Source organism: Gekko japonicus, unplaced genomic scaffold, assembly GCF_001447785.1.
Source record: "Gekko japonicus isolate JY-2015 unplaced genomic scaffold, Gekko_japonicus_V1.1 scaffold2200, whole genome shotgun sequence".
Taxonomy (NCBI): Eukaryota; Metazoa; Chordata; class Lepidosauria; order Squamata; family Gekkonidae; genus Gekko; species Gekko japonicus.
In genome coordinates this window covers 100,494-152,627 of record NW_015170955.1, presented here as the reverse complement: position 1 = coordinate 152,627, position 52,134 = coordinate 100,494, and the positions used below count along the sequence as shown (strand labels likewise).

The 52,134-nt window shown below is 44.1% G+C and overlaps 2 protein-coding genes across 2 annotated transcripts; one reads left to right on the top strand and one right to left on the bottom strand.

Annotated features, from left to right (window-relative positions):
• The first annotated feature begins 9,714 nt into the window (after positions 1-9,714).
• APELA (apelin receptor early endogenous ligand) lies at positions 9,715-19,222 on the top strand. Its single transcript, XM_015418914.1, has 3 exons — positions 9,715-9,946; positions 12,285-12,374; positions 18,578-19,222. Exons 1-2 carry the CDS (start codon positions 9,871-9,873, stop codon positions 12,371-12,373), a joined length of 165 nt encoding a protein of 54 aa, XP_015274400.1. The 5' UTR covers positions 9,715-9,870; the 3' UTR covers position 12,374; positions 18,578-19,222.
• A 4,961-nt stretch (positions 19,223-24,183) lies between these two features.
• Positions 24,184-45,073, bottom strand: TMEM192 (transmembrane protein 192). The gene is made up of 6 exons (XM_015418912.1): positions 44,965-45,073; positions 42,987-43,130; positions 41,542-41,806; positions 38,359-38,493; positions 30,639-30,741; positions 24,184-25,994 (listed from the first exon to the last, which is right to left on the bottom strand). Exons 1-6 carry the CDS (start codon positions 45,019-45,021, stop codon positions 25,871-25,873), a joined length of 828 nt encoding a protein of 275 aa, XP_015274398.1. The 5' UTR covers positions 45,022-45,073; the 3' UTR covers positions 24,184-25,870.
• Positions 45,074-52,134: the final 7,061 nt, after the last annotated feature.

Genomic DNA, 52,134 nt, shown 5'->3' with positions numbered 1-52,134 from the left:
TGAAGCTCACTTTCCAAATTCACTCTAGGGAAGTCTGAGCATAAAAGAGAAAGCGCAGCAAAATTGCCAACTCAGGGACCAGCTAGGCATGATGGTTCTGCGCTGAATGCAGGGACACCACTGCCATTTTAGTGTCTAACAGAAAATATTTCTAAAAGCTGTGAGCGCCTGATTGAGCCTGCAGCATAGCGATGTCAGCCTCCAGGCGGGACCTGGTGATCCCCCAGAATTACACTACAGAGATCAGTTCCCCTGGAGAAAATGGATGCTTTGTATGGTAGACTTGGTGGCATTGTGCCCCACTGAGGTCCCTGTCCTCCCCAGGTTCCACCCCCAAATCTCCAGGAGTTTCCCAGCCTGGATCTAGCAACCCTATGCCCACCTTTCTCTACAGGGGGCCAGGGAGGACCTGGCAACCCTACCACAGTATGGTGGGACCAGGTAGTCTCCCCCCCCCCCCACACACACACCCCTTTTCAAGTGCTGAAACAGCCACCCCCATACAGCTGTTTTAGTACCTGAAAAGGTGGAGGTGGGTACAAGAATGCCTGGTTCTGCCGCATGACCCCTTCCAGCTCTAAAAAAAATCTCCTCTGTTAGGCACTAAAAAGCAGAGGTCATTTCCTGCGGGAGTGCACAGGAGCAGAGCTCCAGCAGTAAGGAGCCCAGCGGGCAGGCACATGCAACAATTCCCACCCCCTGCTCGTGAGGGCAGATCTGCGTGTCCCCCCCCCCAATAGCTAGCAATCCAAAACAGTCCAGTGGCACCTTTAAGACCAAGTTTTATTCAGGTACAAGCTCTCCCTCCTCTATGAGAGCAGATCTGCATGTTCCCTCCCCCCAATAGCTAGCAATCCAAAACAGTCCAGTGGCACCTTTAAGACCAAGTTTTATTCAGGTACAAGCTCTCCCTCCTCTATGAGAGCAGATCTGCATGTTCCCTCCCCCCAATAGCTAGCAATCCAAAACAGTCCAGTGGAGCCTGAGCAGTGGGTGTTGCCTTCTGACACACTTCTGGTGATTTCAGGGGGTGTGACATATCCAAATAAATTATGCTAATAAATTATGCTAATGAGCTCCTGCACCTCTTTTTCTATGAAATGACCCCTGCTAAAAAGGATGCCATCGTGTCTAGTTGTACTCTGATTAATCATCAAAAGCACTTTTAACGATAAGGTAAGGGGTTTTTAGGCATTGTATGGATTTGATGTATATTGGGATGAAGATATAAAACACTGGAGACTACCTGGGTTTTTTAAAGAGTTTAAGGATTGCCACAGCTTTGTGGACATATTGTGGAGTTCTAAGCCTTGCCAAGCCCATTTCGGCATTTAGTGGATGTTCCACAGCTTTTGAAAACATTGGTCCAGTTTAAGGTTTATATCTTTATTGATACCATTGTTTTAAAAGGACCCTTTTTTCACTTTGGTGACTTTGTAAATATACGCCCCAGTCTTGTTATTCATGAGCTTTCTATCTTGTGATTGGTTTATGCTACTGTATTTTTTCATTGTGTATGTATGAAACAATAGAAACTTGGATATTAGAATACTTATGAACATTTCATAATACCTGGAAAAAGTAATGGGGTGAATTTTCTCATCTGACTAATTGTGTCCCACCTTCAGAGGGGAGGCGGGTGGCGACCAGAGACAGAATTTTCTGTGCTGGCACCATGTCTTCGGAATAGCCTCCGCCAAGATTTACCTGGCCACCTACATTTGGCACCTGGCCAAAAAGGTTTTTTCCTTTCAATCCACTAGAAAAGACGATAATGCTGGGTGGAAGGTGATAGAAAAAAGGGAGACCCAATGTGAGATAAGTGAGATAAAGGAAGCCACAACCTGCAGTTTGCAAGACCTGAACAAAGTTGTTAATGACAGAATGGTTTGGGGGCCATTAAATCACAGGGTTGCCATTAGTCAGAAGCAACTGGATGGCACACAGCACTCAAACATCTGTCCAGCTGTTAAATGGTCTGCTTCTGACTTGAGGTTTGTTTTTTTAGATAGCTTTATCTTGTTTATGACCCTGGGCTTGTTTCAGTGGCTTGTTGTTTAAGTCATCTCAAGCAACACTCTGATGAGGCAGTACAGAAATCTCATAAATACATAAATGAACTCATTTCCCCTGCAGCTGTAGCTCAAAACAGTTCTTTACTTCCATTTGTATTCAACTGGGTTCCTTTCATTAGCTACTGGAATTCCCATCCAGATTTTATAGAAATTGGTAGACCAGTCTTTTTGATGTAAAGTGGAACCTTGGTATTTTAGTATAGCCACACTGTCTTAAGCCATATCTTGCCATCTACAATATGATGGTTCAGCCAGGTGTTGTAGTTAGAGTGTCAAACTGAAAAGTATGCAGACGGGAGTGATCTCAGCTCAACATACTTTACTTAGTTCAGAACAAGACAAAGAGCTGGCTCACAGGCTGGTGTATATAACCCAGGAAACAACCACACACCCCACACCCGTGATTGGCTATTTACGGTGTCCGAGAGATCCATAGGCTCTCAGTCAGGATCCGAGCCCTCCTATTGGTGCGAACTAGGATCTGCTTGACCCTTTGTTCTCATTCCCGAAGCTCTGCTACTCCACCAGACCGCGTGGCGACCAGGTCGCCTCCGCGGTCAGGGATGAATACATTACACAAATTAAGGTATGGGAGACCCAGGTTTGAGTTGCTACTCTGCCTTACTGAGGCCCTGGTCACACGGGAGGTTTTGCCCCGCAAGAGGGACGGATCATGGGCGCATCAAATGGGCACAATCACACCGCAACATCTGGGAAGCGGAGCACACCCGTCCCCAATCCGTCCTTTCCGGGCGAAACCGCGCATCAAAAAAAAAACCCTAGAAAGGAGTACTACCTACCTGAAACTCCACAGCAAGGGCGGCCATGGGATCGCCAGCGCGCCCATCTTCTGCAGCATCCAAGGCTTTCGGCAAAACTGCGCATGCACACACATGCACAGCCGGCTGCCTCACTCTCCGTTCCGTGGCTTCCTGCCCCCCCCAGCATCTGATCGTGCCGGGGAGCAACTGCTCGGGGGCTCGAGGGATCTGTCTGATCCCGCCGCCGTGCATCCATTTTGCTGTGGCTCAGAAAAGCCATGCTTTGGCCGTGCTTCCCCCCACCCCCCGTGTGACCAGGGCCATAGTATTCTTGGGCTGGTCACTCAAGCTCAGCCTCTGAAGATTGCTGTTGTGAGCAAGGAGAATCATGTTGTAAACCACTTTGGGTCCCACACTGGGGAGAAGAAAAAACATAAAATATATAAACAAACAAATGAGTTATTTATACTAACACCCCCCTTCAAAACTGCAGAACAAAAGACTGTCAGCTGCCTTTGTTTTTTTCACCTGTTGCAGAGGTCTTCAGAGGTCTGAATTACTCAAAGCAGATAAAGAAACAAATGAGGCAGAGAGACTCAGCAGCAGGTCTGAGAAGGCAGGAGCCGGAAATCTATTGGGATGGCTTTTCACCCTTCACAGAAGGCAAAGCTCAATAAAGGAAGCCACCAGAGCACTTTCAATAAAACCCAAAGAGAAGATTCATATGTACAATGAATTTGACCCCTTCAGGCTGGGTGGTAATTGTTCCTAGAATTTAGAGGGAAAGTTGATATTTAAAATCAAAAGGAGGAGGCCATGACTAGTGCAGATATTTTGACCTGGTAGTGATTGTGTCTAGCTAAACATGCAAACTTTTATTTGGGCGTGGTTGCTTTTTAATAATTTGCAGCAATATACAAACATTTCAGTGTAATTCGCAAGTCCTTTGTTTGTTTCCAACGTGTTTGTTCCCAACTCAGACAGCAACCAAACTGAAATTATCTTGGAAGTATCCTCTTTTGTTCAGTCAGTCATCTAGTTGTTTATCAGAGGATGTCCTATCTTTTTGTCATGAGAGGACAAAGCAAGGCAACATGCCCATCATATGAATCTATCTGTAAGTAAATGTCCTGGACCCGTACTCTACCAAACTTAACAGCCCACATTTTACAAGTCTACAGTTAGACTTTTTCCCCCCCTCTTGACCAGCTGTTAGAAGAAGAAGCTGTATAGCCAGTACGGGGGTGGGGTGGTAGGGGTACAGTGTGTCAATGTGCTCGTTTTATATGTACAAATGAACAACAACAAAAAAAAAAACAGGAGTTTCCTGTACTACACAAGTGACCTCTGTTGCCATATGGCAAAGAGGTGCAAGGCGGCTGGTGCCATTTTCACTCCTACCACCCCCATACGTAGGGTTGCCAGCTCCAGGTTGGGAAATTCATGGAGATTTTGTGGGTGAAGCCTGGGGAGGGTGGGATTTGGGGTGGGGACGAAACTCAACATGCCATAGAGTCCACCCTCCAAAGCAGCCATTTTCTCCGGGGGGGGGGCAGACCTCTGTCATCTGGAGATCAGTTGTAAGTCTAGGAGACCTCCCCATCTCACCTGGAGGTTGGCAACCGTACCCCCCATAATGCATGCATGTCCAGCTTTCTCCAAGTCACTGCACACATTAGAACAAAACCAGCTAGGCAGCTTGGGGGCCTGAGTTTCCAGCTTCTCCTTCTTTTTCAGGGGCTTGGGCTGCTTCTCAGCTGAATTAGTGCAATGGCTTTAGGATTGCCAGGAAGAAGAAGAAGAAGAAGAAGAAGAAGAGGAGGAGGAGGAGGAGGAGGAGGTGGAGGAGATTGGATTTATACCCCGCCCTTCACTTGGAGTCTCAGAGCGGTTTACAAACTCCTTTCCCTTCCCCTCCCCACAACAGACACCCTGTGAGGTGGGTGGGGCTGAGAGAACTCTGACACAAACTGCTCTTTTCCAAGGACAGCTGTGCCAGAGCTTGTGACTGACCCAAGGTCACATCAGCAGGTGCAAGTGGAGGAGTGGGGAATCAAACCCGGTTCTCCCAGATTAGAGTCCGCACACTTAACCACTACACCAAACTGAAGAAGGCCAGGTGCCCAGATTCCAGTCTCAAAGGTGTTTCAATGAAATAGTAAATATGTGCATAATCATTCCTCTGGCTTTTCCCCTTCATCTGCCTTTAACAACTGGCATGATATGAAGTTCGTTGCAGCTTTTCCCAGCCTGGCAACATGATGGGAGAGGACTGTTGCTCACGGCGTGATATGATTGCCACTTTCCGATGTCTAAAGTGATGCCATGCAGAGAATGGGGAGGATATCTTTTTAGTCAGGTTGGATGACTGGACTCGGACTAACGGATACAAACTGCAGACAAAGGAGGTCTGTGTTTGACACTGGAACAGTCTCCCTCATGAAGTGGTGGATTCTTCATCATTAGAGGTTTTTAAGTATTGGGGATACTACAGCAGTAGTTCCTGCATTAAGGAGCTGCGGTGGCTCAAGTGGTTAAGATGCTGAACTGCAGGCTGTGGAAGGTCAGTAGTTCAGCAGTTCGAGACCCGGGTGCCGCATGATGGAGTGAGCTCCCATCTCTAGTTCCAGCTCCTGCCAACCTAGCAGTTCGAAAGCAAGAAATTGCAAGTAGATAAATAGGTACCACTTTGGTGGGAAGGTAACAGCGTTCCGTGCGCCTTGGTGTTTAGTAATGCCGGCCACATGACCACGGAAACGTCTTTCGACAGCGCTGGCTCTTCGGCTTTGAAACGGAGATGAGCACCGCAACCCTAGAGTCAGATTCGACTGGCTTTCGAGCAAGGGAACCTTTACCTTTACCTAGTTCCTGCATTGGCAGGGTTGGACTAGATGCCCCTAGTGGTCCCTTCCAATTCTGAGATTAAATACAATAAATAAAACTGCATTTGTTGAACTTCTTCCTATTATAAAACTGTTAGAGACATAGTGCCTTTGTTAGTTTGGGGGAGGGATTAACTCTACATTTGCAGGCAATGTTAAACGTTGCCAAAAGACTTCTTGCTTCAGAAAAGCAACTCTAGATTACATCTCCAAAGAAAAACTCTCAGTCACTGGCCATTGTCTCTCCACTTGGTTTGGCTCATATTTTTAGCTTACAAACTTCTAGTAAACAGCTGGCCAAATTTATACAGCCCAGGAAATGATCGTGAGAATATATGCCTGGGTATTTTGCAGTAGAGAGGCTGGGATCTTCTTTAGATCATTATATCCTGAGGACTCAAAGAGGCTTCCAGCAGCATCACTCTCCCCTCTTCCATTTTTATCCTCCCAGAAATGACCTATCAGGTTGGTTAGGCTGAGAGAGAGAGTGACTGGCCTGAGGTCACCCAGCAATCTCCCATTGCAGAATGGGGGACTGAACCTGGATCTCTCAGATCCTGCTCCATCCTCTACACCATGGTGGTTCTCTTACCTTATCCTTGGCCTGAGCTATAGTCTTACAGAAAAGTTTAGTGCATGTTTAAAAAGAGTACAGTAGGCCTGAATTCTACAGAACTGGGATGTTCTACAGTCAGTGTCTCCAAGAGTATAGTTCTGCTGTATAGTTCTGTGAGCCTTCCCTTATCAAAATTCAGCCACTGAGGGTTACCAGTCAAGGAGAAGTAACTGAATCCTTCCAAAGCAAGTTTTCTCCAGGCCAGTTTGGCCAGGGATCCTGGAGGTTTTTTGTCACCTTCTGGGCGTGGAACAGCGGTCACTGCAGGTGTGGAGGGGGAGGTTTTTGTGAATTTACTGCATTGTGCAGGGGGTTGGACTAGATGACCTTGGAGGTCCCTTCCAACTCCATAATTCTATGGTTCTATGTTTTCCTACCTAACATCTCTATTGCCAAGCTGCTTTTATCCATTCTGGGGAAAACGTGTGTGTATGTAAGGTCATTTCCACACAGGTTATTCGGCCCAAGTTTGCTGCTGTTGGGAAGTAGGGTCTTTTTCCTGCTTCCTCACAGCATCTTGGTGCCTTTGTGTATGTCCTGGAGCTTCTATCCCCCCCCCCATCTTTCCCAAATCTGCTTTGCTGTGGAGTTTTGGAAATGATTGCCGCAAAGTCTGTATGGCTTCCACTTTTATACTGTAACCTCCCTATTTGCTTCTAAAACATTCAAGTTTGCTCAGGTTCACAGCTGCAGAATTAACTTTCAGAATTTTTCTGTTACATACTGTGGGGATGGCCACTAGGGTTGCCAGCTTCCAGGTGGGGCCTGGGGATCGCCCCTGGAGAAAATGGCTGCTTTGAAGGGTGGACTCTCTGGCATTGTCCCATGCTGAGGCCCCTACTCAAACTCCACCCTCTCCTGGATCCACCCCCAAAGTCTCCAAGTACTTTCCAGCCCAGACCTGGCAACCCTAATGGCCACTGGCTTCAATGTCTTTTTACACAACTTTATGGGGGCTAGACCTTACAGTAGCTATTAACCAAGTCAGCTAAACAGCACCTAGGGTTGCCAGGTCTCCCCTGGCCCCCCATGGGGGATGGGGGGGTAGGTTGCCAGATCTACTCTGGGAAACTCCTGGTGATTTGGGAATGGAGCCTGGAGAGGACAGGGACCTGTGGGGTACAATGCCACAGAATCCACTCTCCAAAGCATCCATTTTCTCCAGCTGAACTTATCCCCTGTAATTCCAGGGGATCCCCAGGCCTGACCTGGAAGCTGGCATCCCTACTAGCACCTCCATGTTCAGATGCAGAATACCTCTGACTACCTGGTACTGGAGACAAAAAAAACAAAGGAGGGTGCAGGGCAGTAGCTAACAATCTGGACTTATGATGTAGGACAATGTCCTTTGCTTTCTGCAGACATCCTACACAATGCTGTACTCATTTCAATTTGGCTAATTGCTCATATTTGTATTAGAGGAATTAATCTATTTTAGCTTGTGCGTTGTCAAGGACAATTACCCCCAAAAGCTTCCAGTATTGACTGCAATCAGGAGCAATATAGATGGAAGGTCTGGTCCAATGTGACCGTGAGAGTGGTACTTCATAGTTAACACATGAATATATGGTCAATAACTTAGCAAGGTTATGGGCTCAGAACCACTCTCAGAATACTAAAGGAGGCCTCTTTCTACTTCCTTCACTCCAGACACAAATATTGTAAGAGTTTTGGGTAAGTGAGGGAAAGAAGACAGCCCAGTCTACAAAGCATATCCAGAGGGAAAAAGTGAACACATTTGTTGAACTCCTAATTTTTTTAAAAAAGGGGATAAACTGCATGAGTTTTCCTTACAGTTGCTGGAAATTCTCTGTGTTACAAAAACATCCCATTCAGGGGCTTTATAGGAGCATATTATTTGCTTCGCTCATTATGTGGCCCCTATTCGTAGTTGAAATAAAGCCACCGGCCTTGAAATTATTGACACAGTTGGCAAATATTTGCAGCACAGGGGTCACTTGGGATTCTCTATCAAAGGGGAGGTAGAAAAGTTGTGAAAAGGGGGAAATGGGGTAAAAGGCTTTAAAAAAAATGTTACAGCCATCTTTTCAATGCACAAGGCTCAGTATTTTTAGATTTACCTATTATTTTCTAGAGGGGGGGGTTCTGCTGGGCACAGCATTGATTGCCCAGTAGCTTTGACATCACAACCCTACCTCCCTTCAGAGCAGTTTCAAACCTTCAAAAAGTAGTTTAATTTTTTGAAACAACATTGCTTTATGATCTTTTTGTCATGTCAATGCACAAGCAGCCTTTTAACATTTTTTTAAAGTTGGACAGGTGGCCAGCAGAATAGGTAAAGGTAAAGGTTCCCTTGCTCGAAAGCCAGTCGAGTCCAACTCTAGGGTTGCGGTGCTCATCTCCGTTTCAAAGTCGAAGAGCCAGCGCTGTCCGAAGACGTTTCTGTGGTCATGTGGCCGGCATGACTAAACACCAAGGCGCATGGAACGCTGTTACCTTCCCACCAAAGTGGTACCTATTTGTCTACTTGCAATTTCTTGCTTCCGAACTGCTAGGCTGGCAGGAGCTGGAACTAGAGACGGGAGCTCACTCCATCATGCGGCAACTCGGGTCTCGAACTGCTGAACTACTGACCTTCCACAGCCTGCAGTTCAGTGTCAAAACCAACATGAAGACTGTGTTTTTGAAGTGAAAGCAAACTGGAAGTGGCCTGAATGGCAGAGAAGCATTTATTCCATGAGCAAAAAACCCTGTACCTGTTAGCTATGTTGGTACACATCTTCTTGGTCTCCAGCAAAACCTGGGGTGGAGTTCCACTGGGGGGGGGGAATCAGCCCCATGGCCAATACCCATTTTATCAGTCTCAAAAAGTTATTTACAGAAATCAAGATGTTTTGGTGCCTTCCTTGAAGCTGGGAAAGATGCCCATTCAGTCGATGTTTTCACTTTGAATAGATGCCACTTTGCAGCTAGTTGATAAGGGACAAAGGTTTGTGGAGCAGCAGGGAAGAACCCACAATGCTCTAAAGCGGACCCTTTCAGAGCGGGACAAAGGGGAGACTTCCTGCCCCTTCTTCTTCCCTTACTCTTCGCATATGAGACCAATCCGGGCCGGCAAAAACGCAGCAAGGCATAAACAGTTGCAAATGGGAGGAGGAAGGCTCCGGCTCGCTTTGCATAGTAAGCCTTGCCTGGAATGAATCGAGAGGGAAGTTGGACTATTGTTCCTCCCGGCTCCTGGCTTCACAGACATTGACAGAAGCTGCTGTTTACACGGGCTCCCCCCCACCCCACCCCCGTTGTTTGCTTATGGAAAATAAGGGGGAGTGACGGGGAAGACGAGGGGAAAGAGAGGGAGGCACCGGCCGGCCGCAGCGCAGAGAGGCAGTAACCTTGCCTGATGCGATCATTAACCTTGCCGGGCGCGGGCAGCTCTTTCCTCCAGCGCGTCCGTAGAATGTGAGCAGAGCCCGGGAGAGAAACGGCAGCCGCCTCTTCGGGACACGGGGGTCTCCTTTGCCGCCAGGCTCGGCCAGAGCGGATCTCCCGGGCTGTCAGTCCGCGGCGGCCGCAACATGAGGCTCCAGCTGCTCCTTTTGACCTGCTTCTTGATCCTGACCGGGGTGCTCCTCGGCAACGGGCAGAGGCCAGGTAGGGACTGGGCTGGGAACAGGTCGCCGGTCTCTGCTTTCCCTTCCTCCTGCCGCCGGGGGGGGGGGGCAGAGGGAGGCGTGGGGATTGAGGTGGCACCAATGCTCCCCGTCTAAGCCGTGGAGTCTTGTGAGCACCTGTATTGCTGATTTGTTTTTTTAAGCTTCTGTGGCATTTTAAAGCCCGCCACGGAAAATCCAGTGCCAATAAGACATTTCTTTTCCTGCTCATAAGGAGCAAAGTAAGACTGAGTAGCCACATCGACTGCACCAGTCCTAGATTTGTGTGCCGGGTGGAATAAGCACCGCATTTGATTAGGATGGTCGTCACTGGGTTTTAGTGGCAAATAAAGTCCCAATTAAAGTAACACTGTAGATTTAGACCTAAGTGCTGTAGCCACACAAGTGAATGGGAATATCTAACGGGAACAAAGCTTGTGTATAAGGGGGTGGTGTGCATACAACTATTTTTATAAGCAACCCTTCTACACCTGTGTGATGCAATTATTTGTCTATTTTCCACTGGAAAGGACCTGTAACCTTTGTCTAATAACCACTTACACTGTTTTCTGTGATGGTTTTCAACATTTCTTTGATGAGACAAAAGATCTGGTACCTTCATGCTTCTTTTCCTCCTGCCCCTTCAGAAACAGACTCACCCAGATTTGCATAGCTTTAAGAAATTGTACTCAAGAGCTGAAAGGTGAAGCTAATTTTAATGCAATAATCTGGAAGAGTGAGATATTTGCTTCAGTTTCTCCCCCCCAACTTTTCAGTGACCCCCAAAACACTTATTCTGCAGAAATATCAGTAACTTCAGTGATACGACCCCCAACCAAATAGCTTGCAGCCTCATAGAGAGAGTTGCCCAAGCATCAGGTGCTGGCACTGGAGCTTTTTGTCCTCTTTGACTCAGTTAAAGCAATGAAGGAGGGGGGGGGATTATTCCCAAGAAAAGATCCCTTCTGCCATTTGCAAAGTGGTCTTAAGAGAACTGATTGGTAAAACTGGACCTCAGCTGTGTAAGGGGGAGAAAAGGACCTTCATCTAATGTTTTTCTAGGGTCTGTTCTCAAGTTCTGAGCATTACCAGGCTCATGATAAAATACAGATCAATCTTAGCTATGTTGTATACATAGCTAATAGTTCTATAAGACTCTAGAACAGCCATTCTGGATCAGACAAAGTGTTCATCTGCCTGACAGTGGATTCAGAGACTTTGGGAAGCTGAGAAGCTTGTTATAGTTATTTTACTATGGCATTTATATCCTGGCCTTCTTCTAGGAACACAAAGTAGCATGTTAGTTTCATGACTGCCTTGTGGGTTTGGTTAGACTGAGGGACAGAGGCTTACCAAGGCCTCCCACATCCAAACCCGTCACACTGGCTGGAGAACTACTCCCTGCTGCTCATCTTCCTGCCACTGAAGGGTCATAGCTGCATCAGTAATGCTTAGAACTTTTCCTTAAATGCTCAATCTGACAAGAACCCTAGAGCAACAGCAGAGTGATATTGGGACAAAGTAAAACATCATTTTGTGACTTGCTTGGTGCTTTGTGGTTTTTTAAAGTAGTTTCCTAATAAAAGGATTCACAATTTCACATTAATGTTGCTTTTTAATTTTTTTTTCCTGATGGATGTCCATGACTATCTGCATTCTTCACATTTTTAAACAACAATCCTGTATGGTTGGCCAGTATTAAATGGGGAGGGTTTTTTTGAGGCTGTTATCCTTTAACTCCATCCGATGATTCCATGATGAGGTTAGGATCAAGAGTGTCTAGTTAATCTCAAGAGCTAAACCACTATGCGACCAACACCTGTTCCTCAGGAGGAAGTGGGTTTTTTTAGTGGTTTAAGTTAAATATTGTATTACTTTTGCTCAACTGTGGTGGCAGATTGTGCTTTGGCAAGGTATGACAGTATTCTCTCTTGTTTTCAGGCACTGTTTGGACACATTCATATATTCTGTGTTTCAGCCACAGTTCCCTATGAAATCATTTAGGCAGTTTATGAATAGTCTAAGATGGAACTATTAGCAGACATCAAGCATTATGTTCCTGAAAAGGGGTTAGGAGCTCTTCTTACACTAAAAACCAAAAGGATGATTGATCCAGCCAATCATAAGCATTTTTAACTCCAGTTGGTTTTAAGAGTGCTTGCCTTTGCCTAGCCGAGGGACAGCTAAAGGTTCTGTTGTATGGGACAATTTATATAAAACAAAGACTGCTTTTGATGGAACCTGCTGCAACTGTATGGATTCGGGACTTCATAGGATGAAAACGAGATGTATCAGTGTTGGTGTGTTTCTTATTCCCTGTTTTCCCTCTTGCCTTCCAGCTAACCTGTCCTTGAGGCGAAAGCTCCACCGACAGCACTGTTCCCACAGGAGATGCATGCCCCTGCATTCCAGAGTGCCCTTTCCCTGAGGTATCTGAAATTCTATAGAGCGGGAGTTAGATCTAGGCAAGGGTCATTCATAAGTGTGGAGTAATAAAACCAGGCGCCAGAAGGATGCGATTGTAAGAGGCTGCCCCTCTGCGATCGCTTAGGAACAGTGTGTGGCTGATGGAGTCCATTCTCCAAAATAAACACAATCGCAAATTATACTTTCACTTCCAAACAAGCTTAGGGGGGGCATTTTACCAACCACAAGCCACATACAATTTTACTCTGGGTGCCTTTTCTTTGTGATTTTATTTGGTTTGGACATAGAGGGGAGGGGGAGGACCAGCAGTATGCGTGGGGGGTGAAGAGAAGTAAAGAGGGAGCAGCACAATAAAAGTAGTTGTTTTACGTGAACTCCAGGGCACTGTTCCAAATGAGAAAGTAGCGCTGGGCTTCTCTGTTGATTATTTCACAGTGAGTGGGAACGATTTGACACTCTGGCTAGTGAAATACAGTTGAGATGCAAAGGCTAAGTTTTCTCCTGCCTCATCCATGTTTAAAAAGTCTAGAATGCAGGTCTTTTGGGTAGACCCACCTCCATAGATCAAGATGGATAAAGATTATGATAAAGTGATTTAGACCACATGCTCACTTTTGCTTACGGTAGCTTTCTGCTGACATTACCTTTCACCCTTGAGAACTGGTCCCTCAGGCACCCCATGTTGTTTCCAATGGTCCAATGACCTCCATCCCAAGAGAAAGACTTTTTTTTGGGGGGGGGAGCATAGCAAGCTGCAATAGGCAGGTCCCCGATAACTATTCCTTTCCTAAAAATGCAGAGGTTCTTCCATTGCTATCCAGCAGCCTTCTATGCCACGCTAAAGCCAATTTTTTTTCACCCCATTCTCATGGCACCAACACTCAGAAAGGCCCAATGTTCATTTTGGACAGGGAAAATGGGGAGGAGAAGAGTAGGACTGCAAGCTCCAGATTGGGAATTTCTTGGGAGATTTGGGGATGGACCTTGGAAGGGTGGGGTTGGGAAGGGGTGGGATCTCAGCAGCGGTGTGATGCCATAGAGTCCACCCTCTAAAGCAGCCATTTTATCCAGGAGAACTGATCTCTGTAGCCTGGAGATCAGTTGTAATTCTCTGGGAGACCCCCCCCCAGGACCTACCTGGAGGTTGGCACCTGTACAGAGGAGCCATTTGCATATTACCATGCTACAAGAAGAGAAATGTGTGTTTCATGACACACTATGTAAGAGATGGATTGGAAAGAGGGGGCTATGTTATAAACCTCTACCAGGTCCAGGGAAATTGTGCTTGGGCTGTGATTGTGGAAGGCGGCCACTGCCTTTCGTTGGCCTGCTTCTGGATCTTTGGTCAGCAGTCAAGACAGAGAGACAAAGCGCAGGTAAAGCTTTTCCTGACACAGAAATAACACAAAGGGGAAAGTTTCCCCTGCTTTATGCAGGTGCTGCAGTCCCAGTCATAGAGGCAGGACCAATCATTCTTTGACAACCCTGCTTCAGTAAATGTATACCCTTTAAAGGTTTAATTCCACCACGAGCTCCCCAGCTACAACCAGTGGGGCCGCCTGCTCAGGATTTTAGATATTAAAAAAGAATAGCTCCATGTCTTACAAAAAAAGGTCTTATAATCTGATTTTTGCAATAGGTAAAAGAAATCAAACTTCCTTTTCTACAGCTTCCCACAGGTTGGACCCAGGAAGCTTTTTCACTCCATCTTGCAGAATTGTCCTTCTTACTGCAGCCTCGATCCCACTCAGCTTTCGTACAGGCAGGTCCCAACCCCAGCATGGCCTTTTTGTGGTGGCCAAAGAGTATCCCAAAATAAAACAGAAGTCCTGTGGCACATTTAAGACTAACATGTATTACTGGACTTTTATTTTGTTATGAAAGATTAACACACCCACCACCTTTGTAAAGAGGAACCCGCCTTCCTTGTTCATCAGCAGAAAAGATGGCAATGGCAGAAGTGATGGGGGGGGGGGGTGTGGCAGTCATATTTAGGGTTGCCAGGTGCCCCTTAGCCACTGGTAGAGGATAGGGGGGTAGGGTTGCCAAATCAAGGCTGGGAAACTCTAGAGATTTGGGGATGGAGCCTGGGGAGGTCAGGGACCTCAGTGGGGTACAGTGCCATAGAGTCTACCCTCCAAAGCACCTGTTTTCTCCAGAGGAACTGCTCTCTGTAGTCTGGAAATGAGCTCTAATTCAGGGGGATCCTCATGTCCCACCTAGAGGCTGGCATCCCTAGCCAACGTATATTGTGTTTCTGGTTCATTGTGGTTTGGGCTCAGGTGCCGACCTGTTCAAAACAGCCCCCAGCAGACTGCTGCAGTGTGAAAGTTGAACCTCTTTAACTTTGCATTGCATCCCACAGTCTCAGACAGAAATAATACTTTTAACCAAGCTAGGGGGTCCTGTGGCTTAATTCATAGGAGGTTCTGAAGTGCAAATAACTGTATGTATATGCAAATACTTCTCCACTCCAGAGGCATGCAGATAGAACATGTAAATATACTCAGAATCAAAAGGATGCCAAAACTCCCTTTCAGAGAAGCATGCCATTCTGCTGATGAATAAAACATGCCATTAATAGCTTTGCATCTCTGGACCTACATCAAGATAATGGCATACCCATAGGTAGTTCAGTATAATAGATTAAAAATGATAGAGGCTAGAATCCCAAATCATTATCTCAAAAGTAGCCTCTTATCAAACTGGTAAGGTTGATCAGGAGTGAAAACCTTTTAAGTGATAACAACGGTTCTTCAGGGAAAGCTTACTTTTTTCTCTCAGCACAAGAGTAAAATAAAAACACTGAGTGAAGGTGTAGAAACTGGAAGAAAATGGCATCTTGAACCAAGTATACTTTCTGCAGGCCTCTTTCAAATACTTTTGACACCAAGTACCAACTCATTCTTGCTGTCTTATAAAAATATAAGAGGGAAGTATAATATAGAACTTTTGGAGCTGAGTGCCGCAATTTAGAAGGGAGCAAATTAGGATACCAAGCTGTTTCTTAAAGTGGTTCAGATTGCAGGGGCATTCATTATGACCTGAAGTCATTCCAGAAAATACTTCAAATTTAAGGTATCTTTCATGTAACTTCAATCTTTGTTCATGCATTACATGCTAAGTGTGTTCCCCCCCCACACACAATTGTTAAAATTCCCAGCCAGTTATGGTGCCATTAGGTTTGTAAAGAAATGCATTAAACATCTTTTTAAGAGCTGATGATCAAATAAGTTCCTCATACCAATGCCCACACCTGTGTGTTGATTTCAACTGGTGGCAGATTTCAGGGACAGCTTGGTGGTAAAAGCGATCCCATCAGCTCACTTTGAATGTAGGAATTTGGGAGGAAGACCTGTTGAGCCTTTTGCTGCAAAAGGAATTCAGAAAGTGGATCCAGTCATCTCCCCTCCCCACCACCACCGCCACCGCCATTCCTGTTCCATGATTATGCAGCCGATCTATTTTGCTAATGTATCTTGAAATACAATGCGTTTAAGTTAATATTGCAGAGCCTGAGTGATAACTATGCACTTAAGGTGGGTTGTGTTTTCCACTTCCAGAATATCCATTTGCAAGACTAAAAGCTATTTTGTAGTTAGTGCCATTGGGGAAGTCTTTGTAACAAGATACCATAACAAAAAGTAAGTGAAAGGAAATATTTGCGCTCTTAACCATAACCCACCTTACAGATATTAGTTTGAGCATAGCTGGGGAGGGAGCCTTTTGCATGTCAAGCAACTGAAGAGATGAGGTCAAACTGCAGCCTTGTTTGTACATAATTTACTAAGAAACTGAGCCACAGGATTGTATACTGGCCCAATAAGGTACTGTTACTGTCCCCTAGATGCTGGCCCACTGGCTACTGCAATGCCTATTTTAGTCCATAGTTGCTGTTCCTGTGCCTTAGGATGATGTACAACTAATCCTACCAACAGAGCATCTCCTTTGTAGCTCTAAAAGAGGACTGTTGGGTTTGATCCAGCCAACTCTTTTGCTCAGTCTCAGCCAAGTCTCCTCCATATTACAGGTCATGTCTCAAAGTGGTTTCTGTCCATGCAAGTCTCATGATCCCCAGCATAGCTTTTTTGACTGTCAGAGGGGACTCCTTTCCCCCCAATGGAAAAGCTGGTTGGATCCAACCCGTTGTGTATTACTTTTTTTATTCCAGCAATACAGGAGCCATCATCATATGACCTTTTAGAAGACTTATGTGCAGTCCTAACAGAGTTATACTCTGCTAAGTACATTAGAAAATGGGCTTCAAAAGGTATAACTGTTCAGGACTGCAGTGTCATATTTTTGGCTAACTAGTTGGAAATAAAGATTATGTAAGCATTCACACAATTGCCAACTTTAAAAAGAGGGTATACAATTCATGCTTTATAGAAGTTCTGAATATTTTTTAAGCCATCATTATAAGGCTTGTGGACACTTTAATCAAAATGCAGACATCTACTTTGGAGCATAAATATTTAAGCTTTTAACAAAAAAAATCAGCTAAGCTCTCTAATGTATTCACTGCATTGGCCTAATTTTGAGATTAGTCTACAAAAAGAACAGATGCTTTCCCCCCTAGACTTTTTACTGCATCAGCAGATTTATGAAGTGTTTTGAATTGTACTCTTTGAGCACACGGACAAAGTTGCTTGCAGATAAGTTAAGACATATAAAAAGGGCATGGCCACGCTATGGCACTGATCTGCAAGGAGGCCCCACTGCCTCTAGCAGGGACCATTCTTATTCACATTGTTTGGTGAGGCAGGGACATTAGCAAAAAAAAAAGCCCATAGAACCATAAAACAACATTTTGCAAGCACTCTGGATCAAACTAGTATCTGATATATTGCGTAGGATCCACTCAGGTTTTCAACTCAATCTTACCCAATTTTCCTCCTTTCTGCAGTGCCCCCTCCTGGTGGCTTTTTTTTTACATGCCAGTCCCATGATTCCCAGCATAGCTGTTTTGGGTGGTCCTTCCTTTTTCACTAGCAGAAAAGCTGGCTGGATCCAATCCATTATGTGGTGATTTAACAAATAGGGAAATGGACACCCTAAGGGACAGGCTAAGGTACAGAAGCAATCCACATTCTTTATATCCTTTGTTGCAACACAGTTCTTAGTTACCTCTTGGATTTATTTGCCCCTTAACATAAGCTGTTATTCGTAATGCAGTATGCAGGTGATCGTTTAACTGCACATCATTCAAGGAAACAATATATACTTTGTAAAGTATTGACTTCTTAAGGATGCAATATTCTGTTTTTACAGATAGGAAATGGAGACACGGGTGGGTTGGGCAAAACATTAGGTTCCACAGAGATGACAGAGGACTTTAAATACATCTCAACCTTACACCCAGTGCAAGATCCCACCTGCCTACACAGTAAAAGATCTTAGACATCCAGCAGCCTGCATGTTTGCACAAGTATTAGCCTTCTTAAGGAGTCAGTTGAGCACAGACAGACTTAGAGACTCCACTAAGCACCTACAATCAGCAAAGTGCTATTTGAATAATGTACTTATTTAACAGATTCTAAACAAAGTGAGGGGTACTGGACTAATGTATCCTGTTTACCTTCTCCAAATCAATTGGAACAAGCAAGTCAGTCTAATACTTGTAAAACCTCTAGATTTCCTCAGCAAACAACCTGCTAGATGACTACTTAAGAATCATTTTCTGTAGTGAAATTTTGCTTTTCAGATTGGTACACACTGCATGACACAGTCCCGTTAGCAAAGAGAGAAGCCTATTTTCGTTGAGTAATGTATTTGCATTTTTTCACCTCACAATTTCTTATAATCACACAACAAACTCGAGAATCTTGAGGATAGCGGGGCAGTGGTTCAGTTTCAAAGCACACGCTTAACTTTCCAGGTCAAATTTCCTCCATGTTCAATTAAAGGGTCTTGAGTGGCAACTGTTAGAAAGGGTGTTTCTCTGAGAGCGACTGCCAGTCAAAATAGGCAACAATGAGATAGATGGACCAATGGTATGACAATATGGCAGCAGTTCCAGGACCAGTTGAACCAGTTGTGACACCCAAAGTCACCTGCAGGTAATTAAGAACTTACATGAATTTAAATTATTCCCCTATATCAGCACTTTTCTCCAACTCTATTAAAACAGAGTTGTGTATGCACACATAAAGAACGTTGACTATCTCATTGTAATAATTGGTTTCCTGTCCCCCCCCCAACACAGTTTGTGTCTACTGCCGGGAAGAGGAGCCATGTGGAGGAGGCCAAACGACAGCATTCGATAGCTTCGCAGTTGTAATCTATGCAGGTGTCCTAAAAACCATCATCAGGAAGCATTCAAAAAACCCTTATCAAGAAGGCTTTGGAACAGCTTCACAGGAGTTTTGGGTTTCTCGAAGCAGGGAGAAAACAATGAAGAACAAAGTGATCCTGTCTGGAAGCTCTGGAAAATCATCAGTGCAATATGATAGCCGGCATTCTTCTCTACACATCAGTACAGCACTCGGAGATGAAAAGCAAACTTTGAACAATTATGGGATCATTTAAAGAACTGTTGGTATATTAATAGTGTTATATTCATATCTTTCACTCAGTTAAGACTAACACCAAGTTCACAGTATAGCACAGTAAAATATGGAGCAATTGTTCCACACATAATGCAGATACTGCTTCATGTTTAGAATGCATATTGAATGTTGTAAGGCATCCATTAGTCAAACAACCTTGCCATTATCATAACACCAGAATGATATCTATTGGCTTGGCTAGGTAGCTACTTGTTTCCTAGCAGAAAATTCTTAAATACTGATTAACCTCCAATGTAATGTCTTAACGTTAGAACCTTACTTTGGAATTCCACTTAGGCCAATGGAAAGTAAAGCTATGCTGATAAGGCTTTTTGGAAAACATCCCAAGTAAAGCTATGCTGATAAGGCTTTTTGCTCTTATCAAAAAGTCCACTTTAGTCTTCAAAAGTATTCCCCTGGGTGCATTTGTGCTAATCTTAATATGTTTACAAGTGTATTCTGAGATTGTTATTTCTTTATAGCATGTTTGTAACTGTATATGATGTAAAAATTGTACTTCAAATAGCATTGGCATTTTAAATAATCTTTGTATTATTATTTTTAATTGTATTCTGTTCATGGATATGCACATCCAAAGACAAGTGAAGTATTTGCCTAATTTGTTTGTAAGGAATCTGTGTAAACTCTAACAATTTGTGGAGTTAAATAAAATACAATTTCAATCATACTTTCATTTTTTTAACAACTCAGTGAAGGCAAGACATAAACTGTTAAAGCTACTTCTGCTTCAAGGAAATGCAGATGTTAGATCAAAGAAATAATTCCACTGTAATTTTTTCTCTTCTTGGAAATACGGTACACCCTTGTCAACATTACATTGGCTTTAAAAATTAAACGGATTTTGCATGCCATCACACAATTTTCCATGCATATTATGGAATCCTCTTGCCCCGTAGATTCCATTCAGTTCTTTAAAAACCAAGGACTCAGTTATATTTTGGTGCTATATTTAATATCTTGGACACACTATTATTGTAAAATGGCATGTATTTGCAAGCAGCATGCAGAGGATTTCTTCTCTGCATGCTGTGCCAAGCAGATTGTGTGAGATTAACTTTAGAAAGGGGTTTCAAACGGGACAAAGGAGCTTGCTTTAAATAACAAATTGGCTCACATGACAGATACTCAGTTCACATGGAACTAGAAGAGAACCTGTAGAAGATAATTCAGTTCACAGTCTGTTAAATACATAGAAATGCCTAGATCACTAATCCCCAGTGAACTGCCTGTTCTGATTGACTTCTTGAATTTTGGGGTCAAAACCAGAAGGATGTTTTGGGTTGGATCCATGAGTGGCGGGGGAAAACACCAGCCAGTAGCATGGTTCATGAATATTTGCAAGGGTTCACCCAGAACTAAGGTTTGTGGCAGCTCTCATGCTTTTGGCTACACAAGAGAAACATTAACCTTTGGATTCAGGTTCACACTTCACACCTCGTTCTGTATTCAGGTCTCAGGATTTAAAAGTCAAGATGCTTCATGCAAAGGGTCAGTTTCTGCTGCTTTATATGCATCTCCTCCTGCACTACTCACTGTGTAATCTATAGGTATTTGAAGAACTGGGGTCAAAGGGACAATCTCCATCTAGATGCAGCCCAAACAAATATTAGGCTTAGGAAGGAAAACTTCAGTGTTCTGCCCAAGTAAGTTTTCCATTTGTATAGTGTGTTCCGCTCGCGTGGGGAACCCCCCCCCCCCCCCATTTGAACTGTGGCTCTGTGTATCGGTCCTGAGCAGATTGTATCTACACACACACACACACACATGGACTTAAAAGCAAGAACGATTTTTGCTAAATCAAACAATTTAATCGTATGAGCTCTTCCCCACTAACTTTTCTGTTAAACGCTTTATTTATACATAACGACACTTTAAGACACCAAAAAAACCCAGGAGTGATACATACAAGAGCTAGCTTGTACCTAATCCTTCAATCCTCCTAGGTAAGTGCTAGCAATATGTTGAGCTCCTTCCCCAAGATCCTTTTCAGATTTAACTAGGCCTTGTTGAGCCTGCATTAACAGTAAGTGCAAAAATAAGGGAGAAAGTTAAACCTCAATTTGGGTTTCTACCTCACAGAAGCTCTATATTGCTGTTTCTTTAGAGCTGACTCAGGTGTCACATTTCCAGGTGGTAATTTTCTGACAGGGATGTTATAGTGTGCCATCAGACTGGCTGATGCACTTCAGGCTGCATTCATGGAATCATACCAAGAAAATCTACACACAATAAACAAATTAACTTGAACTATCCCAGCTCAGAACACATCCAACAAATCGCTCACCTTTCTCTAAGAAGAAACAGTGGTACTTTATGTAGGGCAGTCCCATCTTACCACAATGATCATATTGAATATAAACATGTTGCATGATGTTTCCATTACCTATGGGCTATGTGGAACTGTACATATTTATACTATTCTACCTAAAGATACCAGCATGCATTTTAATATCCAGGCACACAGAAGGGTATACAGCAAATACACGATAGAAAGATCCCTTTCATTCATACTAGTTTTTCTTTACTATAAGGGCTTGAGAGCCACTGAAAAGACCCCTGACTGATTGTCAGGCTTCCCAGTCAAGACACTCAATCAGTTTATTGAGAGCTAGTACTCAGGACACCATGAACACTTGTGTCAGGAATGATGGGCTAATGCTTTGAACCTTCAGATATACCCCCTTCATACATGACCCCCGATACAGTAAAGCCAATAGGCAAGTACCTGAAGACGCAGGCAAAAAGCAACGGCTACATTCCCAGCGGGAAGCTAGGAGCAGGCAGAGTAAAACCTTCAAGGACACTGGACAGATAACAGAGTGCAGCCGAAGGGGGAAAGGGAGGAAGGAGACAAGAAGACATTCCATACCATGGCAGCCTTAGCTGACACTGAACCACCAGTTTGGGGCTACAATTAGGAATCCCATCAATGACCCCAAGACTTCCAAAAGAGTCAACTGATTGGTAAGCCACATTCCATGAAACAAGTATGGTCTCATAACAACTTTCTAATCACAATGCGCTCCCATTTAGAAGGATAAATATTGGGTAATTTCTTGATTTCTACTATCATAGACTGGAATAACTGCATAGGACAGCACTGTGAACTGCATAATAAGCAATATGAGGAAAGGTCAGCTTAAAAACTTCCTCATTGTCAGGTTCCAAACATGAGAGTGATACTTCATGGATTCATGGGCTGAACATCCCAAATCAAAATTCCACTGCAAATGTCTACATCTGCATTACAAACAGAATTAATCATCTGGGGAATTAATCATCTGGTGAGGGGGAATCACATCATGGTTCAGATCCCTTTTGAGAGGATAGGAATATTGATTCTTAGCTTAATAACCATCAAGCTTTAAGTGCCAGTTCAGAAACTATCCAAACAGAGACAGAATGGAGCTTTCCTTCTACCTTTCGGTTTCTCTTCTAGAATGCACATGTTTGGATGCATCTCTAATGCTTACCCAAAAAATCCTGCAAGTTTAAGTGTTTTAAACTGGTATAGTCCCGCACACTCATTTACTTGCTCAGATGTTCAAGCAGAAGTCCAAAATTTTTGGTTGACTGTGGTAGGCCAGAAAAGTCGTGCACACCCCTCAACTAAGAGATAGAATCCTTGCTTGCGATATTTCATCTGAGGGTATTGAAAGGACATTCAAGACAACTGTGGCGGCAAGCCCCTACCTTCCTCCTCAGCTCTCTATTAGAGATGAGTCATTCATGTTATGCTGAGCCTTGCAGAATCTCAGAAATCAGTACCCATGCTCAAATCCCCATCCTGCCATGGTAGCTTACCGCATGAGCTCAGGCCAGTCACACTCAGTCTACCTTACCTCAAAGAATAGTTGCAAAGATAAAATGGAGAACAATGATGTAACCCGCTTTGGGTTCCCCAGTGAAGAGAAAATAAATAACTTTCCTAGCTCCAGGGTTATGTGAAGGATAGGGGAATTCCCCACAGTTATACATGGATGTGGGAGATGCATTTCTGTGGACTCCTCGTTACTGCTTTCAACCAGAGTGGGTTCTTGAATGTTAAATAGAAATGAGGGGGAATCACAGAACTACCTACGGTTCTCATTCTCTAAATGTAACTCTTGCTGTGGAAGAAAAGTAGTACCCCCCCCCCCCATCGTAGGCATAATGCACTCTCAGTTGTGGAGTGGGTTAGCAGTAGAATGGCAAGGGAGATACACAAAGTTCCAGGAATAGATCTTCCCAGCAGCCCGAGGAAACAGCAATCTGCAGAGGATCACCACTGATCTTGAGTCTCCACCAATGTTCCCTCTAAGCTGTGGAGCCCTGTGAGCAAAAATTCTACTTTGTGAGCTACTGGCATTAAAGTTGTGAGCAGGAGATTTGGCTGCTGCATAAATTAGTTTGCTCTGGAGCCATCGTTCCTGAGCTGAGACAAAAACGTGTGAGCCAGAGGCTAAAAAACTGTGAGCTAGCTCACACTAACTCAGCTTAGAAGGAACACTGGTCTCCACCCCCCCCGTTCATCCAAAACTTAGTTTGGAGTCAATGGGATTAGAATTTGAATCAGGACATATTGGAAAATCTCTGGTTCAGATACCCATCCCTTTCTTCCCTCCTTCCTTCTGGACGGAGTTCAACCTGAAGAAAGACACCCAGGAAGAGGTATTTCCAGAAGAGAAACTAGGCCTCATGCAAGACAAAACAGGAGAATTCTCCTTAAGGAACCTCTAGTTCTCAAGCCACAACACAGAATAAATTTAATTCAGAAATAAGGATTCTGTTCCAACTGCTACACTAGGAAAGATGATTGGGATAAAATTAGTTTCTATAACCAAAACCAAGTCTCCAAGTCTAATTTCTAAAATCAATCGGGTTAATTATGATTGAAAGTGCTAACAAATAAAGATATGACCATGTACTGCAATCTAGTTAGATGGCTCTATGTAATACTAGCAATTCTTGTATGGATTCCTAGTGTTCCATTATAATACTTGACTGGATAACTACTTAGAGATAATACACTATAGCAACCAATAATTGGTCATGTTAGACCTGTCTATAACCATGGAAATACTGAGCATTATATGATGGAAAACGCTTTCAAGTGGATGTTAGCTTTCTAATAGGATTGGACATCTAGCAGAAAGTTACTCTGTTGAGCCACAAGATCAATACACAGGTTTACTACAGCTAAAAGGCCCTTGTGCTTCAGATGCAAGGACTCTAACAAATACAGTCAAGCAAGATATTGAATTTATTATTTCACTGTGTTTATTACAAAACAAAGAACAAGAACAAGTTCCACATAAATCATATCAAAACCTGAGTGTGCTTTAAAAATAAAGTTATCCATGTTTGTTCTTCTTCCCTATAAAATCCCAGCTGTGTTTAATACACTGCTAAAAAGTAACAGACATGTTAGAAGCAGTCAATTCCAGTTTGCTTTTGCTTCCTTTGAACAATACTGAATGCTCTGCTCAATGAGAAGCAGTGCATTAATAGTCAGCTCAGATCAAGTATAACAGGGTAGCATGCCTTTGTTCTTCCTAAGGATGACCACAGCCCATATTTAATCAGAGAACCCTCTTTTCAATATATGCCTTCCCACAGAAATACTGGATAGGGTATACACACGAGTCTTGGCAGCCAAAAGTACACCACACAGACAGCTGATGATGACTGGATGGAGAACTAACTTGAGAGCAGAACATGTCCCAGAGGCACTTCTGCTGAATTCACAAATCCAGAGATTAGACATTCAAGGCTAATAAGCACCTATAAATTCCTTGATTATGAACCACTTGGCTTTGGGATAAAAATACTAACATTAAGAATTGGCAATGATTAGGTATTACCATAAACTAAAAAAAAAAGTAGTAGCTGTAATGGTAGGATTCCATACTGCATGTAGTGAATTTTACATTGTAGCATAACTGAAGCATGTACAACCCAAATATGCAGTAAGCTGAAAGGTGTGTAAATGTATCCCATTTACGGGACACATCACAAGTGGTTTTGTTTCAAAAATTTAGAGATATTTAAAACATTGTTCATATAAGGTGAAATACCTCTTGGAGTTTCCATACCAAGTCATCAACAGAGGGAGCAAGCATTTGTATACTGGTTGCTAATATGCATGTCCTTAAAACATACATCGATACCTTCCCTTAATTATGCGTAGTAACCCCCTGTTTTGAAGACATAAAGAGGAATAACCAGGCAGTTGAGATAAACTGCATGTGTTACTGGCATATGAAATATCTGAGCATCTATTTCCTTACAAGCTTTCACTCCTCTGCTCCATCTCACTTGCATGTGTGTAGTGTTCATTCCCTTTTGGGTCATCCACCTCTAACCTCACAAGGCTGTGTAACTAGCGCACATATGGACAGAACTTCAGCAAGTCAGCACAGTTCGAGTGGCAACACTGCCATTAGGGTATTGGGCCTCTGCTCAGCAGCCTATCCTATGAGAGTCAGTCACTGTCCGGGGGTCTTCATCCATACCAGTTTTAGCACAGACACTGTAATCATCCTCAATCCCTTTATAAAACATTTTACACGATGAGCTACTGATTATTATACAAATGAACAAAAACTGAGCACTGTTCTGACACTCTAGGAGTGAGGAGGTTTGCCACAAATTTGTTTCATAAAACACCGAATGAAGATCTTTGGCAGTCTGCATCAGTTTGAACTTGAGAAACTCAAGAGGTTTTCCGTTAGCTAATGTTGGTTTTACACACTGCAGGAATTTTAGGAAACCCTTCAAAATTCATGTCAATATCCAGAAGCTTTAGGAAAAAGCCAGAATACCTCCAACTGGTGAAGAACCGGGAATGCTGCTGTTCAACTTGCATACAAAGCATTTACTGCTCTCATTTAGTGCCTATATTGGTGCTGCATTTCTCATAATGTTCTTGCACTGTTTCTGGGACACCACTAACTTCTGGCCTGTTGGGATGTTAATGCCAGCAGTCTCTTGCTGAGTAGAGCATTATGCCGCTGAAGGTATTCTATCACGTCTCCTTGTTTTTCAACTATTTCTTCCAACACTGATGTTTCCCTGAAAGGCAGAAAATTCAAACCAAGTTATAAGCTTCCTTTACCAATAGGTTTCTTCCTACTCCTATATCCCTAGCCCTTCTTTGCATAGAGCTCATGAAAAAAAACAGAATAGCTGTACCTTGCAATAGATATGGATATTAAGGTAGAATATGACAAACTTTAGAAACAATTCATCTTAATGCTAGTCTGTACAATACACAGTTGGGGTTTTTTTCACATCACCAGAAAGCCTACCTTGGATAACTATATAGATGCAAGCTTGTATGGATAACTTTGCAGAGGAGAGGTCCTTGCATCACCAAGCAGTCATCCTGGATAATTCCCATGTGACAGGAACTAGCAAACTGATTTTCCAGCAGAGAGCCAAACCCAGATTTCTTTCGTTCAATCTCATCATCTACCCCAGAAACTGACATGGGACCAAAAGGGTAAGCAGAACCTCCAAGACCCATTAAGACCCATTTACTGATCAGCTCTTCTCAGTGAGTACATCTACGAAGTCATGAGAATGTAACTACAATGGCTTTTCAAAGTCTGACATTTCCATCCTATTCATGCGGTGGGCCTACAGTGTGGTACTTGCTAACTGCCAAAATGGGACAGCACCTATAAAGGAAGCAAACGCTATATACTTAAGGCTGTAACATAAGCATTGTATAATGAATGCTACCGGTGGTTACACCATGTACATTCAGAATAATGTCTACATAAAATGTAACTGCATACAAATTACATATGAGGAATCCTGGACCTGTAACTGAATATAGCCGTGCAAGAAGAGTTTAGGGTTGTTTCCATTCTAACATACCTTCAAGACCACCTTTTAGGAGATCTCCTGTTATGGCGCCCAAGCTTAAAAAAACTAGTAATGCTGCGGAATCCAGGGAAAGCTCCCGGAAGCGATATAATCTCCCTGGAATTGATGAAAACCGATATCGACTGGCGAGCAGCAACATTGGCTGTGCTTTTCACACACATTGACCACTCAGCCCAGATCCCCAGGGACTGGGCTTGGCTGTCATTGTCCCAATATTTAAGACAGGAGAAAGGACAGACCCTTCAAATTACTGCCCAATTAGCTTTCTTAGTGTGGTTAGCAAGCTTTATTCCAGACACTTGTATTGGAAACTCTGGGACTGCATGGACCAAAAAAATATATTAATAGAGGAGTAGGCGGGTTTTAGTGTTGGTCACTCAGCCACAGATCAATGTTCGATACTGCATCATTTAGCAGAGGCATAGAGCTCTAGGCCACAAGGGGCACTATATGCCGCTTTTGTTGATTTCAAAGCTGCCTTTGATAGTATCCCCAGACACAGGCTATAGGTTAAGCTTGAGAACTCTACAATTGATAAAAGAGTATATGTATTTATTCACATGCTACATGAAAGTAATTCTCTTAGGGTAAGATGCAGCCCCCAGGGCCACCTGTCTGGTAGGGTCCCACTGGCAAAAGGAATAAAACAGAAATGTATTTTGGCACCCCGACTTTTTAACTTCTATATTAACTCCATGGTGGAGGTTTAATCAAATAAATAAATATTTAGGTCTATAGTCCTCCAGGTTGGTGTAGTGGTTAAGTGCGCGGACTATAATCTGGGAGAACTGGGTTCCCCACTCCTCAACTTGCACCTGCTGGCACTGCTGTTCTTGAAAAAGAGCAGTTTCTGTCAGAGCTCTCTCAGCCCCACCTACCTCACAGGGTGTCTATTGTGGGGAGGGAAAGGAGTTTGTAAGCCGCTCTGAGACTCCTTTGGGTAGTGAAGGGCGGGGTATAAATCCAATCTCTTCTTCTTCAATCAACAGGGTCATGGAGAGCCCAAGCACTGCATATGGCTGAGAATGCCCTCAGAACGACCTCAGCCATTCTGAGATTCTTCTTGAGAAAAGGGGCTTCCTATATCCCTGCAGCAATCAAGGTTTTCCAGGGGGAGGCGACTGCCCAACTAATGTATGGCTCCCAGCTTTGTCGTTACAAAGCTCTTCACCCCTTGGAAGCACAATCCAAGTTTTTGTGGTCAATATTTGGAGTCCCTTGATGTATACCAAATGCTCTCCTCAGGCTGGAGGCAGGGATAGTTTCACTTGAGGCACACATGTGGGTTCAAGATAACCACTTACTGGTTAAAATTAAACTGTAACTCTCAGGAGCTTACCCCTCTTATTCTTAGAGATAACCATGGCTCAAATTGGCTGAGAACTATTGAAGGAAAATTGCAAGAGTATGGTTTCTCACCCTTTAGCCCTATTACATCTAGACTTTCAGAAAGCCAAAGAAAAGCAACAGATTTGGGACCTGACCCTTCAGTATGATAGGGCCTGGCTGCAGTGGCATCCTACAGTAACATACCTTTTCAAAAACCTTTCTTGCTGGCAGATTTAACAGCACCAGAATTCCCTACATACCAAAGAATATTTACTCTGGCATGCACCAACGCTCTGCCCTCAGCCTTTCTGGAAAGCAGAGTCCCTACATACCGAAGAATATTTACTCTGGCATGCACCAACACTCTGCCCTCAGCCTTTCTGGAAGGCAGATACCTCTGTATTTGTCATACACAACAGGTGTGTCCCTGGCCAAATGTAGAGCATGTAATATTGTACTGCTCCTACTATAGTGACATTCACTCACAATATGTCACACCAGTGTTAGTAAACTCCCCAGGAAGATCAGAACAGTTCCACATCTCCTTGCTTCTCTCCAATCTTTCTTCAGCAATAACTCACAATGTCACTATTTTGTATGAGGGCATGCACTATACATAAGCAGATGGTTAAGTCCTTAAACAAGGCTGGACTATAATCACATCTTTAAATCCATTTGATGATCCTAGTATTGTATGTGACAAGGTTTACATCCATTTGCTGATCCTAGTATTGTATGTGACAAGGTTTTAAGCTGATTTTATATCAAAATAAACTGAACTGAACTATAGCCGTGCAAGCAAGAAGCAAGCCTCCTCATCAACTGCATATAACTACAGGAAAGCTGCTAAAATGTTGCCTTCCTATAAGCCCATCTGCAGACATAAGACGATACTATCAGCACAGTCAGCTTCTGGAAAACTACAGGACTGTGGCTGTTATGAATGTTCTGGACACAAAACACAATATGAATGGCAAGTTAAGCAACTGTTGGGACTTGTGTTCATTAAGTTTTAACTACTGACAGCACAGCTTGATGAAAGTCAGCTGCTGCCCCAAGGACTGCTTCCTCCTCCTCCTCCTCCAGCTGAGGAAAGGGGAACGGCTGATCAGTTTCTGCCACTCCAGAGATTCCCTGCTTAAAGTGAACAGATCGGGGTAGCTGCCCTCCCTTCTGTAGCAATTCATGGGGGGAGGGGGAGGCAACCATTTCCCCCCCTATGCACAAGACCTCCTAAGGAAATCACAACTTCCTACACACAGGAAAAGATTCATTTCTGCACACAAAGCCTGCCTGCTCCTGTCAGACATCATATGGATTTGGGGAACTCTAGGAAACTTTCTCACCAGCTGTTAAGTGGAGAGGGAGGAGAAAAGATGACAGATGAAACGGGAAAATGGCACCAAGCTCCAACAGGCAGGGCTTGCAGACTGGCTACAAATAAGCAACTTGACTGCTTTACCAGGTCAGGTCAGAAGCAGCATTCCTTTTCCTAGGCTCAGACTGACAAACATTCTTCCTCACACACTTGCAGTTGTGCAATACTATGCATTTTTTTACCAGAAATATTAATTGCTGTTGTATTCACTGGAGCCAAGTAGTCATCAATAAAATTGTCACCTCAGGCCATAGCCCTCTGTGCCTGTTACGTACACAGGTTTTCTCACTGCAAGTTTCCCTTTCCCTCTCTCACAAATAATACATTAACTTAAATTGGAGCTCTAGGCTGAGGTGGTGGGCTAGGTTTCCAAGAGACTGAACATCACCAAATGTTCATTATTCCGAGTATAAGCAACATCAAAATCCAGCTCTATGCTACAAAAAAAAGGTAACAGAACAAAATTAGGGCTATCACTCTTTCTAAGTCTTCTGGATACAGACATATGAAAAACATTAACTTATTTATCTGGTCCTTTTCTGGACAACATGTTCTTAGTTGAGAAGCGCCCTATTTGCATTTGATGTACAGCTTGAATGGCTGATCAAGAAAACCTGGTAGCAGCTTATCTCATCAGCTCACAGAAAGATGCCTTTTACATTTAAAGATAAAGCAGTTCTAGGGCTACCAATTAATTCCAGAAATGGATTAATCATTCTTAGAGATTTAACTGTCCTTCAATATTAGATTAAAGACTCTTGTGACACTGCAAGCTCTTAGTTCCATACCAATACAGCATAATTCTGAATGTAAGGGGTAACGAGAGAAGAGCATAAGCCTGGATCGTTTGAGATAATGCTTAAAATGGCAATACAGTACTACATATAAAGTTCCAAAGTCAGAAGCCACATCTGAACCCAGGAGATATGTACAGCTAAGCTCTATCAGACCATCAACTGTAGCTCAAGTGTGCCTGGCAAATCATTTGCTTTGACAATACCCAACTAATCAGAGAAACAAACTGCTATTCCTTTAGTAACTGTGCAGCCACAATTGACATCCAGTGATGCTGGGTGTTATACACAGGGTGTAACTGAAGCATGAACAGTGGATGTTACCTAAATCCAACTTCTGAGGTAATGCGACTAGGATACGCATACATCTTTTCTTCTTCTATGATGTCAGGTCTGGGTTTCGCCCGGTTAAAGTTGCTCACTTTCACTATAATTCAAAAAAGGAAAAAGCTACTCAGGAATAGTTTGATATTGATACAACATGCTGAAACTTTTGTACAGATTGTTCTCGTTCTGTTCTACAGAGGACTTGTAGCCCAGGTCAAAACATGTGATAGGTTTGTTATGTTGGGATGGAGGTGGAGAGGAAACACCTCAGGTGCTGCATTCCTCCGCATTCGCTTAAATTGGGGATTAGCAGCAATGTCATTTGAGTGCCTCAAATAAAAGGGCACAAGGAAATTAACACTAGAAAAAATGACTGTTATTGTAGGAGAATAGAATAGTACAGATTAGAAATGTCTGTTATTCCCTTAGGGTCAGTTCTGACCTCTCTGTGTAGAGAAACTATGTTGAGACTGTTTAAAGCAATAAATGAACTACTCATTTCTGTGTATGGCTCTTTAAACTAATACGGATTGTCTTTACAAACTCAGTCAGACTGCAGTACAGATCTGGGTGCAGGTTCTTTTTAAGAAGTTCCACCATCCAACACAATGTTTTATTTTCATTTACTCTGTCAGCATCTCCCTGTGAATGGGTTTCTTCCAATCCCTTCCAGAATTGCCTCACTAGGCCACCTGCTGTGCGCAAGCAGTTTGGCATGACTGATCAGAGGAATAGCTGAAGTAGTCCTGTCAGCAAGCAGTAAAGTAATCAAGGCAAGAATGGCTCACAGAAGTCATCATCCATCTCAAATTCAGTTATCGGCCTGATCAGATTACCTCAGCACATGCAGCCAAAGACACTGAAGACCAACAGGTGTCCCAACAGAGTCAAAGGGACAGTTTCAATAGAAGTTCGGTAGGTGGGTGGTATTGGAAGATCACAGGAAACTCATTCCTTAACTTGTTTAACATGACGCTACAGAAAGATGCTTCACCATACAGTCCAGACCTTTTAGGACTAGTTAGGATGTTTCAAGGATAGGACCAGAGCCCTGTAGCACCTTAATGACTAGTAAGTTTGTGACATTAGACAAGTGGCTGGAGAAAGAACTGTTCGGTTCAAAGTTTATTTTGATACAAGATCAGTGATAAGGATAAAAATAATAAAATTAAAATATAGAATAAAATATAAGATTGAGTGCTGATTGTGAAGGGACGGAGACAGGGAGGTTATTATTAAGACTCCATCAGCTGCATGCATTTCCCACATGCCCGAAGGCAAAATTTAGCTACTTTATTTGTTATCTCCTGAGAGGAATCTGAGAGAAGGAGGGAAATGTAAAGCTGTTCTGATCTTCCTGGTAGAGTTGATAGGACTGGCGCTATGTACTGAGATCAAATGTCATTGTCGAATGGGCATAGGGGAAAGATGGTGGCTGGCCACTGGATGCCTTTTGGAAATCAGCTTGCTCTTTTTTATCTTTCTACTTTTATCCTCTCCGCTCCGGTTTAACCGGACTCTCCCATGGATTCATTTTAATTCAGGATTAAAGAGCACCTTCTATTGTTTATCTCCTGTGTATCTCCTGGCTACACAATAAAGCCCGGTAACTAGAGTGGCCTCCATGGGGAGGAAGAAACACCAAAGAATCCATATGGATCCTCGTTCCACAGCTGAATCAGCGAAACAGCTTCATTTTGACAACCTTATCTCGTGGAACGAGACAGTAAGAGAAATAACTGTTCTAAAACCAGATTAAAATATTTATATACTATTCATGAGTTAATCAACTGAAGTTAAGATTCAGCTACTGGGTATCAAACCAGATGTATAATCTTTCTGTACTATGAAACATATTTAAAGGATGTGTAAAGGATTTTTGACCTGCTGATTCAGCTACTGTTTTGTTTACCTCATTTATAGCCCACCTTTGTTCACAGTGGGGACCTAAAATGGTTTACGTTGTTCTCTTCATCATTCTGCCTGCACAACAACCCTGTGAGGTAGGTTAGGCTGAGAATGTGTGACTGGACCAGGATCACCCAGCAAGCTTCCATGGAGAGTGTGCAAACAAAAGCAAAACTGGGTATCTGATTCTAGTCTGACACTGGCTCTCCAAACTGACAATGTCCAAAAAAAGGCCCACCCAAGTATGAACGTAGACCCTAACTTCTGAAAGAATTATCTATACATAGTAAAGGGTGGGAACTGATAAGCACCTTTAACATCAACAATACACAGGCACTCTACATTTTACTGTTATTAAACAGATATTTTCCTTAAGGTGTTGAACACTTTACAGCTACCATATGCTACAAAGGGCTAAAATCAAAACTACTACACAGAATAACAGATTATAGCAAACCTATAACTTCCTTTACAATGCAGTTCTTCACTGATTTTCAACAGAGCTTAAATTTAATTCATTAGTGCAAGGCACAGCTAAGTGAATTACTGTTGAGATAATAGAAAGGTAAGAAACATTGGCCCCTGCCACACGGGGCGGGGGGGAATGCACGCCCAAAGTGCGGCTTTTGGAAGCCGCACCAAAATAGACACGCTGCAGCGGGATCACACGGATCCCCTGAGCCGCGGCGCCGTTGCTCCCCGGCCCGATCAGATGCCGGGGAGGAAGCCACAGTCGGGAGACCGAGGCAGCCGGCTGCGCATGCGTCTGCATGCGCAGTTCGGCCAGGAGCCGGGGATGTGCCGGCAGAAGGACACGCCGGCGATCCCACGGCCATTCAGGGAAGACCACCTCTGTCAGTGGTTCTTTTTTGCTGCGGGGTTTCTGGGGTTAGGGACAGATCAGAGACGGGCGTGCGCCGCTTCCCAGATGTTGCAGTGAGATTGCGCCCGTTTGCTGTGGCCCCGATCCGTCCCTCCCCTGGGACCTTAGTTTCAGAAGCTGTCTATAGATGCAACTGGGAATGGGTCAACTGATTCAATGTTTCAAACATAAAAGTATCAGTCCATAAATGGCACATTTAATTCCGCTCTGATTACATAATACACTATCGAAGGATGCAAATTCCAACTCACTACTTACATAGGACCCAAACACCTGCACTACTGGGGTGGGTGGGTATTTTTTGCATTTGTTTGTGCTTGAAAGTCATGGTGACCTCTGGTGATTCCTACTGGAACATGGAGGACTTTGGAGAAGTGGCTTCATAGCCTGCCTCTGCCTCCCAGCCCTGGTATTCTTTGGAGGTCTCTCATCCAAATACTTGCCAGGGTTGGCCCTGCTTAGCTTCTGAGATCTGATGAGATTGGGCTTGCCTGGGCTATCGAGGTCAAAGCAATGCCTGCACTATTGAAGGATGCAAAATCCAACTCACTACCTTCTTCAGCCACAACACCCCTCAAGCCTACATCATTAGTGATGTTGAAAGACCAAGTGACCTTACGGAGCTGGTCTTGGGATTATCACAAGTACTCATGAAGCACTCTGAACACCCTTAAACTATTTAATGCTTATTATGATTACCATGAATTCTGGAAAATTCCCTAGATGTCCTATGCCAAGAATACTGGACAGCCACAGAAGCACAAATTTGCTCGTATTATAGTGGTGCCATCCTATGCACTCATTCAGTTATGGGAAGAAGTCTCCATTCATAGCCTGTTAACAAGAGGCAGCTCTTCACCACTGACTGTAGAATAGGGCCCATAATTCTTGCCTTCACAAAGCATTGCCATCTGCAGCATGCAATTGGTGCCATTATATTCGCCACATCTGTTTGCTGTGATAATCTAGTAATCTAGTAATGAACCCAACACAGGGTAATCTGAGGCTTAATGCAGGTATTCATGTACCTGCACAAAAGGAATGGGGACAAAATTTCACTGGATTGCCAACAAACAGCATCTCAGCTACTTTTAAAAAAACACGGCACCTCAGTACTCAAGCTCCCATCTTAAATTAGAGAGAGTGTGCATGCTTTAATGCAAGATGTCACTGTGATGAAACCACTCTGAGGGGAGGTAGTAGCAGAGGCTCACTCTGATTGGTGAGTCGCCTCCAGGACAACGGAAGGATCCAGCAGGGGGCTGGGGGGAAGGAGAGCTGACAGTTGGAAGGGTGGTTGGAGGGCTTCTTTTTGGAGAGAGTGAATCTAATGGAGGAGGGGGCCTTTTGAGTGGCTGCCTTCAGAGAGAAAACACTCAATCTGGGAGACAGTGGCAGGATGTCCCAGAGAGAGGGGCAAAGCAGACTCTGCTGAAGGGATTTGTCAGAGTAAAAGGTCAGACCCAGGTTAAAAAAGAGAAAGACATCCACTCACACAGGGACTAGTTGGGATTCAGAGCCTAACCAGGGGAACCCTGGTTTAATGGTGGTATAAATTCACTAGTATCACAACTGCCTGCTTATTGTAAGGAACCTTCTGATGGGGTTTATAATTTTATTAGTTCTTCCTGAGTTTGGGAAAGCCTAAACATTGTTAATAGTGTTTGTAGCGGGCACTTGCTGGTTGCCAACTGTTTGCTCTCATAAAACCTTTTCCCCATTTCCCTGCATTTCATTAAGAATAAATCTTTCCTCTTATTTCATTTTTAAACCCTGCTATTGGTGCCATTCTTTCATACCTGTCGGGAAAGGTTTGGGCTCCTGAGGTTCCCTTTACCTGAGAAGGGTTCCTCACAGTCACATATCAATTTTGTTAACACATCCATGTCTAGAGGCAGCACCCTTCAATACCGTTGCTGGACCAGGCAACAATGGGAGCCTTTCTGCCCTGCTTTTAGGCTTTGCAGGGGGATTCTGATTGGCCACTGTATGAAAACAGGTTACTGCACTATATGTTGTGATCCAGCACGGCTGCACTTATTTTCTACTGGTACCACAGAAAGCCAATGCTATCACCTCCTCTAGAATCAGTGCCACGTCCCCATTCTTTCTCTACAATACTTAAGATTGTGTTAAGATTCACATTCTTTATCCCTCTCGTTCTTTCTCTGCAATATTTAACACTAGGAACAAGGCTCGTTGTGGAAATAAATACAACAAGCTCTAGAAAGAGGCTCTGGGAGAGTGCCGCAGCCTTGGGCACTTAGCATCAATTTGCTGTGGCGACCTCAGCAGGGTATGATGACAGAGTCCACCATTTTTTCCAGGGGAACTGATCTCTGCCATCTGAAGAGCAGTTGTAATTCTGCGTGATCGCCATCCCTCCCCTGAAGATTGGCAACAATGGTTCCCCATGAGGAAATGGCTGGTTTGGAGGGTGGGGTCTATGGCATTGCACCTGTCTGAGGTCCCACCCCTCCTCAAACCTCACACTCTCCAGGCTCCACCTCTCCAGGAATTTCCCAACCTGGAGTTGGCAACCCTATCTCCCTCCCAGTCAACCGTCAACCTACCGTTATCTGCCCCCTGGCTTCAGCTTTCCATCTCCCCCCCACAGAGAGCAGTCGTAATTCTGAGTGATCTCCAGCCCCCACCTGGAGATTGGCAACAATGGTTCCCCATGAGTGAATGGCTGGGTTGGAGAATAGAGTCTATTGCATTGTACCTGTCTGAGGTCCCACCCCTCCTCAAACCTTACCCTCTCCAAGTTCCATCCCTCAAATCTCCAGGAATTTCCCACCTGGAGTTGGCAACTCTATCAGGACTGGCCCCAATGAGTTTTCTCCCAAAGGCCAAAATAGGTGTGGAAAGGGCCTTTTACTGACAGAACCTGGTTGCCTGGCAACAGGCACTGAAGAGAAAGTACAGTTGGCAGCTCTGATTAGGGAAATACCTGGAGATTTGGGGGGTGGATCCTGTGGAGGGCAGCATTGGGGGGGGAGATGGAAGAACTCAGCAGGGGATAATGCCATAGGGTCTACCCTCCAAAGCAGCCATTTTATCCAGGGGAACTGATCTCTGTCATCTGGAGATCAATCGTAACAGCAGGAGATCTCCAGGTCCCACCTGGAGACTGGCAACCCTAGGGGAAGGGCAGCTGCACAGTAGGGGATTGAAGAGAATGGTTTGATGGTTGCTGGCCCACCACATTAGCCAGCCAGCCATGGTAAAGCGAAAACAGAGAGAGAGCTGTTTTAAGTTTATTCTGACAGGAAAGTGGCGAAGCTGGCAGTGGGCGGGGGTTATGCTGAAAGTCCTTTGTTTTTTTACTGACAGAAGTTGGTTGCCTACCGACAGCCACTGAGGGGACAGTTAGTCCCACACAGGAGCCAAGAGAGAGTCCGGCTTTCCAGGAGCCGCAGCTCATTTCCTCTAGGCCAGACCCATCCTGGCAATGCTGCCGCTGCTGAAAGAAGGCAGGGGAGCCTTTGAAAGGCACTGCGCAGCCTTCTCTGCAGTACATCCCACAGAGCTATCACCCTGACAAAGTGCCAGCCTTGTAGCCAAGGGAGAGGGGCCGCGAGGGGCAGCGAAGGTGAGTGCTTCCCCTGCTTGCTGCCACTTGCTAGGTCTGCCGCCTTCTCCCCTGTGGAGGGGTTGCTGCTCCCTCAGCGGAGCATCCATCCCCTTCACTGGCTCCCTCCAGACTGAGAGCGAGACGCTGGCTGCTGGCTCCGTGGGGGGGGGGAGCCAATGCAGCGAGGCAATGCAGCCAGGGGATTGGGAGTCCGCAAGAGTGGCAGCCAAGCGGGCCAAAGGCTGTGGGAGTGTGTCCAGGAGTCACACCAAAACAGCTTTATTATACAGGAGAGATTGTATTAAAATTCACATTCTGTATTAAAATTCACATTCTTCTTGCCTCTGTCAGTACTGTCACATTTGACCATTTTAGTTCCCACCCCACAATTAAACAGACCCAGGCACTTTTTAGTATACAGCCTGCATCATGTTGCACTTGAATTTTAACCAGCTGCTTCAAGCAGGTCTCTGGAGTAGCAGCATATACACTTCTTAAATGAATGAATTCTGATTTGATCAGGCAACTTCTGACAGCAGCCCATTTTCTCTTTCCCACTGCTACTATCATATGTTCACATTTGATAAAAGCCAAAAGGCTGAGAAGCGATGTTCAAAGATGAAAGTACTTTTACTACCTGGGCAAAGATGCAGCTGCATTTTAGTGCCAGGGAAGAGACCTCTCTAAACAGCTGGTCTTCCTCAGAGCTGGATCTCAGTGTCAATTGTGGAATTTCAGTATCAACAGTTGGGATTCTACATCCTGTGTAAGCCATTCAACTCCCAAGCTTTTAAGAAGGGGAAACAGACTTTAAAACAGAACTTTATTGTCAGTAAATCAATTTGGGCTTGGGATTTATCACTGGGGTATTTAATTCTTAGTAGTACAAAGCTACATATTTAAGTAAACTTCGACATCTTTGATCCTTTCTGGTGTTGATTAAAGATGTATAATTTGGAATTTATTAACATAGTAGAGAATAAGTACCAACCATAGAGACCAAGATCACAGAGTCAAATAGCTTCGAAGTTATGCTATTTGCTTTCTAGTGCTCAGAAGTACAAGAGATAACAACCTGGAAAGGCCACCTAGTGTACTATCTAAAATGTTCAGCTAGGACACTCAGGTTCAAATTCCCCAGAGGGTCATGTGACCTTGAGCCAGACACAGACGTACTCACTCCCAGCCTCACTGGGTTGTTCTGAGAAAAAAATGGAGGTGGAGAGACTAATGTATGCTACCCTGAGCTCCTTTGAGAAAGGACTGGACAAAGTCCTAAGTAATGCATCTCAGAAAGCAAGGTAACAATGTGGTTTACAAAAAAGCAAGGCCATGCCCCAAGTTCTCACCTGTGTAGATAACCAGGCATATCAACGAACAAATCAGCTCCACAGTCAAGATTGCCAAGATGAAGCAGAGGTACAATTTATTGTGATCAGGAAAGGAATGTTGCACTGACAGTATCAGAAGTAAACCCGCATTACCTACAGGAGGAAAGACAAACCATCTGGTTATTTTTTTTTAAATTGCTCCAGTATTCACATTTACACACAGAAAAGCCGTATGAATTGTGTCACATCTAGCTGTCGAATGAACAGGTGTACAAGCTGCACATGTTCCCTCTAAAAAAATGCTGCATGCACAGCCCATTCACTTGACTGGAGATACCTTTGTCCTTGCAGGAGAGATGAAAGAGCGGGATTCCTTTCCTAACAAATCACTAGTGCCATTGCATATAAATCGAGAGGTCATTAGACTGAACTTTTTGATGGACATGCATGCAGTAGTGGATCCCACTAACAGAAATTACCAGTGTTATTTTCTTCTGGAGTATTACCAAACACAACAATGGTACCTGGAATTGTGTCACAAACAAATGTGTGCATTCATGTGTGTACAAATAATCAGCACCTGCATTTAAAATACCAGCATACTTGGCTGAGGGATTACCTAAACATACAGATCGTCTATTCGTTTTCAATTTTCTGAACCCTACCATTAGATATACACTTCCTCCAACTTTGTCCTAGCTTATACTTATATAGAGATCAATAACTAGAAATGTTAAGGCACAAAGCTTTAATCTGCATTTCTATAACTCTGCCCGACTCCAATTCATATCTAAAATTTATACTAAGTTCTTGCTTGCTTAAGGAATATGACACCCTCAGGATAAGTAGGTAATGTATGTCAGTTACTGTTCTGGAAAGAAACTGATAACCAGAACATGATGATGGTAAACAGCTAAATCAATCCTGCTTGATGTTCTCTCAGTTTTAGGCAAATCTGATCTTGCCCTATCAAGAACACTCTGACATTACTTAAAAGCCCAGTGCATGTCTACTTCACAAGGGTGCTCGAAAATTTGTCAGCTGCTTCACATACTTGAATAATTAAGAATTAGAGAAGGATTTTTCTGTGAATTCAGATAATCAAAAGTCTCTAGCTGTGAGCCCTACTTTGAAACCAAGATTGTTCCTCATCTCCAGAGCTCTACCTAGTGGCCAATTCTTAACAATGATCTATAACCTGGAAAATTATGTATGAAGTAAATTCTGCAAAAATCAATTGTCATGGTGGTAGCTGGGTGGCAATTTTAGTCATGTTTCATTCTTTCTGCCCTCTGAGAAGCTTTATGGCTGCCACTCTTACAATTTTTTTAATCAACTGATATTACACATTGCTTTGTATCGCTGGATTTAAGCTGTTCTATTGTGTCTCTTTTTGCTGAAATTTAGAAAGCTGCCTTGCAAAGTGGAGGATATAGATTTAGCAGTTTAAAGAAGCTACTGCTAAACAAGTTAAAAACTAAATCTAAATTAGTTAATTGGTGCTGCTCAACAAGGAATGTGTCTTGTAATAAACTGGACACAGTCATGGTCTAGTTGAAGAGGTGAATGTATGCGTAAGCCCAGATATTACAGAGCTCAATAAAGCCTATACCAGATTTCTGCCAACACTTTCTGCAATATCATATGCAAAGCCTTGACAATAAAGAACCCAACCAACAAGCGTCTATAACTAAACTACAGCATGAACAGAATTCTGCAGTATCTTTTATGCATTTATCCTAAACAAAATGTAGCTCAATCCTATCTATGCTTAATAGTCCCACTGAGTTCAATGAGGTCTACTCCTAAGCAACTGTGCTCAGGACTGGAGTCTTAGATCTTTGAGTGTGACTAGGATGTTCTTTCCTGCTGTATGATTTACTTCACAAGAATAGGCTTCTGTTTGCAGACAGTAAGAGAATCACACAGAATGTGGCTACTTTCACATTATCACTGGTCCAAATTAAACTGATAAGTTAAATCTCAAGAACTTGTTATGTGGATCAATGCAAGGATGATTATCTGATGTATAAATTATTATTTCAAACATTTTTACTCTTAATGTACATACCTTACTGAATGGGAACATCTTTTTTGCTGCAGTGAGATTCTCAAGGTTTATGCTTGTTAATCAGTTATGATTTATGATAGACAGAAGGAATTCAGTGCATGACTGTTACAACTTCCGAAATCAAGACAAGCCAGAGCAGTCTAGGGAAAAGGAGTCAGTCCTGCTGTCTTCCTACACCGTCTCCCAGCAACACACATCAGGCTGTCCTGCAAGGACTTCAGCCCTTACTAAAACCTCAATACCTTGCTTTCATTGTGCTTTTCAAGACCCCTTCCTTCCTCTTGCACAAGGTTAAGCCCAGTGCAAAGAAACTATCCCGAGGCAAGCAAGCTAAAGATGAGCACTGTTTACTCACAGATTTGTTCTCCTCTAAAGGCCAATTGTCAAAAGGGGCAATGGTAAGTTGCAGCATGGTGAGACAAGCATGACCTCATTGGTAACTATTAAAGGTAAAGGTTCCCTTGCTCTAAAGCCAGTCGAATCCGACTCTAGGGTTGCGGTGCTCATCTCCGTTTCAAAGCCGAAGAGCTAGCGCTGTCCGAAGACATTTCCATGGTCATGTGGCTGGCATGACTAAACACCAAGGCGCACTGAATGCTGTTACCTTCCCACTGAAGTGGTACTAACTAGTGACTTATTGACCTTTTTGCAGACCAGCTATGTGATGCTTACAACCAGCTAACACCGCATGAAAGAACATCATACTGACAGAAAGTTAACAGCTGAACTCCTTCTGGGCAGAGTTTTGTTCTCCCCTGGCATGTTGTGAGCTTGAGTGAGGCCAGATGCTCAAGTCCTTGGACATAAGCCAAAAGGAAAAACACAAAGGGCTCTTGGCCTGTGGCAAAAAGCCTATTGGACCAGGAGCAGCCCAGACACACATTATTTAGGTATTCATCTATATATCTAATTCTCACTGCCCTATACCAGTGTGCCTGCTGGCTATGTATTTAGACACAACCTGCAGCCCTCGACTGCTTTTGTAAGTTTCACTTTAAGGGAGTCAAGTGAAACACTACAAGACCATAGCATAACTCCAGCGGAACAGCTTATGTTACATATTCAACCCATGTCAGTCTATTCATATTTAATAGCTGACAAATGAAAAAGCATGATAAATTCAGGCTCACCTGCAGACTGAATTAGCAGTGGAAGCCTCTTCAGATGCCTTGTGTTTTGGTAGATTAAGAGATAGCCTCTGCGCCTGGCCTTACTGTGGTGGTAGTGAACACATAGCTCAAGGAACACATACAGAAGCCAGAGAATTACCTTGGCAGTCATTACAGTGGTTTGCACTTTAAGTGGATATGTGTAACTTCTGGGACACATATCTCCACTTGCATCGGGATAAGAACAGAACATACCTGCTAAGAAAGCCAGAATGACAAAGGCAACCTAGGAAGGAAAAAAACCCAAAGCATTAGAATTTTAATGCTCGGCCTAAACATTTCAGTGTACCCAATAATCTCTATATTAAATCAGATTCTACTCAGGTTGCCTTGTGAAACTATGACCCATCTTTACCAGTTCATTTCAATTACACTGTTGGGTCCTGAACTGCTGCAGTTCAAACCCTTTTTTTTGCCATCAAGTCACAGGTTACTTAAGGCAACCCTGTGGGGTTTTCAAGGTAAGAGACATTCAGAGGTGGTTTGCTATTGTCTGCCTCTGCATTGCAATCCTGGTATTCCTTAGTGGTCCCCCATTTAAATATTGACCGCAGCCAATCCTACTTAGCTTCTGAGATCGGGCTAGCCTGGCATTAGGTTTCCCTTGCTTGAAAGCCAGTCAAATCCGACTCTAGGGATGCGGTGCTCATCTCCGTTTCCAAGCCAAAGAGCCAGCGCTGTCCAAAGATGTTTCTGTGGTCATGTGGCTGGCATGACTAGATGCCGAGGCACACGGAACACTGTTACCTTCTCACCGAAGCAGTACCTATCTATTTGCAATTTCTTGCTTTCGAACTGCTAGGTTGGCAGGAGCTGGGACCAGAGACGGGAGCTCACTCCGTCATGCGACACTCGGGTTTCGAACTGCTGAATTACCGACCTTCTGATCTGCAGTTCAGCATCTTAACCACTTGAACCATCGCATTAGGCGGCCTTAAATCCATTAGGAAGCAACCATGAGATATACCTATGCAGACACATGCTTGCAAATAAGCCAGTTCCCCCCACCCCATCCTACTCTTAACATTTTACTGTGACCAAGGAACAAAACAGAAGCTAGTCATTTTTTTAATTAGATTTCATGCAGTTTCCTTCCATATTGTAACCCCCATCCATGCAGGTCCCATGATCTCCAGTGCAAACTTCTTTGGTAGTCAAAAGGGATCCCCCGCATGCATTTTGTAGCATAAGAAAAACTAGTTGGAAACTGGTTGGATCCAGCCCAAGAGTAATACCTAGTGTTTAGGTGCTTTAGGAATACACAGTATTGTCATGCAGAGAGAAGTCTTGATTGTCCAATGTCATTTGAAACAAACTCATTCAAGACAAACTATCCAAGGAACTGAGGAAATACTAACCTGCACCCACACAGTAGATGGCTAGAGAGAGGGATTATAACAACTTACATGTATCAGCAACAAAATATTTGCAAAGCAGACTGTAGGTATAGCATAGAACTTTGGACACAACCAGGAATGCAATGCATGAGGTGGAAGTGGGGCTTCAAGTAGAGGGTCATCCTCCATGCTTTGTGTTATCTCCAGAGACCCCTGAAATAAATTTAACAACATGGTATTTGGTACAGGTAACTAAGAAACTTCACATTAGGAAGAAAAGATGAACCTCTAAACTGGCTACATTTACACGTGTGTTACAGCACTGCCCCAACAGTCATGTGATGTGAACTGAATCCATCAGTGCTGACAGCGGAACAGTCAAAATTAATGAAGGTGGGGCAATTGTTACTGGACAGTGAAGACTGTGGTGGCAGGCCAACATTGCCTATATCTGCGTAGCTGCACATAAGCAAGTTCTACCTAGAGCATTTGCATTTTAAACTAGCTTGGGTGCAACTACACTAAGCATGCCAATTTTTAACCTTACAAAGTGTTACAATGGTTCTTTTCATGTTTTTAAGAGCTACCCACCTTTAACAAAACTAGAACTCCATCTCCATAAATTTAAGCCATCTACCCTGTCTACACAGAGTATTCCTCAGCATTCTTATTAGAGTCTATCACTGAAAAATTCAAATGCAGCATAAAAGGATTATAAAGGAATGTCTAGTCTAGCCCTAGAAACAGCCAAGGGGGCTAGACTTAGAAGGCGTCACCTAAACTTTTATGGCATTTAGTTAGACCTCTGGATCAGTAGAACAGACAAACATTATCATATCTAGGAAAACCATATCTAGGAAAACCACTGCACATAAAAGCCTACATTATACCTTCATCACTCTCTTGTAAAATACAAGTTGAAATTGCTCAGCTTTGAAGTGAGAATATTTCCAAACTACTCTGCTCACAAGATACCATACACTTAAAAGAGAAGCTAAAGATGCAGGCGCACAGAGAACCTCAAGACTCAAACTTACAATAAGGCTGAATTCACAGCTTAGCTTTGGAAAACTCTTCAGCATCTTTCTAACAATTCTAACTCCTTGTTAACTCAGTTGGAGTTGTACATGCAGACACCACAAAACATCAGTCACGTGAACCCCACACACGCAACAGAGCTGAAAAGGGCAAGAGTCAAGTAAAGCCTAGACTAACAACATTTGTGGCAGGGTATGAGCTTTCATGATTTTATTAGTCTTTAAGGTGCTACTGGACTCTTACTTTTTTCTACAACTACAGACAGACTAACACAACTACCCATCTTGACCCCCCTCCACACAATACAGTAACTGCAGAGCTTAAAATCAGAACACCACATATGAGCCTACCTTATACCTAACCAGACCACTGATCTGTCAAAGGCACTATTACCTACTCTGACTGAAAGCAACTCTCCAGGGTCTCAGGCTAAAATCTTTCACATCACTTACTACCCAGACTTTCCAACAGGAAACACCAAGTATCGAACCTGCATGTAAAGCTCATTCTTTACCACTGCATGTAAAGCTCATTCTGCATGTAAAGCTCATTCTGCATGTAAAGCTCATTCTGCATGTAAAGCTCATTCTGCATGTAAAGCTCATTCTGCATGTAAAGCTCATTCTGCATGTAAAGCTCATTCTGCATGTAAAGCTCATTCTGCATGTAAAGCTCATTCTGCATGTAAAGCTCATTCTGCATGTAAAGCTCATTCTCTACCACTGAGCCATACACACTTCCCAAAAGATTTTTTTAACATACTTGAGCATATGCCCTGTACATCTTACAGGAACCTTATCACATGTTTAAAACTAAAAAGTAACATGACTTTACATACCCAATAGAAGCCACACCCACCAGCCTTTATCCAACAAAGCACTCAGCAAAATCAAACGATTCTGCAACTCCTTTCACTCCCCCCCCCCCCCCTTTTTATAGAGATTGGTCACAAACCCATGCATGCACAACATATGCCAGGAGCAGGCTTTAAGGCATTTTCTACACTCACGTTATCCAGGTCTCGCATCAGCTGCTGGCGTCCTCCCGCAGCCGACATTCCCGCCATTGTAGAGCGCCCCTACTTCCGGTCCCGAGACTCACACGTCACTACCCCGGCTGTGTTTATAGCGAACGCCCCGCCTCTCACGTTGCCATCCCCATTGCGTGCAGCCTCAAACTCCACGTCCGCCCAAACTTTCATCTCCTCCCATCTCCGTCCCTAGTGAAGGACTTTGGCCCTCGAAAGAACCGCCTCGAGAGACCCGTTTCCCTTTCGCCCGCTTGATTGTGGGCGGCGAATCAGAAGCAGGCAAGAGGGTGGGATTTCGCTTTGTTTAGGATAAGGCAGCTGATTTGGTTGAGAGGAAAACTTTGGCTGGGGTTGGTAGCTTTGCTTGCTGTTGGAAATGGAAAATGGGGAGCTCACCGGGGATAAGAGAGGAAACTGCATGAAGGAAAAGGTGCATATGGAAGATGCTTTGTTAGTGCAGGACTGTGCAGAGTTATTCCATTACCTCTCTGGGGTGGGTGGGCCGTATAATTCAACATCTCCCTTCCAGCCACAGGGTAAACCTTGAATATGCTCTCAATCCGTCGGAGCTGAAAACGATGGCCATTCTACCTCCCTCACTAAGATAGTTTCACAGAGAGTGGTTGTGTTAGGTAAAGGTTCCCTTGTTCGAAAGCCAGTCGAAGCGGACTCTAGGGTTGCGGTGCTCATCTCCGTTCCAAAGCTGAAGAGCCGCTGTCGAAAGACGTTTCCGTGGTCATGTGGCCGGCATGACTAAACACCAAGGCGAACGGAACGCTGTTCCCTTCCCACCAAAGTGGTACCTATTTATCTACTTGCAATTTCTTGCTTTCGAACTGCTAGGATGGCAGGAGCTGGAACTAGAGATGGGAACTCACTCCATCATGCGGCACCCAGGTCTCGAACTGCTGTACTGACCTTCCACAGCCTGCAGTTCAGCGTCTTAACCACTTGAGCCACAGCTAGATTCTACTCCAGAAACACCTTAGAGACCAGGAATACAAAGAAGAATTCCGGGGTATATGCTTTCCAGAGTAAAAGCTCCCTTCGTCAGGTATATGATATAGTGCTACCAAACATGTAGGTTCCACTTCCACCAGATGTGATTCAGGATAATTATGGCACTTCGTCCCATATCGTTGAATGATCTCAAGCAGTGGTTTCACATAGATGAAATGTAACAGATCCTTGTGGAACCCAAAGTGCAATTGCCAAGGGGCTATGCTTATCTGGACTGGAACTACCAAAGCACAGAACACAGGAGATCTGACTTGTAAATGTAGATTTCTTGTCATGGGGTAGAGTTACATAACCTTATGCCACACAGATTGTTATATGAGCTGTATTGCTTTTCTGGGGGATGTACTAAAACTAAGGACAGCGATTGCCCACAGGGGATACATGAGTGCCCATAGAGAATAATGGAGAGTATCCCCTTGCCCAGAGGGGATAGTGCAGTACATAACTGTCAATAGACAATCCAAAATTGACAATAGAGAATCCATGACTGCACATAGGGAATAATGGAGAGGTTGCTTGCCCATAGGGGATAATGGAGTACATAATTGCCAATAGAGGATCCATAATGCCAATAGAGAATCCATGTGTAATGTATCCAGCTCAGACCGCGTGGCCTGCTTGGGCTCCACGCGGTCAGGAGCAAACATCGAGCTTCGCTCAAGGAGACAATGGACGATGCGGATCCTAGCCCACACCAAGCAGGGAGATAGGTTCGCGGCCGAGAGCCTATGGAACTCTCAGCCACTGTAAATAACCTATTGGGAAGTGGGGGGGGTGTTTTGGGTGGCGGTTTCCAGGGGAATATAAGCCGGCCTGCAAGCCAGCCAAGGTGTCTTGTTCCTGATTGAATAAAGTACGCTTTGCTGAAATCACTCTCCATCTGCGTACTTTTCACCATGACTGCCCATAAGGAATAATGGAGAGGACGCTTGCCCTTAGGGGGTAACAGAGTACATAATTGATAATAGAGAATCCATGATTGCTCATAGGGAAATAATTGCCAACACAGAATCCATGAATGCCCAAAGGCAATATTGCCCAGAGGTCATTTCGGCTCCCCCAGATCTCTCAAGGGGCTCTTTAAAAAGTTATGGCCACCGCTGCTATGGGCGGTAGCTGCAACGGATGCGGGGGGAGGGGGCAAAATGTTACCCCACCACCCTGAACCCCGAGGTGGTGGCCTTGGACTCCTAGGGGCAAATTCCACCTCTTGTGCATTGTGGGTTCTTTAAACACTCGGCGGTGGCTGCAACGAACGTGCGGAGAGGGGGGCGAAACGTTACTCCGCCTCCCTGAGCCCCGGGGTGCTGGCCTTGGACTCCAAGGGGCAAATTCCACCTCTCGTGATGTTTGAGCGGTGTTGGTGAGTGGCTGCAACGAACGCGGGGGGAGGGGGGCAAAATGTTACTCTGCCTCCCTGAGCCCCAGGGTGGTGGCCTTGGAGTCCTAGGGGCAAATTCCACCTCTCGCGCCAGAGGTCATTCTGGCTCAGCCAGCTCCCGTTGTGGACTCTTTAAACAGTTATGGCTGCAATGAACGTGGGGGGGAGGGGGGCGAAACGTTACTCCACCTCCCTGAGCCCTGGGGTGCTGGCCTTGGACTCCAAGGCCAAATTCCATCTCTCGCACGTGATGTCCGAGCGGCGTTGGCGAGCAGCTGCAACGAACGCGGGGGGAGGGGGGTGAAACGTTACTCTGCCTCCCTGAGCCCCGGGGTGGTGGCTTTCAGCCCCACCTACCTCACAGGGTGTCTGTTGTGGGGAAAGGAAGGGAAGGAGATTGTAAGCCACTCTGAGTGAAGGACGGGGTATAAATCCAACTCTTGTCTTTCATCATCATGTAATTTTTCAACACATTTATTTTCCTTTCTGTTGGTAGTAATCACAGATATCTCCTGTTCCTACTGTATATCTGACCATTTTCCATTTTGACTTCAGCACCACTCCCTTTTTTACAATACCCTTATCCACCCCTTATTTTCCTTGAATAAGCTCATTTGACCATTTTCATTAATACCTGTAAATTGTGAAAGCTGCTATAATAAAACTCCCAGTTTTAATTTATTTTGTATTTATTCTTATTAAATTATGTTTAATTTGCTGGTTTAATTTTTAAAGCCATGGTGGCCTGTTTCTGATTTCCCTCCCAAATAAAAAATCTACAGGTGACCAATCCATTTCCAGTGGTGTGGTTCCATTATTCAAGAGTGCCCAATATTTCTTTACTTTGTTTCTGCCCAGTGGAGACCTAACACAGCATATGTAATCACAAGGGGCCACTTCTAAATCCTGTTTTCCTAAGTAATGTCTTATTATTTGAATCCCCTTTTCTGATAAACCATTTGATTGAGGAATTGACAGGTAGAAAATCATATTCTACTGAAAATTTCTTAAATTCAGCACATTCTGGCCCATTATTTGTTACTATATCTGAAGGTATAAAGGTAAAGGTAAAGGTTCCCTTGCTCGAAAGCCAGTCGAGCCCGACTCTAGGGTTGCGGTGCTCATCTCCGTTTCAAATCTGAAGAGCCAGCGCTATCCGAAGACGTTTCCGTGGTCATGTGGCCGGCATGACTAAACACCAAGGCGCACGGAACGCTGTTCCCTTCCCACCGAAGTGGTACCTATTTATCTACTTGCAATTTCTTGCTTTCGAACAGCTAGGTTGGCAGGAGCTGGAACTAGAGTTGGGAACTCACTCCATCATGCGGCACCCGGGTCTCAAACTGCTGAACTACCGACCTTCCACAGCCTGCAGTTCAGCGTCTTAACCACTTGAACCACCGCAGCTCCATCTGAAGGTATACTATGTCATAAAAAATAGTTTGATTGTTACTATGACATGTTGTCATATTGTAAACTCTGGAAAAAAATTACTAAACCATTACTAAACCATAGCATACAATAAAAATAAATGAATTCCTACCATTTATTTATTTTTATTTGAAACATTTCTATCCTGCCTTTCCGCCAAATTCAGGGTCACCAATACATAAACACTTTCAAACATTCAAACAGGGAAGAGGGCTAGTAAGAGCTGGTGAGGGAACACCAAAGAAAACAAAAAAGTTAGAGGATGTGGTGAAGAGGTGCCAACCTTACCAGGCGTCCCGGCCTGAGCCTCCCTGAGCCCCGGACTGGGCCTGGGAATCTTCCCACCGCCCCTGGTTCCGAGTACACTTGGACTTTGCGGGATGTCACCAAGGTGGAGAACATTAAACATTTGAAACATTAAAAAGCATTTAAAATAATAATACATACAAAAATATTTATATTTATAAATACATAAACACTTTCAAACATTCGAACAGGGAAGAGGGCTAGTAAGAGCTGGTGAGGGAACACCAAAGAAAACAAAAAAGTCATCACCCATGGTGGAAGACAATGATAGAGTGAGACACCCAATGCTCTCTCTAAACTGTGGAGTCTTGTGAGCAAAACTTCTATTTTGTGAGCTACTGACATTAAAGTTGTGAGCAAGTGATTTGGCTACTGCATAAATTAGTTTGCTCTGGAACCATCCTTCCTGAGCTAAGACAAAAATGTGTGAGACTAAAAAATTGTGAGCTAGCTCACACTAACTCAGCTTAGAGGGAACACCACAATTTCTCTGAGGAAGGAGTTCCAACGTTTTGGCACCACAACCAAGAAGGCCCTTGGGTTGCCACCTGTCTGGCCTCAAATGGCAGCATCACCCAAAACAAGACCTCTGAAGATGACCGGAGTGGTTGGGTAGGTTCATATTGGAATAAGCAGTCCTTCAGATATGCTGGACCCAAAGCCTTTAGAGTTTTAAAGCTCAATAGCAGCACCCTGAATTGAGCCTGGAAGCAAATTGGGAGCCAGTGTAGACGGAACAAGACTGGAGTGATAGTGTTCTGGCCGCATTTTTCTGTACCAACTGTAGCTTCTAGACAGTCTTCAGGAGCAGTTCCATACAGAATACACTGCAGTAATCTATCTAATCTAGATGTTACCAGGACATGTACCACAGTGGCAAGATCTTTCCTGCCCAAGAATGACTGTAGCTAATACTTTTGAGCATGGTTTCAGTATTTCTTTGTTCATAGGCATAGGTTGTCTTCCGTTAGTTCTATTACAGTTTTGATATTTTGGGCATACTTCCACAAGACTTGATAGTTTCCGCTGTGTTAATTTATGGCTAGTAAATAGTATCCCTTGCTCTTCTTTTACATTTCAAATGCTCTTCATGTATCCATTCTAACATGTTTTCTCTTAAAGTTACAGGCACATTTAATTGTTCCAGTTTACAAGGACTTTCACTGCTGTGTTCAACAATGTATATGATGTGCTTAGTTCACTCCTGGTACCATGTTCTTGCATCTTTCCCCCCTGTTAATTCACATACTGTTGCCGTTTTCTTATTTGGTGTACACTTACCAAATCCTGCATGTGTACGGTATATTTCATGGTTTCTGGGATTTCCAGAACACTATACTATAAGAAAGTATTTCCAGCTGTTAGAGCTATTTTTATTGTTTTAATCAAGTCCAATTGTATTTCCAACAGTCTTTTCCTTGTTTCTTCATCTCTTATTCCAATCACAGCCTTGTCTCTAATAAAGGAATGTATTAGATTCCCCAGACTCCAAGTCTTTAAAGCTGTAGGGAATACTTGAATGTACCACCTTCTTTTTGATATCTTGTGATATCTTGTGAGAAACTTGTATCTTTTGTCTCACTTTTCTTTGGCAGACAATGATCTTGGTATTTTGCCACGTTTGGGGTGTGCATGCTCTCATAAGCTAGCCCAGTCTCGTCAGACCGTTTGAAAGACTGTCCTCTTGGGTTTAAAAAGAAAATATTGAAAGTGGAGATATACACAGTTTGACACTGGAAAACAATCAGTGGAAGAACGCTGGCTTAAGCAGACTGCAGTAAGAACATCTTCAATAGAGAGCATTTTAACCTACTGTGTCTGTGCCTGGTTTGCCAGTTGTACGGCTGTGGATAGGAAAGCACTTCAGAGAGTTATCATCACAGCCCAGAAGATCATTGGCTGCCCCCTCCCATTCCTGGAGGAATTGTATAGTTCTCGATGTTTGAAAAAAGCAAAGAACATTCTGCAGGATTTGTCACACCCTGGACATTCCCTGTTTGAACTGCTGCCTTCGGGCAGAAGATATAGGACAATTAAAACAAGGACAAACAGATTAAAAAATAGTTTTTATTTGAGAGCTATTACTGCCTTAAATGCTGTTTGAAATTGGAATTTGGGTGACATTAGTGGTTTTAAGTTGCTATGTGAACCTTAGGGGAGTTATGAGATAGTTGTGAATACTTGTGTGAGTGTATGAATATTGTTGTAGATCACCGAAATGATTGCATCTTAATTTCGTTGTACTATGTACAGCAGAGAACAGGCTGCAGTAGCCCTGTCGGGAGAAAGAGTTAAAAAGAAACCTCTCTCTCTCTCCCTCCCTCCTTCTACCGCTGATGCCGCCGCTGCGCTTCTCCGCTGCCGCCCATGCCTCCAGCCGCCGCCAGGCATTTCCCTTCCTTGAAGTTCCTTCCCTGCAGAGGAAGCCCTTTTGCTCATGCAGGGACTGACTCGCAGTGGCGGCGAAATGGGGGAGGAGGAGGGGGCCATGCGGGAGGCCAGCACCAGCGGAGACTTAAAGAAACTGCGGCGGCTGCCAGGCTGCCACCGGCCCCTAGTTTGGGGAACCACAAGGGGAACAGAGGTAAGGAAACCAGCCGCTCTTGGGCAGGAAGAGGAGGTGATCTTCCGTGGGGTTGGAAGTCTGGCAAGGAGCGCCCCCTCCCCCTCCTTGAGACTCTGGCTCCAGGGGTAGGAGAGGGCGGGCAAGGAGGCGGCCAGCTGGGAGGTCTCCAGGCCCCACCGGGAGGTTGGCATCTGCACTCGCCTAGGGTGCAGAAACACCTCGAGCCGGCCCTGGGCACCCCGCAGCTGCGGGGAACCCGGGCAAGCCCCTCCTTGAAGGGAAGGCAGCTTAAACTGCCTTCCCTTGGCTTGCCTGGGCGCCCTGCAGCTGTGGTGAGCCCGGGCAAGCCAGCCCTTAGACAGGCCGGGGAAGGCACGGGAAGGCCTTTAAACACCTCCCCAATCCTTCCAGGGCATCCCCTGGCCCGCCCGCCTCCGAGTCACTG

What these genes read in the sequence shown, in the direction of transcription:
- APELA (XM_015418914.1), top strand. Translation starts at nt 9,871, where the DNA reads ATGAGGCTCCAGCTGCTCCTTTTGACCTGCTTCTTGATCCTGACCGGG. An exon ending in CGGCAACGGGCAGAGGCCAG is followed by an intron (nt 9,947 to 12,284) that starts GTAGGGACTGGG and finishes CTTGCCTTCCAG; the next exon opens with CTAACCTGTCCTTGAGGCGA.
- TMEM192 (XM_015418912.1), bottom strand. Translation starts at nt 45,021, where the DNA reads ATGGCGGGAATGTCGGCTGCGGGAGGACGCCAGCAGCTGATGCGAGAC. An exon ending in TGATGCGAGACCTGGATAAC is followed by an intron (nt 43,131 to 44,964) that starts GTGAGTGTAGAA and finishes AATTTATTTCAG; the next exon opens with GGGTCTCTGGAGATAACACA. An exon ending in ATATTTTGTTGCTGATACAT is followed by an intron (nt 41,807 to 42,986) that starts GTAAGTTGTTAT and finishes TTTCCTTCCTAG; the next exon opens with GTTGCCTTTGTCATTCTGGC.